At 41.4% G+C, this 72,089-nt stretch overlaps 1 protein-coding gene across 1 annotated transcript; it reads right to left on the bottom strand.

Annotated features, from left to right (window-relative positions):
- Positions 1–21,668: 21,668 nt before the first annotated feature.
- On the bottom strand, positions 21,669–32,839 carry LOC306999247 (uncharacterized protein). Its single transcript, XM_079613773.1, has 6 exons — positions 32,702–32,839; positions 32,014–32,155; positions 29,051–29,229; positions 28,743–28,814; positions 22,161–22,202; positions 21,669–22,073 (listed from the first exon to the last, which is right to left on the bottom strand). The coding sequence occupies exons 1-5, from the start codon at positions 32,771–32,773 to the stop codon at positions 22,188–22,190; spliced, it is 480 nt and encodes a 159-aa protein (XP_079469899.1). The 5' UTR covers positions 32,774–32,839; the 3' UTR covers positions 21,669–22,073; positions 22,161–22,187.
- Between the last annotated feature and the right edge of the window lie 39,250 nt (positions 32,840–72,089).

The following is a 72,089-nucleotide window of genomic DNA, read 5'->3' as shown; positions in this document are numbered from 1 at the left end:
ATTGAATATGTGATAGCTGTTTCATTTGGAATTCAGTGTCTGTTAAAATTAAATGCAAATACAAAACCAATGGTTATGAAGATGGAAGGCTTTTTATTTCCCTGGAATATTTTATTTCTTTATTTTATGCTTCATGGAAGTATCAACTTTGTCTCAGATGTATCTCTAAGAAATTCCTTAGGAGAAATGAAAGAGACTTATTGTATGAGTATACATGCAGCTATACAATTAATGCAGATCGCATTCAGTAGCTCAGATTATTAAGCCTTGAAGAATTTGTTGAGAAATGTTGGAGTTACTTTTGTTTGCAGACTTCCGAGTAAAGACATTAATGAGATATTTTCTGGCACTCTGGAGGAGACACATGCGCGGTCCAAAATCCAGGCGCCAACTGGCTTGTGGGTAAATAAAATATAGATACAAGCCAACTGGTGTGTTTCTATAAACAAAAGCAACGTAAAATATAATAACATAAATCTAGTGATATAAGTGAAGCAAGGCATACACAAATTGTCTACTAATAAACGGTCACAATTTGTTTTACCTCACAATAAACTTTTACCTCAGTGGAAAATTTACCATCAGAAGTTTTTCTGGAATTTTGTTAGTAGGATCTTTTGCCTCTGACAACTTTATAAAGTTGGAGTATGGATGTAACCCTCACCCCGCTCCGTGCGGGTCTCGGACCCAGGTCTCCGGCATGAGAGTCAGGCATTCTAACAAGGAGGCTAAAGAGCAGCCTATAGCATCTGTCGCTAGAGCGCCTATTGAGATCAGAGGAGTGAGGTTTACACGCACAGCGACTACTAGCTGGCCTCCGTTACATGGAGACCCAGAAATGTACCATTTACTGACCCTCAAGTTGTTTCAAACCTATATGACTCCTCTTCTGTGGAACAAATGTTTTTTTTATTTTTTTATCTTGTTTGGACCTAGACATTGCTACCATTTACTGACCCTCAAGTTGTTTCAAACCTACATGACTCCTTTTCTGTGGAACAAAAAAATTGTGTTTGATCTTGTTTGGACCCAGACATTCCTCAAAATAACTTGGAACAACATTAGAGTGAGTAACTGATAACTATTCAATCATTTAATCTCATTGCTGACTAGCAGAAACAGATGAGACATTCATGAGATCTCATTTGCATGATTTTATCTTGCCACCTACAGTATCTCGAAGTTTCAAAGTAAATGGAAGTGAAACTGCTAGTTACACAAATACCATGGTTCATGATGGACCCATTATACCAGCATTCCTAAAAGCGTGGCAGTCCATTATTACACTCTCATCTGTGCCCCACATTAATATCAGGCTGGTTTTAAGGGACCAAAGACCTCAGAGGCTAACAACCAACAGCAACCAGTGATGGCTCTGTCCTTATGCCTGTGAGTTTGAACAACCCAAAAGCAGGGCTGAGGGACAAGGCCAAGCCATGGCTCTCCTGTGACCAGGCCCTACTGCTCCTGGTGGTTTGGCTGGCCCGCGCTCTGCACTGTCTGCTCCTTCCTGACAGATGGCAGGACTAACCAAGCGTGATGCTCCACTGGTGGCACACTGTGTATTTATAGAGTCAGACCAGGGCATGGAATTTTTTTTTGAAGTGCTCATGGATATTGATGGTGGTGAGAGCTACACAAAATGTGAAGATATGTGAGATAAAATGAAGGACAGCAGGATTTGACCCACTCTACATGCAAGATTGAGCCAATTGACCTCATTTTATTATGCGAATGTATCAATGCTCCGTGCACTCTGATGTATCTCAAACTGGGAGGCAGCAGAAGTCTAGGCAATATTTCTTAGAGTGAGAATGAGCAGTGAGAGATCAGTCCGCTAAATGGCTACATAGTGGATCTTAATGATATGTCTACCTGCAGGAGGAGTCCAGTAAACATCTGTCAGATTAGGGAAGGCCTTGTTATCAGTATTAATGCCTTAATTAGTTTGTTTAGAATGAAGTCTGGTGATTTTCATCATGTACCATGGCATTTTATTTCAGGTCCCTTTGGTATATTTGATGTATGCATATTTGATTGTATTTCATCAACAGGGTTTTATTTTTATTTAAAAAAAAATTTGGGGTTTGATATATGCATTAAACAAGACATGCATGAAGAAAAAAAATGGGAAGTTAACTTAAGAAGCTTAAGTTCATCTAAATGTTATCCTCCCTTAATATACAGTAAATTTATTAAGTGCAATTAAATGTACTGTACAAGTAAATGACTCAAATTATGTAAACTCAGGGGTGTCTAAACTCGGTCCTGGAGGGCCAGTGTCCTGCAGGGTTTAGCTCCAACCTGCCTCAACACAGTTTCTAGTATGCCGAGTAAGACCTTGATTCTCTGGTTCTGGTGTGTTTAATTTGGGTTGGAATCTGCAGGGCAGTGGCTCCCCAGGAGGAGGATTGAGCACCCCTCTGTTAAAGCAATAGCACTTCAAAAGAAAAATTCTCTCATCATTTACTCACCCAAGTTGTTTCAAACCTGTATGAATTTCTTTCTTCTGCTGAAAACAAAGGAAGATATTTTTAAGAAGTTCGGTAACCAGACAGTTGATGGACCCCACTGACTTCCATAGTAGGAAAAAAAAATAGGCCTACTATGGAAGTCTATGGGGTGTTTTCATTGAATTTACACAGTTTTGTACAGCATGTATCACTAGCTTGTGGTGTTTCAAGCTTAGTTTCTCCCATCACTAGTAATGACAACCCAATACCCAGAGGGCATTATGGGATTTACCTCTCATCTCGACAAATTACTTGAAAGCAAGCAGAGTCGTCTACCTTATATTTTATGATGCTTTGCATATGCCAGCTGGTGCACAAGAGAGTACTGACATTTTTTTCCCCATTTCAAGCACTATTTACAAGAAACCTTTTGAAAATGTTGATATTTTATGTACACATTGATCCATACACGCCATTACAAATCTCTAAACAGTTCAGCACAGGCCTCCATGGGCATCAGCTGTAGTACCATCATCAGCCTACAAATTCAGGCATTTACTTCCTGCTGGCAGGCTGAATGGCTGTTGGTTTGTTTTATTGGGGTCATGAAGGTTATGTTGCTTGAAGCTGTTTCTGTACAGTGGATTGCCTGCTCACAGTGTGCTGTGCTGAAATGAGAACACGTGTGGTTGACGCTGCTGTAAATCCTTATTTTTGTATTTTTTTGGCCCAGCACTTTTTTCAGATACTTCATAAGACTAACATGTACAATAATAGATGTAAAAAAAAAACCTGCTGTATGTTAAAGGCACACTTTGTAATTTTTCACCACTAGATGTAATTTATTCAAAACAAAGGCGTAGCTTAATGACGCCTCGATTTCGTGGAATCATAGGAGATATTGTTTACACCTCTACAGCCGGTGGAGAATATGACGGCACTCGGGCTGAAATCATATTCATGGATGACCATAATGTATTCAATATTTATTAACGTTACGAAAGCCGTGCTAACTGTGTTGAGCTGTATAACAATGATTAGTTTTCTGTCGATGAATGCATCCAAACAGTTGTCTCCCTAATAAAACACATAATATTTTAAACACATTTGGTGTTTACTTGGTTTCTACAAAATAAAACCGGAAATCGAGGTTAACGCGGGTATGATGTCATTGATGGGCGACGTGGTCATGGTCCGTGTCCTGGTTAACCCTTTCGCACGTACAATCACACCGGTGTGATCAGTCTTGGCTGGTCCCTGGAGCGTACGATCACACCGGTGTGATTAGAACGGTCAGCGCATCACGTGATCAACTGCTAAATTCAAATGTGCTTTCGCGCGTTGGCTGGCGCTGAGCCAGAGATGGATGTGCTCGCGCTTGTCATATATCACAACTATTCAGTGTTTTCCACCACATAATGTTTATTTTAGGTTTCAGGCATTTAAAATCACATAAGTACTAGCAAACCAATGAATTTGAGTTTGTAAAATACACACAGATGTCTATGGAAGCGCCAATAATAATCCTTTCCATTATAATAAGACGACATGTTTTATTCATATCAGATACACAATGTGTAAGTAGCTTTACATTTTACCCTATTCTTCTCCCAGTTAACCTGCCACTTACTTTCATGTATTTCGTGAGAAGTGGAGGAATTGACGTGTTGTAAATCCAGCACAAACTAACATGGCGCTGCCCATCGCACATACAGCTCAACTAACGCGATCGTTATAAAAGTGTTTAAACAACCAAACACATCCACATGCACATATTTGACAATCGGAATATCTGTGTTTCATGCTATATCTAACATATTTTTGAATATTTCGAATCAAAAAGAGAAAATTACATAAAAGCAGATCATCATTCATTCAGCTCTGTGTTGTGTTTGCGCTGTGTCACGTGACAAGTAATGACGCGTCACCATGGAAACGATAAAGTGACAGGTTCTAAATAACGGTCGCCTTGAAAAACTCACGCTGGGGGGTCAGTTAGAATATTTTAAACTTACGTGTGAAAGGGTTAAAACTGCTTATTTCTCTGGATTTGAACATTCTTAGAAACATTTGGGATAATGGAAGTACACAAATCAACAAAATATATAACATTGTTCTAGTGGTTTTTGGATATTTTATTCCAAAAAGCTTACATATTGTGCCTTTAAATGGATACTTCACCGATTAATAATAAAAATAATAATTTGTTACATTTATATAGCGCTTTTTCTGAGACCTCAAAGCGCTTTACATAGAAGGGGGAATCTCCTCAACCACCACCAATGTGCAGCATCCACTTGGATGATGCGACGGCAGCCATATTGCGCCAGAACGCCCACCACACACCAGCTTTTTGGTGGAGAGGAGACAGTGATGAAGCCAATCAGTATATGGGGATGATTAGGAGACCATAATGGACAGAGGCCACTGGGCATATTTTGGCCAGGATGCCGGGGTTACACCCCTACTCTTTTTCGAAGGACATCCTGGGATTTTTAATGACCACAGAGAGTCAGGGCCTCGGTTTAACGTCTCATCCAAATGATGGCGCTCTTTGGCAGTATAGTGTCCCCGTCACTATACTGGGGTGTTAGGACCCACACAGACCACAGGGTGAGCGCCCCCTGCTGGCCTCACTAACACCTCTACCAGCAGCAACCTGTATTTCCCAGGAGTCTCCCATCCAGGTACTAACCAGGCTCAGCCCTGCTTAGCTTCAGTGGGCAAACGGTCTTGGGCTACAGGGTGATATGGCTGCTGGTTAATGATTAGCATTAAGCTTTGTATCAGTTGCATTGCTGATACAAGCAATACAAGCATTGCTGATACATTCTTAGCATTGCTAAGAAAATTCCTGTGTTTTCGTTTTGGTCGGGATCCGTGTGAAGCAGAATGCATGACCTGCAAAGCTGGCACGTACATGTCAGTGTCAAATAATAATGTAAACATAATGAATGGCGTCTGTAGAAAGCAAAAGCCGAATCCCGGACGGACACCCCGGGCGATCCTGAAATCCTCCAATGCCTTTCTTTTTTTCAACCAGGCTTTTTCAGCCCCTCCTGGCCTCTTCCTCCCATCCATGCTCCCTGACGCGTACCGTTACGGTAGGGCCGGCCCAGCTATCGGGATTCGGTACCTGAGAAAACGTTTTGGAAAAGACGCGCTATGGACCCAACCAACTCTATGGGAAGGGAGGGACTGGAGAACTGCCTCACATGGTACAACCCATGCAGAGGCTGCGCGCTGCGGTGTCCGAATGCAGAACGTGTGTAGTCTAATGTAACAAACGTGAAAAATTAAAAAAAAATAAAAATACAAAAATACTTTCTGCAGCAGCTGCTCCTCTTGTTCCTCCCTCATCCGCATAAATAAACACAAAAACAATCCAAACGGGAAACAACAGTTTACAATAAAGATGTAAAGACTACGACAGAAAGACAAAGACTGAAACACATGGCTGTATTTATACACAGGCTAACATGAGGATAACAAGGAACAGGTGTAAGTAATACGTTGTCATGGGAACAAACAGGCCATCTATGGAAACAAAGGCTAACAGGAACTAAAACCTCAGCAAATGAAACCACAAATAGTCTCAATATCTATTTTTAAATATTATTTAAACGTTTTAAGCCTCAGTGTTTTAATGGTATTTAAGATGGAAGACTGGCAAAACCTTCTAGGTAGACAATTTGAGTTGAGCAAGACAAAAATTGTTGTACGTACAGGAGATTCTTTAAAAGTGTTAACCCTTCTCTAAGTCGTTTTGTAAATCACAAACTTGTACAGACTCATAACCCAAACTTCAAAGGAAACATACAGCTTATCTCACTGCTTTATTCTTATGTCTGAGAGCATGAATGTTAATATCAAACTGCTTTATGTTTTATCCATTTATATGGGGCAACAGAAAATAATATTGATACAGATATCAGTAAACAGAATGTTAATAATGAGATACACCTTTTTTATTGCTATTGTTAAGCATTCTAATGACCAAGTTCATTAGCCCGTAACATACTGTGTACACATCAACAGTTCAACCAATAGTTGGATAGAAAACTTGAAAAATCAGATCCAATTATTTTCAAGATTATTAAAGATACCAAAAAAAAATACATTTATCACCGTGTATACACAACTGTCTTTCTTTTTCTGGGTAAATATTATATATACCAATTATCTCTGATAATATCTTCATGACAGTTCATTATTATGTGCATGTTAAGTATTCAGAGCCTATAAGCATACTGCACCTGTCTAGTTAGTCTAAATCCCAGCTGCCTCCCTGTCAGATAAGCGGTTTTGTTTTTTGTTGTAAAGACAGAGCTTGTGAGATTGCCCCCGCTGTCACATGTTGCTCTTCCATAATGCATCAGTCAATCTGTTTTTTTATCAGCAAAGAAAACACATGTTCAATCCCTAGTCGGTTCAGGGGACTTAACAATCTTTTATTAGTTGTATATTATGCTTGGAATAATACGTTTGTTTTCTCCCCACTAAATTTTTCATAGATGGAACAATGTGTGATATATTTTTATCCCTCATGCATTTTTCAGTACTCTTCAGTGTGTTGGCTGAAAATCCACAAGGAACTGAAGTATTGTTTTAGGTACTACTCTAGTGCTTCACCATCTTGAACTTTTTAATAGATCTCAATCCCTATTTCTGTCAGCCTTCCCTCAGAAAACCAACAAAAATCATGAAACATCAGGTCCAGTGTGAGGGTGTTTCAGGCCAGTTGACTAAACAGTCAATTTCCATTTCCTTACAGTGCTGTGTTGCTGCTGAAAATTTCATATTTGTTGATTCTGTGTACACCAATTTTACATCAATGTTGCAAATTTAGCTAAGATAATGTTATCTAGCTGGCTAACATCCGATGAGGCTTTGTCTACTTTGGAAAATGCATCAATAAGAATGAGTGGGAAACTACAATCCAATCAGCAATGTTTTGTACTGTATGCAATAGATAAAAAAAACTAAAACAAAACAATGATGATAATGGGCCAAAAATTAAATCGATGGCAAGGAAAATAGAATGACCGAATGGGTTTTGTTGAGCCCTGAACATGGAAAAATATCACAAATCAACAGTGTCTGCTGGTAGATCAGGCCAGATAAGTGTACTTGCCCTCGTGTAGAGATCATTACACACAGACAGACAAATAAATAAAAAGTGTCAGAATTGTATTGTTGTGTTCTTTATATTGATTTTCATTAAGCATTTTTACTAGGTTTTAAAGCTAGAAATCATTTAGAGTTCTAAAAAAACATATTGTCAATCACAACCCATCCCTCCATCACACCAAACCCACCTTTTATTTTTAATCTATGTACATATTAACAAACTTTCATTAGTTAAATAGTCAAGTGTGGAAACTTGGAGCTTGAGCTGTCATTAGGGCAAGTGACTATCCAGTCAACATGCTCAAAACTCTTTCAGACTGGCTCTTGAGGCTAGCCTGGGAAAACCCAGACCACTTCCGGCAAATTTATATTTGCTCTGCAAGTGGGTCTGGCAAAGAGCCCATTGAAACCCATTTCCAATCCGTCGAAATCGCGGCACCAATCAGAAACGTTGGGGCGGGCTTTACACGATGACGACAGAGCAGCGACGGTGACGCAGATTTTGTACATTACAAAGATGGATGCCGCCGTGGAACATCACTCATTCGAATCAGCTATCGCGTCTGGTTCAAGCGATTTAAAATGGTCATTTTCATTAAAACCCGAGCAAAAAACAGCACTCGAAGCCTTCATATCTAAAAAAGAGGTGTTTGCTGTCTTACCAACTGGATTCGGAAAAAGTCTGATATACCAGCTTGCCCCGTTGGTGGCTAAACGAATGGGCTCTGCATACGTCATGTCCTTCATCGCTCTGATTGGTTTTAGATCTATCCAATTGCGCCCAGAGCCATTTGAGCGACGTCCGTTGGTGACGCCCCTGTGGAAATGAATTCTCTATGGAGCTTTGCCAGACCCTAACTCAGTTACAACTGAGAGTGGTCTGGGTTTTCCCAGGCTATCTTGAGGCAGGCTATCCATTTTTTTTAGCTCTGAAATATTCAGTCATCCTTTGTGAGTTTGGATTATCAAAGAGTAATAGTATAAGACAAACTCTTTGAAGCGTGTCCTTTAAAGAGCCTGGACATAGCAAGGTTGAGGGCACATACATGAGTAATGAAACCAAGGTCAAAGGTCAGGTTTCTGTGGAGTAAATGCCAGCTCCACAACTGCTCTGCTCTGAAACACCCATAGAACAATGGAGGAAATCTCTCTGATGCATTTTTATTGACGGCATTGCTTCTTATATAGGTCCGTCATGATCTTACAATGGAAAACCAGGTAGCCTACTATTTTTATACCACATAGGCAACTGTTGGCTTCCATTCTGCACTCCAAAGCAATTGTCCTTGAGTAGCAGTGATTTAATGGCATATTGTTCCTGTTGGTTTCAGTAAAACGGGTGAGTAATTGTCTCATGCAGTAATACTCCACTGGTTTTTAGCAGACCAGCTGAGATTTGTTCATGTGAAATTTTTAGGCTATTTTGGCTGAGGTGCTTTTCACTAGGATGTAATAAGGTGTAAGGGTGACATAGGTCAAAGCTAATAAGCTTTGAACATGCTGTTTGGCTGCCCTTTTCAGCATAGTAGGGAGTGATCCTAATGACTTCTGTTCTGCTTTGATTGACAGTATCACTGTAGGTGCAAAGTAAAAGACTTGTTACTGTAGATATAATGTAGAGGGAAAGTGTCTACCTCCTTTCAGCTTCATTCTTTACTGGATATCTGTGGGATTCTGAGGGGCTTCATATATTGCAAACTAAGAAAAAGCAAAACCCTAATTGGAGAACTATTCATGCAAATGCAAGGAAATTGAGTCTTCAACAAGCACTTTTGCAGTCTCTCATTTTCTCGAGTCATACACCTCCTGTATTTCTTACGGAAGCAGCTATTGATGCCACTTTGTGAACAGTATAGGCATATTAGGGGCCATTTTTGCTGTTGTGGGATGTGCAGCGAGGCAGGAAATTAAAAAGGGGAGTGACAGCAGATTTAGCACGTCAACGCTAATAAGCCTTGTTTGTGAAGACAGGAGAGCACACACGTCAATTTCACGCTTAAGATTTAGATTGTTACTGTTACCTGGACCTGTTTAGCACTTTCCAAATGCTTAACGCATGTTTGAAGTTCAAGGTGCTGAAAGCAATCATGGATTGAGAAAAAAAACACATCGAATGCACTGCTCACTGAAGTCAAATAATCACGCTTTGGAATTAACATGTGAAGTCAAGTCTATTTTATTCGTATAGCACTTTTCACAATATATATTGTTTCAAAGCCCAGTGAGCAAAGACTGTGGCATGGACAAAAACAGCATAAGATGTTTAGGTTTAGGTGGTAAGGATAATGATTAATTTATAGTGTGGGGAATCCATCCTAAAAGGATTGGCAAGACACAGGCAGTGGGCAGTGAAGCATTTTTCACTGTCTGGCTGGTAAACGCTGTAGTTGGCAGTAGAAGTTGCGCAGGAACGCCTCACTATGTGAGATGTGCAATAAAACGAACGATTAGCTGTGTACGAGTGATTGTTATATAATATACAACCCCAAATCCAGAAAAGTTGGGACATTTTGGGTCCCAACTTGTGGATTTGGGTTTGTAATCATGTCTTGAATACACAGCCAGTTTTTGATAAAAGCATGTCAAATGAAAATACATAAATATTTTATCAGCCTTTATTTATTGACAAATGTTGTTCCATCATTTGAAGCCTGGCTAATGAGCTACTATTTATTGACCTTACATGTAACGCTTCTGTTGATCTGTGCAAATGCTGATAGTTTCTTTGAGATATGCTGTGTTCAGTGATGTTGTAAACTACAACTATTAAAAACTACTTTATTTATTGAAATAAAGCGGAATTACTGTAAAATATGTTTAAGTTGAAGTATTAAAATGACTAAAACTGATAAAATAATAAAGCTAAATTAAAAATTTATACAAAAATAAACAAGACAAAATCAAATAAAATGACTAAACCTAACATTGAACTCTGTTGTTAGTTTGCCTCTGTGAATTCACAATTGTCGCCAGCCTTGATCAAAAGCATATCTGACTTTGTCTTGACCATTAAGATATACATTGAGTGGACTTGAGAGTGGGAAATAGTATTACAGGGACCATTTTAAATAAAAGCATTGTACCATTGAGCTGAATCTGCAGGTACGGCACCCAGAGCATGACTAGCAGCACGAAAATGGGTCACGCTGAACAGCTAAAGCGACTGCTGTGATATTCCAAAGTCATTTGTACAGAATTGAATTCCTAATAGCGTCGAATGAAAACAGAACTCTGAATATGTTCTGCTCCCTTTCTGCCATTATAGCAGGAGAGGAAGGCAAGAGGGGGAAAGCAAAAGCATGGTTTATGGAAATCAGGGCGGCTGAAATAAGACGGAAATCATTTATTGTGGCTTTATGAAACTTTATGGCTCGGTGATAAGTCTCTCAGGCTTCTGAGATGATATCGCTGGGACTCCATGATGAAAGGAGAACGATTGCCGCCCTTTACATTGTGCATCTTATTCTCAAACAAAGCAGCAGAATAATGTGCCGCCTTTGCTGAGATTCTCCGAAAGTTATCGAGCACTTCTAAGCATTTCAACTGCACCTTGCTCACACCATCTGCCATTGATTTAAGGGTAAGAATCCTCATTAAGCTGCAAATCCACAGCATCTGATAAGGTTAAGTTCTTAATCTTGTATCAGCGCTCTGAAAATAACACTGTTATTAAAACGCTTAGACAATAATTGCGTTCGATATTTGTAGGATGAAACTGACGGATCATACGAATCTATGAACATTCAATGTCAAGGGATCATACATTCTTAGCTTCTATTTTACAAAGCAACACTTAACAAAAAAAAATCAGGATTGTTGCTACTTGTCTTAAAGGTGCCAACACACATTTTATTTTCTCCTCCAAGATATTAGTCATTTCATTTCTGATCACTTCAAAGGTTTAATTTGCACCACTATGTATTTTTGATATATATATAGGCCTATTTTTTTTTTTTTTTTTTTTCGTTTGTTGTGCAGAATAAAAGTTATAAAAATATAGTGAAGGAAAAAAAGATTTATTCTCTTGGAAAAAAAAGACAAGCATGGTGTGGTCAAAGCTACATGCCTATGACAAGATCAACCATTTACTAAACTGACTTTTCATGCTTTTCTTTTTTCTTGTATGTGGATTCTGATGAAAATGATACAGTCTTAATTGTGTATTTATTTGCTACATGTTTCAACTGTCAAAACGTTACTGGCTGTTCTCTGGTCAGCAATATGCAGGAAAAGAGTGCGGAAATGTATTTCTGGAATGTCGGAACATAAGGCGGGTCAGAGGATTTATGATATCTTACCTGACAGCTTGTTCTGAGCCTGTAAACTATAGACTGGTTAGCGCTTTAAGTTACAGTATTTAATGGTTTCAAGCAAGTCTTATCCAATCAGATTTTTAAGTCTAAACTATGAAAAGGCGTTTTTCACCAAAAAGTGATCAAGGCTGCTTATGCTCGGGTGAACGCTTGCTGGTAAGTACTAAGGCAGCTGTATTGACACAGCATTCATTTTGCTGTCTAGACGTGTTCAATGACTTTCAACACACTCTGTTTGAATCTTTTTGTCGAAAGCAGACCTCATTGTCGTTTCACCTGTCCTGTTACAAACCACATTCATAAAAGACGAAATTCAATATGACTGTTTTGTTGCTCTGGAAGCCACATAAGCACATGAAGCTTTTTCCAATTTCCAGTCATTAATTCCCTTATGGTTTGGGTATTTCTTCAGTTGTGGACTTTTGCACTTTTGCATTCCCTTTCTACTTTAATTTGTCCTCTTACAATATCAAATAGCGTGTGTACATAAATAATTTCTTTTTATGAAAGTAATAGCAAGAATGAGTCGTAAAACCTGAAAATGAGCATTTTAGTACTTCCGGTTCCATTGTCCAAAAGTCTGTTTGTTTTTTTTAAATGTGTTTTTTTTTTTTTATGCCTGAAATAAGGGCTGTGGTTTACACAAAAATCGGGATATTTTTTACGTTTTAATAAATTAGTAATACCCCACTCGTTTTTATTGATTTTTTTTAATATATAAATGCTTTTGTGTATTGAAAAAATAATGTTTCAAATGGCATTACAGAAATTGCCTGGAACATTTAACACCATTATGCCAAACAGGTCCACTTTCACAGCCTCGTTGTATTTATACTTGCAAACTACTCTAAGGTAAACTTACCAGCTTCAAGATTGAAACCGTTGTCAGAAGCTGATGCAACCGCTGTGTATTTCTTTTATATTATCACTTTAGCTTTTTACTTCAGGTGATTGTAGGCTTCAAAATGCATTAAAGTTGTGTTCATTTGTGAAGATTACCGTATCTTGATGAACTATGCTTAAGAATCATAAAGATTTGTTTGTCTCAGAGCTTTTCTGCAATAATAAAAAAAATTGAAAAAATCCTATTGGGATTTTGTTGAGGGATCCGGTGATGCTAATATATGGGTTGCCCTATAAAAAAAATACACAATTTCTGCATTTCCAGTGCCATATATATGCCTTACAGTTATAATTGAGATGTTCTCAGCTCTGAATATTATTTTATTCAATGTGTCTGGATAGAGGAAGTGTGGTGAACCCAATCTGGTGCCTGTATATGGCCTTTGTACATTTTTGGCATGTGGCTTGAGTAATGGGGACATTGGACAGATACGGGTCTGCGAGTCAAAACATTATTATTAGTTATTAGTATTAGTACTAAAAGCAAAGCGCCTTGGCTGCCCTGAAGTTTTTAGGTTTGAGGCAGCAGGGGGTGGGAAGCTTTTCTCATGAGATATTAGAGCTACAGTGGCCCTGAAAACCCAAAATAATGAATGTGTTCATGGTCCACTGGGGAAAAATAGGCCATGAACCTTACTCTTTTGAGCAAGTTAAAAATGTCTTGCACATTTCTGAGTTGTTTGTATTTGTGCAGCCTCAGCAAGGACCTTTTCCACCGCTCTTGTCACTTTTCCCTGGACGGAATCATGGTCATTGTTTAAGGTGAGCTTTTTTTTCCTCTTTTTTTTTGAAGATGTACAGTAAGCGAATGTAATGGAAGTGGATAGTGACCCAGCTCAGCACTAAACAACCATCAGCTGTGCTATAAAACCCACTGAGTGTGACTGTGTGACCTGTGTTTCATGGTCCATTGAACATGACAGACATTGCTTGATGGGACACAGCATTTAAACCAAAGAAGGGACTTTGCCATCTAGACATTTTGCATCTGTAGCTGAAAAAAAAGAGAAAGAAACAAACCCGGCCTCCAGGCAATTAACAGCAGTTTAACTGTGAATCCATTGACACCCATTATCTAGTATCCAGGAAACAAACAGCTCGCTGCTTATGTCACTGGTACAAAAGGCTCACCGGAGATGAATCCAGCTTTAAAGGTTTTCTGATGTTTGAGATGTACTGATGACCTTAGAGCAGCCGTGACACAATTCTCAATGCAGTTTAGGATCACCATGGAGTCATCAGCATTATATGGCAACCACATAATGTCCACGAGATTGTCATCTCTAATCAGGACATGAAATGTGGTCATTACATGTGTGTGGGAAAGAGGAAGACGATTGCACCCGGAGATAAGGTCAGCTGTTAAATGTTATCGTAGGCCACAGGAGAAAGCACTGCGGAACTAGAAAAGACAGGTGAAGTTGTAAAATGGCTCCATAAATGCCAGTTTTTGTGAAGCAGAGAGAAAAGACTGGAATCGTATTGTGTGTGGTTGCAGATCTTGCTCTTTTCCAGATCCTTGTGAGCTGCGAGCAGCATTTTAAGAAAAAATAGACACATTCTCAAGGACTATTCCAAAGGTTAGACAAATAAGACAGCATCATATTTATCCTTCACAGATAAAACAATCCCAGAATCAGTGAAAATACAAATCCAATATGGCAGACAAGGTGACAGAATCATTTCAGTGTTGTTAAATATTGTTGAATTTACCCAATAATTGTGCATGCTGCGTATTTTTATGCTTAAAATATTATTTTAGCTTAGCAACATGCCAAGAGTCCGTCCAGAATGTTTTTTTCTTCTTTAATTATTGCAGCCAAACATTACTTTTTCGGCATGTTTTTTTCATCAAATATTATAGGCTCATCGAAAATAAGTGCCTCTACCTACATTTTTGTAAAACTCAAAACACATACCTACTGTATACATTCAATTCACTGCCGTTTCCATCTGAAATAAACACAGATGACAGTAAAACATCAATAACTTTTGTGCCTTTTTACACAAATTATGATTACAGAGGTAGATTATTGATTAAGACTAATATTTGCTTGGTTCCTTGCACAATGCTATGTTATGACATCAAAACATTTCCATAGTGTAAATGAATACATTTTGACGACTGCATCACATAATCAGATCCAAATATATATGGCTTTTCTAATGTAGTAAACTTGCTCATTAGCTCACCTGGTGCAGCGTTGCACTGCAGAGCTCTCGGGTAAGAGGACTCATCCTCCAGCCAGAGGTTAGCATCATAATTCTGGTCAAAAGTACAGTCTTGGATTGCTTTGCCCCCATGCTCTTGAACATGAGGTGAAGTCGTACTATTTACCGAAGTTAAATTTTGCCCCCATGCTCTTGAACAGCGTTAAGATGCTGTGGAGGCCTTCCACCACCTGGATCACCTTAGTGGATCACTCTAATAAGCAGCGGTCAAATTGCTCCTATAAATCAAAGACTTGGCACCTCTGCCCTCCTTTCTGAAGAGCTGTACAGTAATCGTACAAGAAGCGAAGATAAATTGTTATTACAGCACCGCGGTACAATAATAACCCAGCAGAGCTGGTCTCCTTAAGTGAAAAGAGAGCAGAAGAGGAAGAAGAAAATCAATTTTTATAATCACAAGTGTAGTAGAGGAGGAAAGGGCAACATGAAAGGATTCTGTTCTCTTTGGTCATTTCTCTTGATGAGGCTGAGCACGGCCCTGTGGTCTAGGAAGGGCAAGAACGAAACATATGGGAGAACCTGTCATAACGCCGGTGCTAATTCTCATTTGGATGAAGGCAAAACAGGTGAGCTGCTTTAACGTTTCCATTTAACACGCGTTTACTGGTACCTGGAGTCATTTCATTAGCAAACCCAATTTTCATCTGACTCATTGACCTGGATGATAAAACAATGCTTGTGGAGACAAATCCAAACAGACTGGAATTCATTGCTGCAAATTAGTACTGTGCTCAGCTCTTTTCTTTTTGTTTGGGCTCCTGGTAAAACGTCTACACAGGTGTCATACTTTGCAGAGCCAGAGTCCTAATCAGCAGCCTTGGGAGATGCCTGCCGGAGGAGTCAGGTAGGCATTAATTACAGGCTGTCAGCACACAGAATGGAAGCACTGAAGTTGGGTGCAGTGTTGTATGACTGTATCAACTTATCAGTGCCAGGGAGAGAAAGCAGCCTGACTGCCAGGAGAAGAAAACAGAAAACAGTCTCTCTCTCTCTCTCTCTCTCTCTCTCTCTCTCTCTCTCTCTCTCTCTCTCTCTCTCTCTCTCTCTCTCTCTCTTTTTTTACCTCAGGTTGAGCCAGTTATTTTTCAAGGTTCCATCAATAGCACAAAATCTATTATTTAAATTTAATAGCAAGTTACTTTCACCATGCAATAGTGTACAGAATACTAATTTTGGTCAATGTTTAATGGTCATTAAATCAGAGAGATGTCAAATTTTCCAGCTATATTCATCTAAAAAGGTCTGCATGCCATTTTTAACAGCCCTTGCTTGGAATGTCAAATATTGTTCCAACTCTCAAGTTTTTTTTTTTTTTTTTTTTTTTTTTTTATGTGTGTGATCTGAATCTGATGCAGAGTTGTATTAATGGAGCATCAATATTGGGAAAACTGCAGAGGAAGCATTTTTATAATAGATATGTAAAGTCTGAAATCGCTGTCAGTTTACAGTCATAACATTACAGTCCTGTACATGAGGTGAAGCCGTATTAAGTAAAATTTTCATCATGTTTCATCATTTTCTGGGTTAAGTAGTCCAGTGTCCATTTCGATGTGTCGTGTCCGTTCCGGTGTCCATGTCGATGTGTCGTGTCCGTTCCGGTGTCCATGTCGATGTGTCGTGTCCGTTCCGGTGTCCATGTCGGTGTGTCGTGTCCGTTCCGGTGTCCATGTCGGTGTGTCGTGTCCGTTCCGGTGTCCATGTCGGTGTGTCGCGTCCGTTCCGGTGTCCATGTCGGTGTGTCGTGTCCGTTCCGGTGTCCATGTCGGTGTGTCGTGTCCGTTCCGGTGTCCATGTCGGTGTGTCGTGTCCGTTCCGGTGTCCATGTCGGTGTGTCGTGTCCGTTCCGGTGTCCATGTCGGTGTGTCGCGTCCGTTCCGGTGTCCATGTCGGTGTGTCGTGTCCGTTCCGGTGTCCATGTCGGTGTGTCGTGTCCGTTCCGGTGTCCATGTCGGTGTGTCGCGTCCGTTCCGGTGTCCATGTCGATGTGTTGTGTCCATTCCGGTGTCCATGTCGGTGTGTCGTGTCCGTTCCGGTGTCCATGTCGGTGTGTCGTGTCCGTTCCGGTGTCCATGTCGGTGTGTCGTGTCCGTTCCGGTGTCCATGTCGGTGTGTCGTGTCCGTTCCGGTGTCCATGTCGGTGTGTCGCGTCCGTTCCGGTGTCCATGTCGGTGTGTCGCGTCCGTTCCGGTGTCCATGTCGGTGTGTCGTGTCCGTTCCGGTGTCCATGTCGATGTGTCGTGTCCGTTCCGGTGTCCATGTCGGTGTGTCTAAATTGAAAGCAAGCATTTGAGAGAAAATTGGCTGTGTGTAATATGTGGGCATGTCATATCCGTTCTGGTCCCGGTGTGTTCGTGCCGGGTTTCCCTGTCGGTGTGTCGCATCCGTAATTGGAAAAAGAAGGGTTGCGAGTTTTCTTCCACTAACACTATAGAGGGTTGGATTACAGCATTTAAAAAATACTCCTGTGTCTGATGTAAGGAATATTTCAAATGCATATGAACATTACATTTCAATAAACAGCGAATGGAAAACAATTAGCACACAGGCTAATAATACTATATTATGCAATACAGAGAAATCTCCAGGTTTTAGCCTTCTTTTTCTCCATACCTCTTTGTAAGCACTGTGCTATTTGTAGAGAAGGACTCACTTTACTAAACAAGCTTCCTAGTTAATTCAGATATGAGATTATTAGTCATCGACGCAACTCATGTAACCTCAGGCTTTCATCAGCCCACATATAGGCCTTTAGTTCTCCAGGGATGTTTAAATTTGGAAACATCCTCACAATTATCTGCCACTGAGTGTTCAGTGAAGTACATCTTTAAACCATCAATGACGTTCAACTGATAGTTGATCAAATAATAACCATTTACAATGAAAGAGGCATTTGCATGATGAGTGGTAAACCAAATTTTCCAGCCATCTCAAGTTCAAAATAACAACATTTATTTGATATAGTAAAGACTTTAACATTGTTACATACATTTCCTGTCACTTTGGATCAAATAATAATAAAAGTATTATTAAAAGTAAAATTTATTTCACACACACACACACACACACACACACACACACACACACACACACACACACACACACACACACACACACACACATACTGGTACGGGTGCTTTATAAGGACTTTTCCCCCTAAAAAGATCCATCCTGGTTTATGGGGACCCACCTTTCCCTTTGTCATAGACATTAATAAAAAATATTAAACTGCTCCTTATGGCATGGGGTAAAAATCTGACTGCTCAGAATTTAATTCTAATGAAACAGTCTGGTAATATGAAGACCTGACAAACTAAAGCACTGTAAGGACAGGGCAGGAGTGGGCGTTTCCTGATTTAATTATGATTTATGAGGACTACCCTGGTTTATCTGGACATCACTCACATACACACACACATCTGACCATTAATTATGAGGACTAACCTGGTATAACCTGGACTAACTTTACCCATGAGAGTGCCACATCACTTAAGTTTGTTTCAATACCAGCATATAGAAAAACAAAACAAGAAATTATCAGCAATTGTTCACCCTGGCTTAAACTTTAAGAGAGATTTCAGAAAACTAACCTGAGTTTGTAATGTGAGATTTACAGGTGTGAAGTGAGTGAAGAGGGAAAGTGAAATACGGAAATATTTTAGCTTTAAAAATTAAGAAAATCAAAAATCAAAAGGAGAGTTTACTATTTAACCATCACTGACGAATGCATTCACCCACAAGTATTTTTCATAATTGAACCTTGAATGTCAGTCTTAATTTATTCATTAGATTTTAAGAAGTTGTGTCTAAAGATAGTTTTGAATAAAGCTAAATATTTCCAGTTGATTGGGTTTTGTTAATGTGAAAAGAGAAGATTGTTCAAGACTTGGTATTAGTATCTAAATGAACATTGCTGACCATTTGGGTTTAACTGTACATCTGTAACCATATGAATCATGCATACACACACAACCCTAACTAACCCTTGATTATGAGGACATTTTGGGTTTAACTGGACCTCTCACACACACACTCTCAAACACCTGACTAACCCTTGATTATGAGGACATTTGGGTTTAACTGGACCTCACTCACACACACACTCAAACACCTGACTAACCCTTGATTATGAGGACATTTGGGTTTAACTGGACCTCACTCACACACACACAAACACCTGACTAACCCTTGATTATGAGGACATTTGGGTTTAACTGGACCTCACTCACACACACACTCAAACACCTGACTAACCCTTGATTATGAGGACATTTGGGTTTAACTGGACCTCACTCACACACACTCTCAAACACCTAACTAACCCTTGATTATGAGGACATTTTGGGTTTAACTGGACCGCTCACACACACACTCTCAAACACCTAACTAACCCTTGATTATGAGGACATTTTGGGTTTAACTGGACCGCTCACACACACACACTCTCAAACACCTAACTAACCCTTGATTATGAGGACATTTTGGGTTTAACTGGACCGCTCACACACACACTCTCAAACACCTGACTAACCCTTGATTATGAGGTCATTTTTTGGTTTAACTGGACCTCACTCACACACACACTCAAACACATGACTAACCCTTGATTATGAGGACATTTTGGGTTTAACTGGACCGCTCACACACACACACTCTCAAACACCTAACTAACCCTTGATTATGAGGACATTTTGGGTTTAACTGGACCTCTCACACACACACTCAAACACCTGACTAACCCTTGATTATGAGGACATTTTGGGTTTAACTGGACCGCTCACACACACACACTCTCAAACACCTGACTAACCCTTGATTATGAGGACATTTTGGGTTTAACTGGACCTCTCACATACACACAAACACCTGACTAACCCTTGATTATGAGGGCATTTTGGGTTTAACTGGACCGCTCACACACACACACTCTCAAACACCTGACTAACCCTTGATTATGAGGACATTTTGGGTTTAACTGGACCTCACTCACACACTCTCAAACACACACAAACACCTGACTAACCCTTGATTATGAGGACAAACTGGGTTTAAATGGACATCACAATTAACTCCACACATAGCAGGAGTACCTGTATTAGAGTTAACCATACTAAACCAAATCAACTATTCTACGTTAAAGAGTGAATTCACAAATGATTGTGCATCTTTTTGCTGCCACTAAACCTGTAAAAGTAATACGCACACCTAAGGAAATAGTGCTACAATGTGCTGTTGCTATATCAACCAACATATACACGTGGTGCAAAATGAACCTGGTTGGAGAAAAGGATTAAAGATCAGCAAGTTTTACACTTCATAGAAGACTAGTTAAAGGACAATTAGATGAAGAAATGCAACTAGACAGCCAATAAAAACTAACAAAATTAAACTGAAAGGGCAATTTTTATTTTGCAAATGGTAAAAAAAAGGCTCAACAACTGAGGTCTAATAAGGCCATTATTAGAGATGCACCGATTGATCGGCTTGGGACCGGAATTGGCCGATTTTCACGTGATCGGCCATGACCGGCGATCGGCCAGTCAGTCTGACATATACCGGTCAAACGCACTCTGGCGCCGCATGATTAACATCGCGCAACATCAGCATCACACGTGCACACGGAACGCACATGTAGAAAACCTCATGAATTACGTCAGTTTCACACCGCAAGCATGAGAGGCGCGTATTTTTTTCGGCGTGCATGTTAATCAATGAGTGCATCACACCGGGAGCAGGAGCAGAGCGTGAGCGTCAAGCAGGAGCGTCGCGTGAGCAGCAGTGAAGCGCAGAGTCTATTTTTGCTGCGCTGCTCACACTCAATTAAAGTGAAAGCACACTTTTTTTGATGTGCAAAATAAATATGATTTCACACAAAAAGTGCCAAAAATGCACTGAATTTGCATGTCTAGTGTGTTTTAACAAGAACTGGAATAGGCTATGTCAGAAAAGAAAATGAAATGACTCAAAAATATTTATAGAAAATTCACCCATTTAAACTTGTTTTTATTATTCAGTTTGGGTAGAAGTATATGGTGTTTTATAAAAAAAAAAACATATAGAAAATAAATGTGTGTGCTGTTAAGTGGTTAGAAAAAATGAAATCGGAATCGGCTAAAATCGGTATCGGCGGGTCAACCTTGGAAAAATCGGAATTGGATTACAATACAAAATTGTAATCGGTACATCTCTAACCATTATGGGACTAAAGTGCATGAGGGAGTGTGCCTCAAAATGACCACAGCAACACACTGGAAATAAAACCAAATTAAATTGCCTTCAAGTAAATGCATGTATTTGTAAATTTCTTTCAAAACAGTGTTTTAATAAAAGTAAATAAAAGGATGTCTTGAACACTCTTCTGGCCCAAAAACACTTTAGAGAACAAAACCCACAGACATTAAAGGTTGTATCAGCGATTTCAGGCCCAAACATAAATGATCACATTCATCTAATCTTTCCTAACAATCCGCTAGCTGCCCGCCCCATAAGCATGCCGTCCAAAAACCGCGTCTCTGTAGGCAGCCTAGGCTCTGAGATCTGCACACAAAAACAATGGGTTTCACCAACCACCAAAATAAACAGTGTTCCAACCAATCACCGCAAAATCTCAAACCACAACACCCCCACCTTTTGTGTGCAGATCTCAGAGCCTAGGCTGCCTACAGAGACGCGGTTTTTGGACGGCATACTTATGGGGCGGGCAGCTAGCGGATCGTTAGGAAAAATTAGATGAATGTGATCATTTATATTTGGGCCTTTTTTGGGCCTAAAATCGCTGATACAACCTTTAATGGAAGGCAACACTGATCTCTCGAAGAACTCTAAGATGATTTCTTTTTCAACATCAAACCTCGGTTCCTCACGAAATCCCTAATATTTTGGGCCGTTCTTTCTCTCAGAACAGGGTCCTCTGCAGTCTTGCACTGCTCACACTCTGCCTTTGTTGCAAGGTGTCCCTTTGAAATATGGACTCTGAAATGTTTCATGACAGCATTCACTTCATTTGGGCTCCATGGCCTTTTCACTATTCTCCTCAATTTGGTCTCTGTAAAACAAACAAACATACATATGTATACCTATACACCTATGTATATACATGGAATAACTTTAATATACCCAAATGTTTAAATACCTCTGGAGTTCTCAGTTTCATCCTGATTTATTTGGCTTTTTCCTGAGGGGTAAAAAGCAACAATTAAAATGTATTCCAGCCCTACAATCTAAACAGTTTCGGACCATGTGAAATATCAGCAGATAAGCACACAGGGAAAACTAGTCTCTGGTCCTGTGTAACACGAAAAGGACCACTTTACACTGAAATGGTTTTTGGTGAACTGAGTAGTATTGGATGAGTTGATCAGAAAGATCAACACCTCCCATATTCTTGTTGTATTCAGTGACAGGGGTTGGGCATGGAATGGATTTGGTGTTCCAGCCTCCATCCTGAGTTCTTACCCTTCTCTGAACTGTGTTGCCAGAGAAGGCCGGGTGAATTGTGGAGCAGAGACTTCCCGAGTGTCCATCCACTTTACGAAAACCAGAGGGCCGTCACGGATCCACCTGATGGTGCCCCTAGGATCCTTTTTGTTCATGGCATTTGTGGTTGTGCGGGGGCATCCTCGTCTGTTGTCCCTGTAGGTGCCACATGCCCCAAAGTTCATGCTGTAGAGATCCATGAACAGCTTTGGACTTGTGTAGAAGTTGTCTACATACACATTGTAGCCACTCCCTAGGAATGATTTGTTCATGAGGGACATAACCGAGTCGTATGCCAGTCCTACACCAGAAGCAAACACAGACTTCCCCGTGTATACAGCAAAGTCTAAAGTGTACCCAATGCTGCTGTCTGCCAGCACAAAAAGTTTGAAGCCCCACTTAGTTGGCTTCGCCTTCATATATTGCGTCATGCCAGTGTGAGCCTTTGTTGCCACCATCCTCTCGTCCACTGAAAGGTTCTGCCGTGGGCGATAAAATGCTCTGCATGCATGTTTGATGTCATCTAAAAGGGGCTTCAGACGAAACAGCCGGTCATAAGCTGGTGTCCCTCTCTTCCGGTCGTTGTGGACATCTTCATCAGGGTCGCTCATGTGGATGTTCCAGGAAATGACCTGATACCTGTCACGTGCCATCACTGAGTGGGGAAACTGTTGGCTGAAAATGGTGTTTGTCCTCCAGTAGTCCCGGATATTTGTCAGTCTCACCAGTGCAAAAAAGAAAGTCAGTCCTAAATGTCAGTCCACAAAGTGGTTGCTGCACTGTCACTGACAAAAAGTTTGAAAAGGTCCAATGGTGTGTATATGGATGATGTCCCGGCTTTATTGTTGGGACGAACCTTTTGGGCACTGGAGGGATGTCTGGCTGACTCTTACTGTTCCATGATGGAGTTGGGGCTGCTGGCTGTGGTGATCTAGATCTCGACCTTGTGGATTCAGGACTCTGTCGACCCCTCAAGCTGCCGGATCTGGATCTTGACCTTGACCGCGCTCTCCCTCTAGACCGTGACTGCAGCCGTCCATGGCCTATTCTAGAGTGCGGATCGTGCCGAATTTTTCTGTCCGAGCCCGGCCCGCGTCCGACAGAGCAGTAACCGAACCCGACAGGCATACAGATATTTATGTTCGAGCCCGACCCGAGACCGAAAGTTAAAATCCCGTTTTTTTTATTCTCATACTAATGACACATGTACGTTTGTTTGTGTGGAAAGCCCGCTTTTATTAAGCAACTTAAGGAAGAGATTCAGAAATGTCAATAGATGAGCGTGTCAGCGCGCGGAGCAACAAGCGCACGTAACACAGGCGTACATGCACGTGTTTCGTTGTCACGGGCCACGGCTACATAAACAAATTTCCGCACACAGGAAGACAGACGTTATGGTAATATTTTACATATATTTTAATCACAAAAACGAACGTTTGCATCAAGTGAAAGCATCAGGCACATTGGCTACCTACATAATAACCTGTTTTAAATTTAAAATGTTCAATGTCTTCGCGCTGATGTGACTGAGCCCGACCCGAACGACCCGACCCATCATTTCTAAATATCTGTCCGAACCCGGCCCGGCCCGTCGGGTACCGGCGGGTCCCGTCGGGCTCGGGTCGGGTATCCATCCTCTAGCCTATTCCTGGCAGCTGCTGGGATGCTGCAGCAGAAGTGTGAGGCTGGGATGCTGCAGCAGAAGTGGGAGGCTGGGCTGCTGCAGCAGAAGTGGGAGGCTGGGATGCTGCAGCAGAAGTGGGAGGCTGGGCTGCTGCAGCAGAAGTGGGAGGCTGGGATGCTGCAGCAGAAGTGGGAGGCTGGGATGCTGCAGCAGAAGTGGGAGGCTGGGCTGCTGCAGCAGAAGTGGAAGGCTGGGATGCTGCAGCAGAAGTGGAAGGCTGGGATGCTGCAGCAGAAGTGGAAGGCTGGGATGCTGCAGCAGAAGTGGAAGGCTGGGATGCTGCAGCAGAAGTGGGAGGCTGGGATGCTGCAGCAGAAGTGGAAGGCTGGGATGCTGCAGCAGAAGTGGGAGGCTGGGATGCTGCAGCAGAAGTGGGAGGCTGGGATGCTGCAGCAGAAGTGGGAGGCTGGGATGCTGCAGCAGAAGTGGGAGGCTGGGATGCTGCAGCAGAAGTGGGAGGCTGGGATGCTGCAGCAGAAGTGGAAGGCTGGGATGCTCCAGCAGAAGTGGAAGGCTGGGATGCTGCAGCAGAAGTGGAAGGCTGGGATGCTCCAGCAGAAGTGGAAGGCTGGGATGCTCCAGCAGAAGTGGAAGGCTGGGATGCTGCAGCAGAAGTGGGAGGCTGGGATGCTGCAGCAGAAGTGGGAGGCTGGGATGCTGCAGCAGAAGTGGGAGGCTGGGATGCTGCAGCAGAAGTGGGAGGCTGGGATGCTGCAGCAGAAGTGGGAGGCTGGGATGCTGCAGCAGAAGTGGGAGGCTGGGATGCTGCAGCAGAAGTGGGAGGCTGGGATGCTGCAGCAGAAGTGGAAGGCTGGGATGCTGCAGCAGAAGTGGAAGGCTGGGATGCTGCAGCAGAAGTGGGAGGCTGGGATGCTGCAGCATAAGTGGGAGGCTGGGATGCTGCAGCAGAAGTGGAAGGCTGCGATGCTGCAGCAGAAGTGGAAGGCTGGGATGCTGCAGCAGAAGTGGAAGGCTGGGATGCTGCAGCAGAAGTGGAAGGCTGGGATGCTGCAGCAGAAGTGGAAGGCTGGGATGCTGCAGCAGAAGTGGAAGGCTGGGATGCTGCAGCAGAAGTGGGAGGCTGGGATGCTGCAGCAGAAGTGGGAGGACCCTCCTCAGCGGAAGAATGGGAGAATGGGAGCACTCTCTCCCCAGCCAAAAGGTGTGACCAACCCCCCACTACAACATCCTTGAGACATTCTCTCCACAGCTAAAAGGTGTGACCAACCCCCCACTACAACATCCTTGAGACATTCTCTCCACAGCTAAAAGGTGTGACCAACCCCCCACTATCCTTTGTTTGTATCTCTAGGTAAACTCAATGGCTGAGAGACAAAGTGTAATCCACAACTCATACTACTCTGGAACAAACATAGAAAACGAAATACTACTTTTACAGAACTTATTATTACATATTTAGAAAATTTATATTTTATTATATTCGGGGTTTTTTTTAATATACTTTTACAGTAAAGAAATAAATGGAACTTGCTCTTCAGCAGGGTCTAGACCATCCTGGTAATCTAGTTCCTCATCAGTCAAAAAGCTCTCTTCTCCAGAAAATCCATCATCCTCCATGGCATCAAAAAAGGCAAGCGCTTGATTTAGATCCATGTTTCTCAATCTCTGACGATCCATTATTCTCCGTGTATTCTTCAAAACTCGCGTCTCTCTGTGCGTCTCTCTCCCCTCGAAACCACTGTGCCGTGCGTCTCTCTCTCTCTCTCTCTCTCTCTCTCTCTCTCTCTCTCTCTCTCTCTCTCTCTCTCTCTCTACAATATCAGCCTTGGTTCATGCGTAATGACGCACACCAACGTGGACGACGGATCAGCCTGTCATTGGTCAACAACCTTACGCAAAGAATCACGTGATATCCAAAATGGCAGCTAGCATCGAGCTAGCGGCAAAAATTACAGAAAATGTATAAATTATGGACATCAAGTGGATAAAACTTGGATATAAGCGTTTGGATTTATTGCTGAAACACTCTGAAAGGACGCACAAGTTCCAGGCTGGATAGAAAAACTTCTGTAAAGGCTAGAAAGACACCAAAGACACCCCCGTGACGGCTAGCTCGTTAGCTTTCTGCTGCAAAAAACGGTAAGAAAATCAATCAAATAATATAAATATTTATCGGAGGAGTCGTGTGGCGTCGTGGACGATGCCGTCGGGCTCAAAGGGTTAATGCAAATGGGTGGAGTGTCTGTTCCGGATGCCTCCTGGACGCCTTCCCGGGAAGGTGTTCCGGGCGTGTCCCACCGGGAGGAGACCCCGGGGAAGACCTAGGACACGCTGGAGAGACTGTCTCCCGGCTGGCCTGGGAACGCCTCGGTGTCCCCCCGGAAGAGCTAGAGGAAGTGGCTAGGGAGAGGGAAGTCTGGGCATCTCTGCTTAGACTGCTGCCCCCGTGACCCGGCCCCGGATAAGCAGAAGAAGATGGATGGATGGATTTGTTTTAGACAAATATGCTTGCACTCTGTCCCCAACTAGATATATTTAAATTAATGAAGGCCACTTTTCACTGGTAACAAAAGACATTTAGCATTATCAGGACCCACAAATATTCCCCCACTGCATTATATATATATATATATATATATATATATATATATATATAGTAGTTTAATATAGTATTGACACTAAAACTCTGTAAACTTGATTGTTTCCCCTCAAACAGTAATTTTTATTTTGGGCGTCCTATACACAATACATATTGTCACTATCCACAATATATATTGTTGCATTTTTGTATTGCGATACATTGCTTAATTGACAGCCAATCGGAATCAATTCTGCTATAACATGCTTCAATATATAAGCGGCAGTCAAAGATGCGATCACAATAAACAGAACGTTACCGTCTGCTGGTTGGACCCTAACACAGTTATGGTTAGTGTGAATGGGCCTTAACAGTTTACGTCTCTGTGACTGAAAGTCACAAAGCATATCCAGATTGAAAAGTGTGCATATTGGGTCTACAGCTTATCCACAATAAAGCAGCCGACACATACCCAAAACAACATCTTTTCCTCAAACCCTATCCCTGACATGACGGTCCTCGTAGTGGAGAACTGTCCTTACATTTCAGGTCAGTGTCATGCCCATCCCCCAACGCACGAGTTATGAAAATGAATGAACCGAGCAAGGTACATTTTACTCGAATTTGAGACGTCACAACAGGGTCTTTAAGACACCAGTCCACGTCAACCAGTCTAGTATGGTGCCCAACTAGGGCTGGGCATCGTTCAAAATCTTTCGATCCGGTGCCAATTTCGATACCTCAGTTTCGATACCGGTTCCTAACGATACTTTTTTCGATACCAATTTTATGAAATCCATTTTAACAAGATTACATAACATATTACCTCAGAAAAACTTTTTTTTTTTTTTTATTTAGTTATAATTTTTTTTAAATAGTTTGACTCATGCTCCTTAGCCTGTGCACAAAGGAATAACATTTTTTTTATAAAGTGCTCATGCTCACCAAAGCTGAATTTTTAAATAAAAAAATACAGTAAAACTTTAGTAATATTGTGAAATAGTATTACAATTTAAAATCGTATCTAATATATTTCAAAATGTAATTTATTCCTGTGATGTCAAAGCTGAATGTTCAAAATCATTACTTCAGTGTGACATGAAACTTCAGAAGTATGAAAACAGTTTGCTGCTTAATATTTTGGAAACTATGATAATTTTTTTCATGATTCTTTGATGAATAAAAAATTCAAAAGAAAAGCATTTATTTAAAAACTAAATATTTTGTAACATTACACATGTTTTAATGTCACCTTTGATAACTTTAATGCATCCTTACTGAAAAAAAATTCTGACTAACCAACACAGTTTTGAACGGCAGTGTACATTCAGTAGGTTATTATTTATTGCAATATAAACACTGGAGTGATCAACAAGGTATCTCTTCATTTACCAGTCGAAGACGAAGCAACTTTCTGCTCTTATGTTTACTCCGTGCTCTGTCAAGGTCTTCATCGTGTTTGTCGTGGTACCGGTCTTTGCAGCAATTATTTTACCGCAAATACTGCATTGCGCTGTTGGCATCGAGCCTGGAGAAATGTAGCCACACTTTTGATCGACTTTTCCACATCTTTAAGGTATTATGTGTGTGTGCTCGCGTCTCATATGAATATGTGCACGGAGAGTTTGTGTGTGTGTGTGTGTGCTCGCGTCTCATAAGTATGCGTGTCGAGAGTCTGTGCGTGCGCGCGCGCGCGTCTCATATGAGTGTGCGCGGAGAGTTCCGCGCGTTTCGTGTGAAGAGAGTTTGCGTGTATGTGCGTGAGCGACTTTATGTGTGTCGTTGTGCATTTCATATGTATTTGTTTGAGCACTGACGTTGACGAGTTAACTCCTTAGGTATCGAAATCTGGAACCGAACAACATGTCATGTTTCGATACTCGATAGTATCGAGGCAATTCGGTCGGTACCTAAAAAGTATCGAGACTCGGTACCCAGCCCTACCCAACCATCCTACACTTAACATTGCCTGTGTCAAAGAGAAGAAAACAATGAAGGAACATGCGCTCACTTACTTTCTGTTTCACTGATGAGGAAGGATTCACACTGCATTCAGTCACAGCCACTGATGTCTCGTCACACAATTCCTGTAATTATGAGAAAGACAGGTACAACACTGAGGCAAGGATGTTTGCCAATTGGTCACCGCAACTAATTCTAGTATCAACCAAAGTCTAAATATCTAGTGTCCCTTTCATTGCTCCGTCGTGCACAAAGCAGACATGCAGAATTTTTAAAAATAATCTGCATCATATAAAAAACTAACATTCATGAAATACAGAACATGGTTGACTTTCAGTGATAAATTCTTTAAGAGACTCACCCTTAAACGCCAAGGCCAAGAGGAATCCCCATAGTTGTATGTGACCTCCTCATCTGGAAAGATATGTCTTATACTAAACAGACACAGGTGTGGCCTTCCGTCAACAATGACTGTCTTGACTTTGCAATTTGGATCATTCACCAGTCGTCCAAGTGAATGTCCACCGTACTCTGTTGCATCTATGTTGTGAAAAATAGTGCAGTAAGAAACTTAAAACATAGACACACACTGAAACATACGGTTCTAACTGAACATTTGGGTTAGGCTAACCTTGGCCTATTTAACCTATATTCAAATACACATTGTGAAAGTTAACTTGACTTCCTAAGAATTTAATAGGTCAGATGATCCACTTAAGGTAAAACAATAATACCCCAGTTGAAAAATAACCATGTTATTGATTATCACTAACTAATAAGTTCCTCATGTTATGAGAACCATAGCAAATCTGCTATTGTAATAGTGCTGCACGATTAATCTTATCGCAATCGCGATGTCAAGCCTGTGCAATTATATGACGCAAAATGCTGCGATTTTATGTAAAATAAACAATGGGCTGGTACGCAATTAACGCAGCATCTGTTATTTTTTGTCATCCTTTGGCTAGTGTTACATGATAATGCTCTCATGCGATTGCTTAAAACCATTCATGCGAGACAAGTCAAAAGAGAGCGCGCTGAATAGGGATGGGCATCGTTAAGAAATTATCGATATCGATGCCATTGTCAAGTCTGCTTATCGATGCGATTCCTTATCGATTCCCATATCGATTCCTGTACTATTTGCTGAACACTTACAGGGTGGCTTTGAGAGTTGTTGGCTTTGAATGTCTCATTTAAAGTGGTTTTAGAGAATGAAAACCAAGTGTGGAATATCAATACAGAAGTTGAATGCTTCTGTAAAAGAAAAAGTGAACATTTCTAAAACAATGATTCTGATCTTGATTCAATATCGATTCCTTTGGATAAATATTAGGTACAGTAGATGCGTTAATATGTTAATTTTTCTCCTCCCAAAATAATCTCACCTAATGCAGAGCCCTGTCAGCTGGTATTATTATTAAAGGTTAAAAATAGCATCTCAAATTATAATAAAATGCGTTTTTTTATGACAACCTTATAATATATTAATGATATAGGTAAAAATATAATAAATATGCAATATATTATATTTAGCAAAATACTCCTCTCAACAGACAATTTTTTAAGTCTACCTACGTGCTGTGATTATTAAATGGCTTTCCGGTGAACTTAACATTACGTGACTGAGCTGTTTAGTGTTTATGGACCTCTTTCTGAGGTTGAAAAACACTTGATCGATCGATTTTATTACATTTCGTAAGTTGAACTGTATCTTTCAAATAACCTATTGATCATTCGAACTTAAGTTAATTTAGGCTACTATTAACTTAGTAGTAGCCTAACAGATGATCGGCTCACGTGCCGCTTGAACTGAAATCTGTCATGTCAATTTACAAGCACCAAAACGGTGTTTATTGTTTGAATTTTGTAATTAAATTGACAGAATCTGAGAGCTGGGAATTAGTTTAATGTCAATAGTACCGTACGCTTCTCTGTCGGTGCTTTCTCTGCGTGAGAAAATGGATGTGTGGCGTGAGAGCGTGTGGAAAGTGACAACTGCGTGAGTCTCACGGTGAATTCGTGAGAGTTGGCAGCCCTGCGTGCAGATTCAGTTTGTAAATGTTTTTGGCGGGTGTGCTTGTGCAGCCGCGGTCTTGTTCATTTGCTTTGTTGTTTTTGTATCTCTATGGCAAACGCGCTGAGCGCGTTCGGAACTACGGGAGCCCAGACCGAGCGTCGGCGGATGTTAAAGAGAAAACCGATTTTCATTCAAACATATCGACGTACACTACACATTCGAGTTAATCAATAAAATATATTTATCGCCCAGCCTAATGGAAAGGAACATTCGGAATCGTTAGTGGAATCGTTAACGTGTGGACGTGTACGATACCGATGGATCGGAACGTTTGGAACCGGTTCCAAACCGGAACCTGGAACCGATTCCCAAGCCTAGCGCTGAATGTCCGACTGTGACTCATAGAAAGACACGCGCCAGAAATACAGTTCTCTTTCGCGCTTGAACGAACAATAACACACAATTATGCCAAAATGTCGTTTGTCGAGTATCTTCATAACATAAGAGCAGTCTTATGATGGAGGTATAGAGTTGTGAGAGAATGAGGCGCATGTGAGATCCGCGTCTCTGTCAGCAGCGGCTGCTCTTAAAGGGCCAGCAGCCAAAGCTTTCTGTCAGTAAAGTTAATCAAAGAACAAAGGGGACAGAGAAAATTACTCACTGCTCTTGACTAAAGAACTTATGTAGCTTTAATAAGGATTAGTCTATTTATTATGTTTGATAACTTTATTAAATTTCTGTATACCTGAAAGACAGGAAGGGCACAGGTAAATATGACATTTATTATGGGTTTATGTGATGATTATTTGAAGTTCACTTAAATTAAAAGCTGTTATATTTAATAAAGTCTAATAAATGTTTTTTTTATTATAGCTTTCAATTGTAATGATGGAATCACTGTAATGTTGGATGGCTATAATTAATGTTTTTAATGGGGGTGGATTAATTTATATCCAGAAATCAATGGCTTCGATGTTATCAATCATTTAGTTGTTGTTGCTAGTTTGAGTTGAGAAATACACATTTCAGAATTATCACTAATCGGTGTGTGCATTTTGCTTTAGATCCAAGCAAGTAGACTCATGAAACCATTTGTTTATTATATCGCAATTGCATATTCCAATTGCAATATTGACCTCAATCGCAATATGACATTTTCCCCAAATCGTGCAGCCCTATATTGTAATAATAATAGTAATAATAATAATCATCATAAGCATAACTGTTTTTATTAGAATGACATGCAACTAGTTTGCTCTGAATATGAACCAAAAATAAATAAATAAACCAAAAAAGAAACTTACCAATAACGTGTTCCATTCCATGTGAAGTCAAACAAGTAGTTGCCTTGAACATCTTTAACATGTTTACTTTGAGAGAGAATCCCACGGTATTCAACAACAAAGGTGGATGGTTCAATGTGCTCAAGTGCAAACACACCTCTCCCTAAAAGAGCAAAATAATATATAATAATACAAATAAAACATGAATCCAAGTGCACCTATATGTTACACAGCTAACCAACCTATCCTTTTAAAGAGTTAAATCCTGTAAAACTGTGTAATGTAATATGAGGTGCAAGAAAAAAAAAAGAAAAAAAAAAAAAAATCAAGCATTGGTTTTCACTGTGATATAGTCTACTAGTTGAATTTGGTTGTAACCAAATTAGGTACAACAAATAAAATAAAATAAAAATAAATACTTAACTATGAATACAGAGAATAATGTAAACATTATTCTCTGTATACATAGCTAAGTATTTATTTTAAAATAATAATAATAAAAAAATTGTTTAAAGTTTTTTTTTTTCCATCTCTTAACCTTTATGAAAATGAGCGGCTTACCCAAGGGTAAAATGTGTGAATGTGAAAGATCATGTCCATACTGCCAGCAATAGGCCTACTTTGCATTCTTACAAGTGCATGCCTACTTTATGATTTGATTTGCCTGCAGTCTGAACATAGTCAGATTGCCTTGTGGTGCACAATTTACCTTTGAATGTGTTGATTTGTCGTCCCTCAATGAAGGCTTTGTCTTTGCCCGACAATATGTGTTCTTTTGCATCCTGCTCAGGTTTTATTCTCTTCTTTCTTAACATGTTGACTGAAAACATTCCAGACAACATAATTAGTATGTGTGTATATATATATATATATATATATATATATATATATATATATACATATTAGATAGATAGATAGATGCTTTATATACAGTACATTATTGTCAGACTGTAGTCTATATCAATAAATACAACATGTTACACATAAATAGTTGATAAGTGAGGTTTTGAGGCTTGCTACTTTTGATAAGAAACAGTCTCCGATTTCAAATTCAGTCCATTTTAATAGCATTTTATCACTCTTTAATGTGGCGCCTCAGATCAAACGAAGCTAAACTCGTTACTTACAAAAATTAACTATAGAGAGAAAGTTTTAGAAAATGTTACATGTATTACACCTGATTTACATTAAAATAATAGATGTAAAATCAAATTGGAAATAGAATCGAAAGAATGTGAATTAAAATTGAATCATAAAATGTCTGCTAATATCCAGCCCTAAATGAATAAACTAAATATTTTTTCAAGTCATTCTAATGACAGTAACATTACATTAATGAAAGTATACTTTTACATTAGTTTCGTTTCTGTTTATTTAATAGATTTCTGTATCTTGCTGTATTAAACTGTAAATGCATCCACTCAACTTTACCAGTCATCATGATGACATGACAACATAGATTTGATTTATTTCAAAATGTAAATTAATTCTCTCAAGCATCCATGGAGATGTATCTTTCATCAACTAATACTAATACTTGTATGTATCTATGAACAACAAGAGAATTTCGTTTAAGTACCAAACAAAACAAAAAACGTGAATAGCATGTGCAAGTTGTTTGGAGACGCCATTTTAACTGCTTATGGACTTATAATATTAGCCCGATTAATGGCCACTTTTAAAGTAACGTTAATGTAACTAAAGTTATTCAAAACTGTCTGACTCACTTAACTCCACAAAGGTAGAATATATAAATAAACGCACTTACCTTCCTCGTGATAAAGTGAAAATCTCCCACTATAGCTCGTCAACTTCGCTCGAATTCTGCTAATTAATCTTTCATGATGATGATTAACCTTCAGATTAATCCATAGACAGTGGATTATTCACACCGTCACACCACACGTCTGCGATAGAAGATCAGAGGCGCAGGCGCGCTGACTTTGACGGGTGTGAAATGCAGCCAATCACTGACGAGGATTCCAGCAGCCAATCACTGACGAGGATTCCAGCGTTCCACCAATGAATCGCGCTTGGGCGTGGTCTGGGTGTATTAGCGTCGAATTTCACATAGACAATCACTGACGAGGATTCCAGCGTTCCACCAATGAATCGCGCTTGGGCGTGGTCTGGGTGTATGAAATGTGTATGATACTGCAGTAGCGTCGACTTTCACATAGAGGGAGATTATACACTCTGAGCATACACTGGCACACACTGAAAAACGGGTACAACGGATTTATAAGGACATTTTCAGAAAAAGCGGGAGGTGGTTAGGCGCAGCCTGATAAGCCTTTCTACACTGCTCGACTTATGAGGACATTAGTGCTGTCCTCGTAGTTACGGTATGTCCTCATAGAGTCGGTATGTATCCATGGTTTTTGTCCTCATAATCCGGTCGCACCAACACACACACACACACACACACACACACACACACACACACACGACAATTTTCTAAACAAATATGAAACCTGAATGCTATAAAACAATCAGAGTATTCTATAGTGATGTGTAATATTAACAGTATTGTTTAATATATAAAGTATTAAGTAAATAACTACATGTTTAGATTGGCTATACATCTCTTTGCAAGGCTAGACCTGTCTGTATCATGCTGATAATGTAGGAGTTTCTTTTGAGTGTTGTGCAGCAGGCTGTTAGTGGAGAATATTACTCTGAGATGACATGGTGACCAGACTCAAAGGAAAACAAAACAACAGGAGATGAGAAATCAGCGCAACCAATAACTCACTGCAAACCTGACATGATGTGTGCGTGTTTGCTTTAGTGTGTGACTGAGAATGCATGTGCAGAGTGTTTGTGTGCATGTGTTTTTTATAGCAAAAAAATAACAAGAAATGTGTGTGTTCAGATTGACTGTAGCTACATTAATCCCCATATCTTTAATTAGACAGTACTGTACAATATTGTATTTCTGTTTGGCACATATTTGACAGTCTGACTTGCTACGCGCTGCAGGCTTTGTGGAAAAGCAGAATGAAGCTAGATTTACATTTTCTGATAAAAATGTGAGTGGTGTTTGTACAAGAAAAACTTATGTAGATGTTGTAGATGGTCAACAGTTACTATGCTGTTGCGTGCTGTTGCTTACTGACTTAAAGTCACCATGAAATCAAAATGGGCAATTCTTGTTTTTATGGAATATACCAGCATTTATTATAAATGATTTATCCATTTTTTAAATTCATGTTCCCTCGTAATCAAAATAACTTCCCCTCCCTCTTGTAATGACATCACTTCTCTTCTCTGATGATGTGTTTACTGGCGCGAAGGTGGGAGGGACAACCTGTCACTCACATGAGATCACAACAATATTAACCCACAACAATCCAATGATCCAATCAATTTGATGAACAAAATCTATTCCTGCTCTACATTTTTTTTCTTGTTCGAGAAGCTGCTTCACTAAGATATACGTCACATGAATCCTATACGAATGACAATGGACCCCATTGACTTTCATATGAACAAAAAAACATTTTTTTCACAAAGTCATCTTGACAGAATTTATTTTTCGGGTGAAGTGGTGATATGTGATATGATATTGTGGTCTCCAGGTATTCCTCATATTCTATGTTAGTCTGCAGTAATTATTAGTACATCATCCACCAAAGAAAAATCAAAAGCTTAGAAAAGTAGTACACCCTCTCTCCAAAAAAAACCCTCCAATATGTGCAAATCCCTACTCCTAAATATAAGCAAATGTAGTAGTGATGCTTGCCTTTGTAATCCCCACTAATTACCTTGTATTTTCAGTGTGTGTTCATATTACATTCCAAATGAGGTAGAGATATGGTTTTGATATGCTACATTTCATTGGACAGTATTTATCTCTGCACTAAGATGATCTTTAGTTCCACTCCATAAAGAGCTTGTTGAACATGGTAATTATAAAGCTTTGAGCGCTAATAGCAGAGGTGGAAAGAGTAATAAAATATTGTACTCAAGTAAAAGTACTACTACTTCAATGAAATTTTACTTAAGTACAAGTAAAAGTACTGGTCTAAAAATCGACTCAAGTAAAAGTAAAAAGTAGCTCATTTAAAAATTTACTCAGAGTAAAAGTTACTTAGTTACTTTTTTAACAGCGGGGGTGGGGTGGGGTGGGGGGCTCTCGCGTGTAGGGTTGTAACGGTATGAGATTTGCACAGTATGGCAATGTCTCCGAAAATAGGGATAGTTCACCCAAAAATGAAAATAAGCCCATGATTTATTGACCCTCAAGTCATCCTAGGTGTATATGAAATTCTTCTTTCAGAGTTATATTTAAAAAGTCCATTAAAGTGCCTCTATTCACCATAAAAGTGCTTCCATACGGGGTTAATAAAGGCCTTCTAAAGCAAAGCAATGAGTTTAAGAAAAAAAAATCCATATTTAACATGTTACAAAGTAAAATTCTAGCTTCCGGCCAAACGCAGTCTACTTGCGTCTTTAGCACAACTTACGCAATTTATGACGTCGAAGTAGATAGTGCGTCATGGCATAGCGTAAATATCAGCAGTACGTCGCATTCCTCGCATAAATTGCGCTTTAGACTTAAAGGGCACCTATTATGCCCCTTTTCACAAGATGTAAAATAAGTCCAACACACATTTATGTTCAAACATCATGTAAAAGTGAATTTTGCATAATAGGTGCCCTTTAAGTGGAATCTGTATGTTCGTGTGGCTGGAAGCTAGTTATTTTACTTTGTAAAGTTTTAAATATGGATATTTTTCTAACACAAATTCATCGCTCTGGTTCAGAAGGTCTTTATTAACCCCCCGGAGCCGTAAGGAGCACTTTAATGATGGATAGATGCACTTTTATGGACTTCAAAACAGAAACGGCCATTCACTGCAGGATATTTGTTAATATAACTCCGATATTTAAAATTCTAATTATTGTTGTTATTATTTTGAGAAGTATGTTCTATTGTAGGCATACAATAGTAATACACCGGTAGGCTATTTCTATTATAATTTCTCCTAGTTACACTAAACTTTTATTTTGACGGGTTCTAGTGAAGACCTGTTTTAGAGTGTATTTGACAATGGTTTTTCTCAAATAAAATGATGAAAATGCTCATTAGGCGTTCTCTCAGAGCAGCTCTCTAAATGTTCATGTAGCCTATTTCATGTCCTCATATTGTTTGTGAGACGCTGAAAACACAATGAGCATCAGGCATACTTGAGTATGTAGTAGACTACAGAAGCGACGCAGCTCATTCACACAGAGGCACGCAGAACAAGCATATTTACATAGCAGTCTTTTTGCGCTTTAATATTCAGAGACCATGTCGCGATTTATTGCACAGCTCTACTTTAAATTTATTCATATAGCCTACATCATTTGCGTGTTTTACGTGGAACCTGCGTTATGTAAATTGAATTTTCATTTGGATTTTGGATTCGTGGATTCACTCTGCAAACGGGACATACCTTTATCTGCACGGATGGATGGTGTTCTATGTTTCCTCCTTTTGCAGCCACATTGCGTCCACATTTTTTGCAAATTGGATATCTATCCTCGAGGACAACCACGCGTTTTTCCTACATCTAAAGTATTCACATGCCCATATGGTTCGCTTCATACGAATTCGACAGCGTTTCACTTTTAGCTGGGTCTGCATCACCTTTTTTGCGCGTTTGTTCTCGCCATAGACGGTTCTCCCGCCCTTCAATCAATGCAGTAGTTTCCGGAGCGCGATTTTTTTTCCCCCTTGTAAATTATTATTTTATTTATTTTTTACTCAGTAACGGATATGATTTAAAAATGGAGCGAATTACAATACTTCAAACAAAACGTACTTAAGTAAAAGTAAAATTACAGATTTTAAAAACTACTTAAAAAAGTAGAAGTACACAAAAAAACTACTCAATTACAGTAACGCGAGTAAATGTAATCCGTTACTTTCCACCTCTGGCTAATAGTTACACTGCTAAATTAAGCCAGGGGTGAGCATGAAGCTCATAAGGTGTGACTTGGTCTCGCCTCCTGCTATCAGTCAATAATAGGTTAAATGACTTCAGATAGAGTCGTGGTTGGAGAGGGACTATGATGAGTCTTCTTAAGTGTAATTACAGCATGATTCACTTGATCCTCAATCTCTTTCATGTAGGAAATTATAAGCTAATGTGCACCAACTATATGATTCCCACCCCAGGTGGCTGTGGACGGGTCGTTTCTCTCATATGACAGTACACTATTTTATAGCAATTAACTATGCGAAAGGATATAATCATCTGTGATTTCTCTGATGAAACATCCTCAAGAGTATTTGAACCTCAGAACTCTTGATTCCCTGCCCGTGGCGTGCTCCCCAGCAAATGTACAATATATCCATCCAAACATCCTTTTTTCTTTATTGTGCGAGTTAATGTAAAGAGATTTTATTTATAAATGTAAAACTGACGAGATCCACGTCATTATGGATTCGTAGGTGATTCGGGCTCAGTGGGGTCTGTCCCTCATGTTCGCCTGTCTAATGTTCTGTCACTGACACTTCAACAACTTTTCACTGATGATCGCGAGCCTTCTTTCTGTCTGCATTCAGCCATCGTTCTATTATTAGATATAGGGTGTTTCTATAATGTCGTCGCAGACAACTTTTCTATACCTGTCCAGAGTCTGTTTATCTGGATGTAAAAGGCCATTTCACTCGGCTCAGTTTTTTTATGATTATAGCTCTCAGTGCTGAAATAGAAATGGAGATACAGCATGAGCCCTTGATGGCAGCAATAACGCTGAATAAGATCCCATATGTCTGTGTATTTCCTGGCCAGCCAGGAGCTCTCCTGTCCTTTGGGCTTTTGTTCTGATAAGTAATTACAGTGGGTTTCATAGTCCCTAATGTCCTTGTTGGAGAGCACTTTATAAACATTGAGCACATAATAGCTGTCTGAATGCATTGGCAACATTGTAGGCCAATGTGTATGGAAAACAAACAGCAGGCTGAAAGATTGCTCTGAATTACAGGTGTTGTGTCATTCACTTTATCCTGTTTGGATGTAAGGCAGTGTATTGTGCTCCATGCGGCCTCGGATCCACCCTCAGCCATCAACACAACTTGTTGAAAACACATTAAGCTGTCAATTCTGGCAAACCATCTCCATTCCATCCTCTCCTCAGCTTCTTCAATGTTGGTTTTTTACCTTTCGGTTTGTTGCACAAATACTGTATTTAGCCTGTGTGTGTTCATATGTGAAGTTACTTTTATTGGGCACATGCAACTTGTTTTAATTGGTACCCCTCTGCTATTTATTTAGATTTTCCCATTATATTTCATATTATATTTTGATTGTATACAGTGTGTAATTCGTTTTAAATTACAAATTAATAATTTCACATTAGTATCACATTTTATTGTAAGAGAGAATTGTGATTTGCATACTAAAATTCAAAAGTTTTTTTTTAAATCAGCAAGGACGCATTAAACTGTTCAGAAGTGACAGTAAAGACATTTATAATTTTACAAATAGATTTCTATTTCAAATAAATGCTGTTCTTATTTAACTTTCTATTCATCAAAGAATCCTGAAAACAATTGGTTACCACAAAAATATGAAATGGTAAGTAATTATCATAAGAAATGTTTATTGAGCAGCAAATCAGCAAGATTCTTCAGAAGACTGGAATAATGATACTGTTTTTGTTTTTTTTGGAAATTCACAAGGTCATTGATGCGCAACTGGTTTTAATAATCAAAATCGTTAAAACAAGTATTTACTTTGTTTCACTATCTGTCCAAGAAAATCACTGGTTCTGAGACACGCTCAAGGTCTTAACTGTGATTGTCCTGATCCCCACTGTAACATTCAAGAAGGCACACGTGTAGCCTGCAATACCCCTGAAGAAACAATTTTGTGTCATGCAATTTGAAGGATTTAGGGAAGATTTGTATTGTTTATCTATCTGTCTGTCTGTTTTTGTAACCCTTTTTCAAACCTTTGCTCTAGAGCATCACATCATACAAAGTTTGTCTTCTCCTCTTATTGTGTTTACCACATATACTGTTCAGAGAATAAAGAGTCTATGCCCTTACAAGAAGAAGGTATGCTGTGTTCATTACTTAATTGGCTCTTAATGAAGGCTCTGTTGGCTAATAAAACCTCACACTTTTCCTTTTTGAGCTAATGAACCTCTGGAGGAAGTGATTAAATTTGTTATTAAACAGGTAGAGGCTCAGACGCTCGAGTGATTAATTCCCATGGTAATGCCTTTACCGTTCTAAGGCACAGTCCAAAAATAATAAAAGACGCAATTTAACAAATTTTACCTCCATCTATGAGTTTATGTTTTTAGAAACCTGCGAAAATGTGCTATTGCTTTCAAACATGATTATGATTCATTATGCTTGCATCCTAAGGATACTTATGCAAGGTGCTTTTCACTATGAATAAATATCCCCTTTATGGTTAAAACCCATTTCTCATTTCTTGCATATACATTTCAAGTCAGGTTTACCTATATCATGGCCATTTGAAAGATAGAAGCTTTAATTAATGATTGTGTGGAAAGACCGCAGAGATAGACGTGAAGGTCAAGAGATTACACTGCCCATTTAATCTGCAGAGAGGAGCCAGACTCATTAGTTAACATAGCAGCAGACTGACAGGCTTGTATCCTAAAGTAATAAGGGTAGACTGCAGCTCCCTAATTGCACTTCCACATACTTCAGGAGCTGATTCAGACACCACAGGCCGACGGCTGGCTGACAAGCTGAGAGACTGACACCCTGTGAGATATATCTCATCTGAGAAAAAAGGAGAAATTCAGATGCAGCTTTAGATATCGTCAAAGGGTTTAAAGATCTGCATGGAACAACGTCCAAACGGTCAGAGAAATGTCTCAGGTTATGACTGTCCCATGGTTCCCATTCAGTCAGTCATGTTTGACGTTGCGTCGATACTGTCACGGTTCATGAATTCACTGACTCTTTCTCGCGCTGTGTTTGTGTGTGTGTGTGTGTGGGATGTGTGTTTGGGCGGAGCCGCTAATCAGCCTCTGATTTATCAGCGCCAGCTGTTACTGATCAGCGGTTTCTATTTAAGCTCATTGTCTTTCGTCTTGTGTTTGTCAGATCGTTGTTGGATGTTCCCTTGTGCGGTGTCTGATCCTTCCTCATGTTCCCGTGGTTTCGTCTGTTCCCGTTCTAGATCTTCACCGTTCCCGTTTGTCGTCACCTCTCATGAGTTCCAGCTTCATCTATCGCTCCACTGCATTTCCTGGTTTATTCATCTCATCCATCATCTCTGGAGAATCGGGTTGCCCACTTGTCCACCTGCCTGCGCTACCACTGAGGCTTCCCAGTGTCTCACCCACTACCCTCCTGAGACGTCTAGTACGCAACTGAGACCTTTCCTGAGACCTTTAATCCACCTGCTGTTTATTGACTCAATAAACCAGTTTTACTTGCTATTGTCTCTTCTGTCCTCATTCCCGTGACAGATACTAACATATTCCATATCACTTGGGAGCCCAATCATCATTGAGTGGTAACAAAATAAGAGCTGATGAACTATGGTAGAACAAATGACATTTGCACCCTGACATGCGTGTCATTCGGCACTCCTGATGAAGGTCAGATGTCAATCACTGCATCGAAGAGCGGGATATTGTCCTCTGGAGAGGAAGATGAAGCTGAGCTTCCCCCATTGGGGGTAATTCCTCAGAGTTGACGGTCATGCTTGCCCGGTCCGCCGCAGGCTTTGGATTTGAGTGGAACCCACCACCGTCTGGAGCATTTGTGGTTGGATGATTGGTTCTTGGGTGCAGTGTGCGGTTCACAGCCGTGTTCTGCCCCTGTGCTTTTCTTCCCTGAGGTGCATGAGGAGGTTCAGAAGTCATGGAAGGCACCTTTTACTGCCTGAAGCCGCTCTAAATACATTATTTTTAATTTCCTGTATAGTAGCGGTTCTACACTAACCTGCAATTTTTGCTGGTTTCAAAACACACCACGTTGGACCTGCCATGGTTACATATCCTCGTATAAACTCCTGCGATCCAACAGCTAATGCCAGCAGCTTGCCCTTGGCCCACAGGAGGATCTGTTGTGACAGTTTGTAAAGTGGGTGTGACCATAGACACCCCTGATGGTTTATATAGGAGATCACCAATGTGTTGTCTGTCCAGACAAGCACATCATGGCCCTTCAGGTCTGGGAGAAAGTGTTTCAAAGCTAGAAAGACAGCCATCATTTCCAGGCAATTTATGTGCCACAAAAGATAATGACCCCTCCACAGACCCTGCATGGAGTGACCCTCCAGGATCACTCACCAGCACTTGAGAGAAGCATCTGTCGTAAGACCTTGGGACAAGAATCAAAGCTTCAACCATATCACCAAGGTACGAAGACATTTGCATGTAACCTTGATCATGCGGAACGGGTTGGCTCCCAGGGAAAACCCCTTGGTCTTGAGCCACCACTGCAAAGGTCTCGTGTACAGCAGGCCAAAAAGTATCATGTTGGACACAGCTGCCATCAGACATAACAGTCTCTGTAACTGTTTCACAGTAAATTACTGGCCTAGATTTATCTTGTTTATGGCTGACAGCATCGATATGATATGAGCAGGAGACAGAAGTGCCTGCATCATCGTCGAATCCCATACCACCCCCAGAAAATTGGTCCTCTGTGATGGAGAAAGCACACTCTTCTTGGCACTCAACTCCAAGTTAACTCCAAATCCTTTATATGGGCGAGGACACCATCTCAGGTTCATCTTGTTCCTTTACCAGTGCCTTCTTGGGGTCTACCACTGTGGACAGGATCATGTTGAATTGAGGCAGATGAGAACCAAACTAGTGCGGAAGAAACTGCTGAGCGTGCTTCCAATACATGAGAGAAGGCACTAGATTAGAGGTCTACATTTCCGCGGCTCTCCCCTGGAATTTACTCTCTTTATAAAAATGTTTTGGCTTAGCCTATAGGTTTGAGTGACAGATGTCGTATTTAATTTAGCCTATTTTTCTTTATGACATTTTTTACGGTGTTGACAGTATCATGATAAGACAAATAACAAATAGGCAACATTTTTTATTTGTTATCCCCAATCACTCTCTCCTTCTTTAGGGGACATTTAAATGTGAGATTCTGGAATTCGGGGTCATTCAAAAATCATTCTAAGCGGAGAGTGGGTAAACAAAGAGTGAATTTTAAGCGGGAGCGGGTGGGTGCGGAATAGAAACTTGCGGGAGCAGGATGAGAAATCCTCTACAGACCTCTACATTAGATCTTGCGGGAGAGGGCAGAGAATAGGCAGCGCCCGTCTCCCCATCTGCGATCCCCATGATCTAAGCCACCACTCTTCCTTGGCAAAAGCGGGAACCGAACCAGGATGATCGTGTGCCTGAGTGCCTTCCTCAAAAAGTGCCAGGCCGGAAGTGGAGAGTCCGCATTGGCAGACGTTCACACTGAGCAAAGTCAAGCCCCTCGAGAGCTGACCATCCATGCTCTGCTCCTATATAAACAACACATAACTCATGTATACCCCTGCCCATGATGTAGTGTGGGCAGGGAGGAACTCACTGTCTGAATTGTTACTTGCTCGCCATAACTATATTCTTTGTTCTACGGGACAAACAAACAATAAATAAGACATACAAATCACACAGAGTACTTGCTGAAGGCACAGAGGCTGACATTATTTGGTCCGGGTGCGCTTTATAGCTTACTGGTTGTCACGTCACACGCTACGGTATGACATCCCATCATGCCATTGGACTGATTTCACACGTGCTTCAAGATGCAAACACACCTGAGGTTTTCCCATAGAACACATTTCTGATGCAGCGTGAGTTCCCTCAAAAGGGAATATTCAACATTATTAGTACGTTTTTCTGTCAATTGACAAGAATTCTAGGCATATTGGCATCTAAACACATTTTCTGTGATCTTTCTCCAGCAGTTGTGACAATCATCGAACATTTCATGGCATTCTCTTAGTTTAGCCGATTAGCTTTGACCTTAACCGCAGAAGGTCACACCCATCGCTAATCCTCATTGCTATTTGTCAGCCATTGTTGCTACATGCCTCCAGCCCTTAAAGGTCACCCGTTTTGATTTTTCTTTTCTCACTGTCCCAGACCCCAAGTATGGAGTCAGCCTCAGTAAATCAGAAAGTTTTAACCCCTATCTCTATTTTCTGCCATCCAGCTGTGTGGACACAGGGATGAAATAATTGCCTCAGGGTAGCAGCAATGTTTCCTTGGTGGCTTACATAAAGTGTAGGAGAGTGGACATCTCTTTTAGCGCTAATAGAGTGACTCCCTCGTTTCTGCCGTTTAGATGTCTTAGAAGATTAATATCTCAAGCCTTGCCCTTTTTAAGACTCATTTATTACCCCAGGCTCATCTTTTTACTTGAAAAAATAAGGTAATGAATCAAGCTCTCTTCATGTCATTGGCCTTTTTTATTCATCATTTATTGTTCAGGGTGGAAAAAAGAGTATATTTTATTTACTGTCTAATTCTACTTAAATGTACAAATTCTACTTATATGGTATAAACTTATGTTGTTATGTTGTCTAATTTATAATGATGTATATGCATCATTATTTTTATTTGAACCAACTATTGATCTTAATATATCAAATATTTGTTTACACTTTACTATAAGGTTTAAATTGTTGGTACTGTTAACAGAGTTTTACCGAATAATTATTGCCACTACATTGCTAGGATATAATCTTGAAATGTGATTAGTTTAGTTTATGATTATGAATGTGTTTACAAAATGTACTGCCACTTTGAACGTGATATAAATATGTATCACTAGAAATGGGACAAATGCATACGGTGGAAATGAGATATTCATTCATTTGTTGTCATTTGAAAAGTTAAACATATAATTCATCAGAAGCCATAGACTTGCAAATAAATCTATAATTCAAAAGATTTAAGAACAGGTTCACAAAGACAGCAAGCAGATGTATTTAGGGAGGAAAAGTTTTGTTTGAAAATAAATGTTCAATCTATTCTAGTGAATAAGACTGAGCTAAATCTAACACCCCAGGCAGGAGATTCTGGATTCCAATCAGAGATAAGCACGAGACACAGAAGAGACTAATCAACTGCTGAGATCTCCAGAGAATGGTCAAACAAAGGAGGAGAACGAGTTCATGAAGCTGGAAGAAAAGAATGGGGATTTAGATGAGACAGCGGTTACAGCATTTAAGGTTATGCAGCACAATCTGGTGAATTAAGCAGTGGCGGACTGTGACATAATGTATGTATTTATACAGCTGCATGGACTTAATGCTGCAAGAACGTGGCGATAGCTTTAGGGGGGAAATGCACAGTACATTCTGAGAACATGGGAATTTTGTAGATATCTTAAAGGGATAGCTCATTCAGAAGTCAAAATCCTGTTGGGCAAACCACTGTTATGAACCTCAAATATGCAGTCAGAGCTTGAAATGTAGCTTCTTTTTTTTTAAGGGGAAGCGCAATTTATCAGTATATTTGACCATTTTTAGTCCTAAACCCTATAGTCCAGACAGAAGAATATTATTGATCTAATCAAGTTTTTCTTCCAGTTAAAACTTTTTTATGGATGTAACAAAACCTTTTGGGAGGCAGTACACTTTGACACTTTGAATGGACATGAATAGAATTCAGAAACAATCACCAAAGAATGGAGAAGGGTTATCACTCACACATAAAAATATAATATTATTATTTTCTTGCTTGTCATTTTCACATTAATAAGGAGAAATTGTTTTATTAATTTGAATTAAACATGGGATTTCATGTAAAAAGGGAGACCGTTTGTTGATAATCTTTTAACATCAAAAAGTTTGTGCTGGATGTTTCAATTTATAGTATGACTATTGTTTGTGTGATTAAATGTATGTATGTGACAGCACCGAGATGCAGTGCTGTTATGATCAAATGTGAATATATATCTCAGACGTCTTCTCTGTTTGGAAAATGCTTATTGAAATGAAAGGAAGTGAAATATGTTTCAAAATGGTGCAGTATTGATGCACACCTCATGTAAACAATGCAATTTCCTCACAAAACCATTCCGCAAAAACCTAAACAATATAAAAAAAAATCTTACTGAACAGTTATGTTCACTCCTTTTTGAGTTCCACTGAAAAAAAAATCCAGCATTTTCTTCCTATTGAAAATATTCATAAATTTGTTATCTATATTGGGAAATATCTGATATTCCCATTCTGAAATATGTTTAAATGTAGGCCTACCTTGTGGTTTAACATGTTATTTGGGCGACACCATGTTACCGCATCTCAATCAGGGAATCAGAGTCTGATGGATTTACAACACATTTACTTCTTCCAAAAGACATAAAAGCGAGTGGCTGATGGACTGGGAGAAGAATAGCAGACTTTATAGTTTCAGACACAATGCATGTTTGACGTGAATAAAATGTCATCAAATTATGTTTTATTTATTATTTTTATTGTCACCTCCATAAACTTCAGTGTATATTTTGACAAACTATAAATGTGTTTTCTTCTTCTAGTTGGCTACTAGTGGTTGAATACACTAATTTGATGATATGAAAAGTGCAGGGAAAAGCAGATTTGAATTTAGCAGTTGATCACGTGACGCACTGAACATTGCACTGTAATCACACCGAAGTGATTGTACGCGTAAGGGTTAGTCATCATGAAATTGCCCTCGTAATATTTAATCAAAATAACTCCCCTTCCCTCTTGCAGCAGCATCTTTTCTCTGATGATGTGTTTACTGGCATGAGGGCGGGACAACCTGTCACTCACATGACATCACAACAATAGCAAACCAACAATCCAAACCAACTATCCAATCAATTCTCGATTCCCTAAAGTGTTTCTTGTTCGAGAAGCCTTTCACTTTGATACAACATCACAATAGGAAAGAAAAGACGATCACAAACTACTTCACATTGTGCTTGATCTCTCATTATGAATTGGATCCCCATCCTCGTCTAATATGTTTTACAGCTTTACCTTTGGTCTTCCCTTAAGAGCCAGCAAAAGCCTTTACAGATGACTCACGCTCCTTAAGCACTTTTCTAAGTTACTGTTTTTAGACAAAGTTTTAAGTTGACACATGCATCCCGTGGAAAAAAAAGTTTAATTTCCCAACCTCCTCTGTGCTGTCGCACCTTATTCATTTTTAAAGCGAACGCTGGGCCCAGAGGATTCAAAGAAATAGAAACGTATATATCCTCTGACTGCAGCAGACTCGTTGGCCTACATTCAAGCTGCTGTGTTACTAATGGGTCTTAATTGCTGTCCTGTGTGGGCCTGAGACCAGGCCTCAGTTTTAGTTATAACCCAGAGGGATTTCAAGGCTGAGACAAAGGTCTGTTGTATCAAACCCGAGAGGTTATACATGCTTCCCGATGGAGATATCCCTCCACGCTTGAGTGTTACTGGCATGCCCCGAGGACACTGGGCCATGGTCCTAATTGAAGTGATCCGTGGTCTTTCATTACCCACTCTTTATGTAATCAATTATTCATACGGCATGGCATTGGTTGAAGTGGGCAGCCGGCAGATAACAGAAAGGGTATTTTTTGGCTGTTTGGGTGTGTTTTAGTGTGACAGATGAGAAGGAAAGGGATGCAAAGAATATGGTCCATTCCAGAGGGGGCATTTAAGGTGCCAGAAAATCGATAAGTTGTTTTATATCCAATTTCACACAAAAAAAAAAGAGAGAAAGTGTTTTCAGAGCTCATTACCAGCCTCAGCTGGAGCTAGATTTGTTTTTGCACTTACTTTAGTTTAATTGGTTTTTCTATGAGATGCTATGTCGCTCGCCCACTTCTATTGGTGGCGTCTTTTTCTTTCTTGACCTCTTTTGTCAATTTTACATTTAAAACTGTCTCTATTTGCATAGCTGAAACCGTGTCTCGCTTTTATGGAACTGAAGAGGCATTTCCACGTTTAGTCAATGGCCCCTGGCAGGAGCGCTGGTCCTAAATATATAGTCAAGTTAAGTTACCTTCATTTATATAGCGCTTTTAACAATGTGGATTGTATCAAAGCAGCTTTACAGTGATAATTGGAAATTAAAGTAACAGCGATTGTTTTGGCTTTACAGCAGCACTAGATTAAAGTTATTGTCCAGCTAAAGTTAGATTTGATTACACAAAACAGTGCCTTGTGTCTCGAGAACGCAAACCATGAAATAAGTTCCAAGGTACAAGCCTTGATACATGTATAATACAGATTTTTTATTTTTTTTTGCTTCCGCATAGCCACGTAAACCGGAATTTTCCCGACAACGTTTTATCTGTACAGAGGTAAAGGGAAGGGAGGGAGGCCTTCACAGGGAAGAGACTAGTTGACACTTCAGGACTGCGTTGTCGTCGTGTCCAGGCACAGGTCCTTCATCAGATCCGGATACGGCCTGGATCCCGCGGACTGCGGTAAACCTCGGGATAAACAGAGAGACTAATATTAGCGTAGACGCCATCCTTCTTATGATGTACCAAGTATATCAGGATTTATGGGAAGTGTTACGACCTGTGTTAGTTTGTTTTCTATTGCTCTGTTTCTTTCTTTTCTCTTTGTTTTCTCTAATTTCAAACAGGTGACTCCAATCATTCCGATCATGGGTTGTAAGCAGCCATTGGTCGCCCAGTCGGGGCGGGGTCTTTAAAAGAGCGCTGCTGACACTCATTGAGGAGCTCATTCTTGGTTCGGTCGCACGTGGGTTGAGAGCTCCGGAATCCCTCCTCCGGCCGATGATCAAATTTTGTCTTAGTGATTTCTTTCTTCTGTTAGTTTAAGTGAACGGGCATTTTGTGAAAACCTCTAACCGTTCTCTATATGTCTTAACCATGACAACAGTGTGGAGCGGTAGGGGTGTCCTGCCTTGTTTATTTTGAAATTGTTTGATCTCTGTTTTTGGGTCAGGGAGTTAGGTAAGATAAATGTATTTTTCTTTGTTATTGGATCAGGTTATTTATTGTCCCTTCTTTTTCTTTCTATAGTTGTTTTGTTTGTTATTTTGGCCTTTTGGACACCCTGAAGATTTGCTCTTTATTTCACTTGTTATACTTTAATAAATATATTACTTTTCTTCAATTTCGTGCATTCGTTTTTGATTATCGACCGGAGTGATGCGTGCTGGGATTCCTTTTCCACAACCCAACAATTATTTATTATGCCTTCTTAGTGTTTTAGTTTTCCCTAGACTCGGGGCGTAATAATTGGGGGCTCGTCCGTCCAATTCTATTTGTTTGATTTGGAAATTTGCCCATTCCAAATTGAGACGTTTCGACTTTGCTGGTGAGTACCTTTTTTATGTTTTGATTGGCAGTTTTTTCATGCGTATTGGGGAAGTGTTAGGTTGAATTTAGTATTGAGGCGTTTAGACAGGCTCCTTCAGGTGACGTTTTGGAGTCCTGACGGAAGATTGATTTATACCAAATTGCTGACTTCTATGGTATTGCGATTATTAAAACTGATAGAAAGAGGGAACTGCGAGACTTAATTCAGGCTGCTTTAATTAAGCAGGGTATTTTGCAGGCTAGTGCGAATGTTGAGGGAACTGATGATGTTGTTGGTGCGAGTTTAGATCCCGTGTTGCGCTCACTTAGTGGTGTAAGCTCGGAGGATTTAAAACTAGCTATTCAGTTAAAGCAATTAGATCTCGAGATAAAGCGTCAGGAACACACTACTCAACTGTTACGTTTTAGGCAGTGCGAACTAGAAACGCAGGCTGATGATCGTCGTTCCAGTTCAGCTCATTTTGATGTACCCTCTACTAGTGTTGACTTTCATTCACCCTCTGTGCCTTTGCCTGTGGCTCCTGGTCATTCTGCTGATTTTGATGTTAGTCGTCATCTAACCCTAGTGCCTGCATTTAGAGATAGTGAGGTGGATTCATATTTTGGCGCATTTGAGCGTATAGCTGCTGCGTTACGCTGGCCGAGAGAGGTGTGGTCTCTTTTGATCCAGTGTAAATTAACTGGAAAAGCCCAAGAAGTTTGTTCCACCTTGTCTGTGAGTGACAGTTTGGATTATGATAAACTGAAAAGTGCGGTGCTAAGGGCGTATGAGTTGGTGCCGGAGGCGTATAGGCAGAAGTTTCGTGCACACGTTAAAAATGCCTCTCAGACTTATGTGGAATACGCACGGGAGAAGACTGTGCTTTTTGATAGATGGTGCCACTCCAGCAAAGTCGTTACTTTTGAAAATCTCCGTGAATTGATTTTGATTGAAGATTTTAAAGATGCATTGCCAGACAGAATTGTTGTCTATTTGAACGAAAAGAGAGTTTTGACTCTTGCCGAGGCTGCGGTCTGTGCAGATGAGTTTACTCTCACCCATAAAAATGCGTTTGGGGTACGTCGCGAATTCTATTCTCCGTCCTCAGAGAAAACTGCTAGAATCTCGAAAGTAGGGTTACCTAAGCCAGTAACACCAATTGAAGCCCGTGAATGTTTTTACTGCCACGGACTGGGTCATTTGATTGCGAATTGTCCCTCACTGAAAAATAAAAGGAAGTCAGCTAAAAGTGTTGGTTTTGTTAAGAAAATTGGCAGTCCATTTAGTTCGAATATTGATGCCGCGTATGATCCTTTTGTGTGTCAGGGGATGATTTCTCTTAATGGGTCTGAGCGAGACTTGGTTCCTGTAACCATGTTGCGGGATACAGGGGCAAATCAGTCGTTTGTGTTGGCTAGTATGTTGGCATTTTCTGAGAAAAGTTATTGTGGATCTGATGTTCTCATTCAAGGAATTGAGTTGGGTGTGTTGAAAGTACCGTTACATAATGTGTACATTCGATCCGGGTTAGTAACAGGCCGCGTAAAACTGGCGGTGCGACACAAGTTACCTGTGAATGGCGTGGCTTTAATTCTAGGTAACGATCTCGCGGGAGGGAAAGTGCTCCCATTTCCCGAAGTCATTGAAAACCCAGTGTATGATTCTGTTACTTCCGGTGAGTTGGCATCAGAGTTTCCTTCAGTGTTTGCTGCATGTGTAGTTACGCGGGCTCAAGCGCGCAAGTTTGGTGATTCGATTGACATTTCGGATACCTTTTTGGCAGTTGAGGACCAAGCTAAAGGTGAAATTCGCATGGTACAGCCTGAGCTGTCTGATCCGGTGTCGCTTTCCGCGACTAGTGGTGCTGAACTAGAATCAGTTGATATGTCGTTGCCCATTAATAAAGACGTGATTTCTGCCGAACAGAAAAAAGACACATCTCTATTGCGTTGCAGGAATGCAGCGTTTACTTTAAACGAGATTGAAAATGAATCAATAGGTTACTTTTGGGACAACAAGGTGTTAAAGAGAAAGTGGACTCCAGCAGGGTCTGATGGTTTAGGTTGGGATACTGTTTTTCAACTGGTTGTGCCTAAGTGTTTTCGAAAACAAGTTCTGAGTGTGGCCCATGATAATGTAGCAGGACATCTGGGCATTACTAAAACATATCATCGCATTTTGCGCTGTTTTTTCTGGCCTGGCATTAAATCTGACGTGGCGCAGTACTGCCGCTCGTGCCATGTGTGTCAGGTCGTAGGAAAACCTAACCAGATTATACATCCTGCACCACTTAAACCTATCCCTGTGATGGGAGAGCCGTTCGCTCGAGTCATATTGGATTGTGTTGGACCGTTACCGCGAACAAAGTCGGGACATATTTATCTGCTTACGCTTATGTGCGCGACAACTCGCTATCCGGAGGCAGTACCGTTGCGTTCATTAAAAGCGAAGGCTGTGGTGAAAGCCCTAATTATGTTCTTCTCTACCTTCGGCTTTCCACAGGTGATCCAAACGGATCAGGGAACTAATTTTATGTCACGACTATTTAAACAGGTACTGTCCCAACTGAAAATTAAGCACATTACATCTAGTGCTTATCATCCAGAGTCTCAAGGTGCTCTCGAGAGGTTCCACCAAACTTTGAAGTCCATGCTGGGTAAATATTGTGTTGAGTCAGGGAAAGACTGGGATGAGGGGTTGCCTTTTCTTATGTTTGCTGTCCGTGAGAGTGTTCAGGAGTCACTAGGGTTTAGCCCAGCAGAATTGGTTTTTGGACACACTGTAAGGGGCCCACTAAAAATGTTGAGAGAAAACTGGCTGACTGAGAAAAAAGCGGATTGTAATCTACTAGAATATGTCAGTTCTTTTAGAGAGCGTTTGCATAATGCTTGTAAATTGGCTCAGACCACACTGGAAAGTACCCAGGGGAAAATGAAAAAGCGTTTTGACAAGAATGCTGTTTCGCGTTCGTTCTCTGAGGGGGACAAGGTCTTGGTTTTATTGCCAATACAGGGTGCTGCATTACAGGCTAAATTCTCTGGTCCATATGTCATCGATAAGAAGCTAAATGAAACGAATTATGTTGTTCGGACTCCTGATCGTCAAAGGAAAACTCGTGTGTGTCATGTAAACATGCTGAAGCTGTATGTGAGTCGTGGGGAAGATATGGAGTTAAAAAGCTCTGTTATCACTCCAGTAGCTTCGATCGTGGTTGCTTCTGACATTGATGCTGATGAAGATGGGCTGAATCTGCAGAGTACCCTGGTGTTGGGTGGCAGATTGAATAATTCCCAGATTTTGGAGGATCTTAACACTCACTTGGCGCATTTAACTGACCATCAGTGCATTGATATAGTAAAGTTGATAAAATCATCATTGGGGTTGTTTTCAGACGTTCCTACCCGTACTCAAGTACTAAAGCATGATATTGACGTAGGTGATCATTCACCGATTAAGCAGCGTGCTTATAAAGTGAATCCTGTGAAACGTAAAGTTATGGAGGCTGAGGTAAAATATCTAGCTGTGAATGGCTTCGCAGTTCCGAGTTTCAGCGCCTGGAGCTCACCCTGTTTATTGGTCCCGAAATCGGACGGAACACAACGGTTCTGCATGGATTATAGAAGAGTAAATGCCGTGACAAAGCCAGATTTGTTTCCTCTCCCGCTCATGGAGGATTGCATTGATAAAGTAGGATCTGCGCGCTTCGTCACGAAACTCGATATGCTTAAGGGGTACTGGCAAGTTCCCTTGACGGAGCGCGCGGCTGAAATATCTGCTTTCGTTACCCCGGATGATTTCTTGAATTATATAGGGTGATGGCGTTCGGACTGCGCAACGCTCCGGCAACGTTCCAGCGCCTGATGAGTATAGTGCTGGGCGGTGTTTCAAACTGCAAAGCTTACCTCGATGATATTGTTGTTTATTCGAATACATGGGATGAACACATGACAACCTTGAGTACTGTTTTTATTCGTTTATTGGATGCATCTCTCACTCTTAACTTGGCTAAGTGTGAGTTTGGCAAAGCAACAATTACCTACCTAGGGAAACAGGTGGGACAAGGGCAGGTTCGACCTGTTGCTTTGAAAGTGCAAGCTATTGCAGAATTTGCAGTGCCTCGTACGAAACGTGACCTCAGGAGATTCTTAGGAATGTCTGGCTATTATCGGGGCTTTTGCAAAAATTTCTCCGATGTTGTGTTGCCGCTAACAAATATGCTTCGTGTGTCACAAACTTTTGAGTGGACTGATGAATGCCAGCGGTCATTCGATTCTGTTAAAACCCTTTTGAGTAGTGCTCCTGTATTAACGGCTCCAAACTATTCATGTGCTTTTCAGTTGGATGTTGACGCAAGTGGTACCGGTGGTGGTGCTGTCCTTCTGCAGGATGATGAAAATGGGATTGAGCATCCTGTTGGGTATTTTTCAAAGAAATTCCTGAAACATCAGTTAAACTACAGTACCATTGAGAAGGAGGCGTTAGCCTTTTTAATGGCTTTACAACACTTTGAGGTGTACATTGGCTCTAGTTCTCTTCCGGTGGTTGTATATACAGACCACAACCCATTAGTTTTTTTGTCTCGCATGAAAAATTCTAATCAACGAATTATGCGCTGGTCTCTCTTTGTCCAGGATTTTAACCTGGAAATTCGTTTTAAGAAAGGCAAGGATAACGTGTTGGCTGATGCGCTATCACGGTCGTTTGATTCAGAGTAAATCTACTGTACGCTATTATATGTAGATTCTTGTGTGTGAGGGTGTTACGACCTGTGTTAGTTTGTTTTCTATTGCTCTGTTTCTTTCTTTTCTCTTTGTTTTCTCTAATTTCAAACAGGTGACTCCAATCATTCCGATCATGGGTTGTAAGCAGCCATTGGTCGCCCAGTCGGGGCGGGGTCTTTAAAAGAGCGCTGCTGACACTCATTGAGGAGCTCATTCTTGGTTCGGTCGCACGTGGGTTGAGAGCTCCGGAATCCCTCCTCCGGCCGATGATCAAATTTTGTCTTAGTGATTTCTTTTTTCTGTTAGTTTAAGTGAACGGGCATTTTGTGAAAACCTCTAACCGTTCTCTATATGTCTTAACCATGACAACAGTGTGGAGCGGTAGGGGTGTCCTGCCTTGTTTATTTTGAAATTGTTTGATCTCTGTTTTTGGGTCAGGGAGTTAGGTAAGATAAATGTATTTTTCTTTGTTATTGGATCAGGTTATTTATTGTCCCTTCTTTTTCTTTCTATAGTTGTTTTGTTTGTTATTTTGGCCTTTTGGACACCCTGAAGATTTGCTCTTTATTTCACTTGTTATACTTTAATAAATATATTACTTTTCTTCAATTTCGTGCATTCGTTTTTGATTATCGACCGGAGTGATGCGTGCTGGGATTCCTTTTCCACAACCCAACAATTATTTATTATGCCTTCTTAGTGTTTTAGTTTTCCCTAGACTCGGGGCGTAATAGGAAGTGTTTCCGGTTCCGGCTGATCTAAACTATGCCGCCTAACATTGAGTTATACAAGTCTATAATGTGTTATGTGTATGCTAGGCCAAAGAGATTTTAGTAGGGCTGGGCAAGTTAACGCATTATTATCGCGTTAGCGCATTAATTAATTAACGCAGACAATTATTTTAGCTCGCATTAACGCAGTTTTTATTATTATTATTATTATATTGAAAGTCCGTTGTTAAGTGGCCCTGAAAACACATACAGACAAACCATGGGCCACAGGAGGGGTAGGATGTTGATCACTACTGGCTTGGGATGGGCGTCATCATGCGTCTCTAAAACTGAGAGCATTTGGAGTGGGCCTAAAGGAAGTCGCACACCAAATGAGAAGCGTAGCGGCACATCTTGGACAACTTAAGGACAACTCAACGACTCGTACACCAAACGCGCACATTCTCAGTTTATGGCCAGCAATACTGTACAATTAAATACAATCGTTGCTGAGTCTGAAGTCTGAACACTTTACCTCAGAGCGTCTGATAACGTCAGCAATTTTCATCCACGCAGCTGATTTATGTCAATGAATGTAACAACTAAATGTATCTTGGAGCACAGGTTGAAGTCAGTAGGCTACATTAACAAAATATAATGTAAATTTAATAATCTAAATGGCGCAGCAGGATTTTGAACAGGGTCCTGAGCCGTAGCTGGGCACCGCAGACAGTCGCCGAATGGCGCTGCCGGTGTGTGTACATTGTATGAAAATAATGTGCTCAAATTTTAAAGACGTGGTGCGGCGCTGCGCTTTCCGTCCGGTGTGCGACCCCCCAACATGAACATTTTCATATTAAATCTCTTCCAGACGGCAGAGTTGATAGAACCAAACAAAGTTATTTTTAACCACTACAAAGTTGACTTCACAGACTAAAAAGTCCCCTGGCCTGCACAGTGAATCCCAGCTGTGTACTTTTTTTTGTGCTCGACCACTTCACCTCACTCTAACAGGACACTTCCTACTGGACACAGACAGTTTATGCTGCTCCATTATAAAAGAAAAATGTTTCTGCTGGTACCTGTTCAGAATAGAAAAGAAAAGAAAACCGATTTATAGATGTTACCTTGCTGTTGCTTGGAAGGTGCCTGTTATAATGTTATGATTGTGACTCTGAGGGTAACTTGTTTTTTTTTTTTATAACGAACTAGATAAAATATGAATGCCCTGGCAGTGGCAAATAGCTTTGGTTTTATATTTGATTTGATTACATTCATGTTTAAGTTGAGATTTACAATAAATATTTCGTAAAGGGAATATTGCTGTTAAATAGCACCTTATTTTATTAAAAGTGTTTGCAAATCAAATTTTATAGCACTTTTGTTTATATAGCAGTGCTTTTTAAATAAAAGTGCGGAATACACTACTTTTGAATTCATTATTAAATTTTGCGATTAACTATGCAATTAATCGCAGAAAATAATGCGATTAATCACGAACCCAGCACTAGTTTTTGTTTTAGTGTGTCTGCTTCCCGGACAATGTTAGGAAGATTGTTACAAAGGTTTGGTGCTAAATGGTCACCAATGGTCAGTGTAACCTCACCCATACCAGGTTTGGTCTCTATTACTTTGAAGATCGAAATTAATGTGTACATAATATGTCGATAGCTGCGCAACATATTAGTATTACAAGAATCTTTCTTAGTTTCTTTATCAGGAACCAATCCAGCCCCTGCAAATGAGCACGCTTAAAACAAGGACTCATAAATCAACCACACAGGAATTTTTCCGCTTGGAAATTCCACCCTTCTCATTGGTCAAGCAAACCCGGAGAGATGGGTTTTTTAGCAGGCTTTATTAGAGACAAATTCACAGTTGACGCACTCTCTTGTGTCTGGCCTTCACTGCTGCTTTCTTCAGGTTGATGTCGGTGGGGACCCCCCACCGGGGCCCATGGGCCCCTGCAGGCTGTGAACAGGCTGCTAGGCCTTCACTCTTCCAACAGAGTTAGACTGTATTTTCTTCAATCCAACTTTTCAATTACTGAATGGGCAGCCATCTACTCTTCCGACTTCCTCACTCCTTGGATGCCAGCATGGCCTCTCCGGCCCAGGGCCGGCAGGTCACAATCTGCGTGTCCTCAGCCATGTGCTCATGGAGAGAGAGAAAACTTTCAACCAGAACAGAGTCGAACTAACCATGCAAGTTCATCATATCTTTTCATCCAACGGAGAAGAAAACGATTGCAACTTCAACATTTGACACTCACGGAACCAGTAACAACTTTAATTTTCAACAACTTCAAGAATTGTGTAATCGGCACAGCGACCATGCAAGTATCAATTGAATGAGGTGCTCTGAAAATGATAAGCTGATGGTTCTTTTAAATGTATATTTCCCATAGTTCCATATCCTGCTTCCGATTCCATTCTGTCACTCACTCTTTTGCCCGTGCGTGTGTGTATGTGTTTAGATTAGTTATGTTTGTGATTTAGTTAATACAACTTTTGCACAATACATATTCATTGAGAGCATATGACGTTATTTAGATATATATTTAAGATGAAAAAATGCGGTTTTACAGATACTAGACACTTTGTTATCAAAGAGCACACCCAGGTTCCTAACCGACAACGAGGACTTGACAGAGCAGCCATCAAGTGTTAGACAGTATTCTAGGTTATTACGTTAGGAAGTTTTTTGTTCAGTAATTAGAATCTCTGTTTTTTCAGAATTAAGTAGTAGGAAGTTGCTAGTCATCCAGTTTTTTATATCAGCTATGCATTCTGTTAATTTTGTGAATTGGTAAGTTTTGTCAGGGCTTGAAGAAATATAGAGCTGAGTATCATCAGCATAACAGTGAAAACTAATGCCATGCTTCCTAATGATATCTCCTAAGGGTAGCATGTACAGAGTGAACAGCAACGGTCCTAGTACTGAGTCTTGTGGTACACCATACTGAACTTTTGATTGATAAGACATCTCTTCATTTACTGCTACAAACTGGTCAGTTTGTAGCAGTCACAGTGAGGTCACAGGTGACAGTGTGTGACAGTGAGGTCACATAAAGGTGACAGTGTGAGGTCTTGGTGCTACGTTTGAGCAGCATCACCCACTGCTGTTGGTTCTTTGAGGAGTTTGTTGGAAAGCATTTTCTTTTGCCCACCTTGAGTTGTGATTTTTTTTTTTTTTTGAGTCAGAGCTGGTTGATTGAGACATCCATCACCCTCTGAAGGCACGTCAGTGTGGTGCGTAAATGCAGCATGACAGCTCAGAAACGTCTCTCTCTCTCACACAGCCTCTCAGGTATCTTAAAGAAAATGAATGGAACAGAAGCAGAGCTTTTGTACGTGTCTCTTAATGTTGATATTATGATATTTATGATGAAGTTTCTTTCTTATGTAATGCTATTTGTGAGTTGAATTTGATTGAGTTTTTCTCGGTCAAGCTCTAAAAGAATCCCTGCATCTGCTGGGTATTCCTGCAAAGAAACGATGACTTTTTTCACTCAGTATCACTTAAGTTTTTTTTTTTTTTTCAATTCCATTACATTGCAGTAATTCAGTAGGCAGTGTGAAATGTCTTATAAGAATTGCAGATATGGCAACGTAGAAGAAACTCTGTATGCTTAAATGTCTGAAATTGGATTCAGCTCACCAAAATGAATTTTCATATACAGAATTATGTTTAAAAAAATGTGATTAATATTCTTTAGAATATAAATTCTTCTCAAGATTGCTACAGATTACCTGTTCAGCAAATTGGCCAGGCTGCATCTTAGGATGATTTAAGCTTATATGGTGTTATACAACTATTAAACAGTGTCAAATATTCGCCTTGAAAATAAGGGGGGGGAAAAACCACACAAAAAAAAACATACTTTATTTTGATGGTCCACTTTAGAAATTCTACAAACTACTAGTAAAAGTGCAACTAAATGTCAACTGCTAGTAATAAGAGTATGAGTAGAGTATTATCTGCTTAAAATCTGCTAACACTTTATTTTGATTATAAGTTTTATGTTGTTGCTACGATGGAAAGCTTTGCCACCGCTCGTCTGCTAGCCAACATTAGTGTTGATGTTTCTAGCTTTTGTAAGCTCTTGCTTTTGTAAAGCTGTTCACTGCTCCTCAGGAAAATTAACAATGGTTTTGTGATCGATTACTGTTTGTATTACCACAGTTTTCTGACAAGAATCATGATTAAATGGTGTATAACAAAAATGGAAGAAGAAAAAACTACCACTTAGAAACATCCTGTGAAATCCGTGCTTCCAAAGTCTGGTATGAAATCCGTTCTGGACGATCCTCTTGTTTGTTAACATTCTTAAGTCTGAATCAGGCTTGAAATTGACACCATCCTTAATATTTACACCCGAGCGGATGAAACTTGCGGTTATGGTAAAGGGTGTGACATTTCCTGAACATGCGCTTCTCCGCTAAATGGTGTCAATCACAACACAATATAGGCCAGCTAACCAATCACAGCATATTTCGTATTTCATAAGGAGGGACTTCATCGAAACAGGAACTACATGAAAAAAAACATGAAAGCATATTCTAAACACCCCAAAAACCAGGTCAAGAATTGTGAAGGGGCATAGTAGGACCCCTTTAGGCTAGTTGTGATTGCATTTCGGGGAATGTTGTTGGCCTAACATATTTGTATGCAGATTCAAAGTAAGCCTAATACACATTTCTTAGTGTTTGATGAAATGTTATTGCAAAATTGCATTTCATATCTTTATCATGAAAACATATTCTCTAGATATCTGGATATTAGTCTGGTTCTGAAATTGGCAACACATCAGTGTTTTTGGATTAGTGGTAATACTAATGTTGAAGTGTTCTAATGAGGTATGTTTTGTAGGTGGTGTTGTGATTGGAGGTTGGAGGACTTGAGGAACTAGAGAAACAACCCTCAATAACATTTAAATACAAGGCCGAAATGGAAAAAAGGGTTACCAAAGCATAAAATAATGGAAATTAGTTTGAATGTGTGTGCATGGTAGTGACCATCTTCTCCCTTTCATTATGAGATAGATTTGTCGGATTTGCTTGAGCTTTTATAAACTGAATATATTTGTCCAACCATCAAAAATCTAGAAGCCATAGTTTGATGACTCATTCTCTTATCACAAGGTCACTGCCAACCAAGAACCACTGGATAGTCAATGGATATCGGAGAGTCCCTTGTGTGGTTTGGATAAATCTGGGCACTGCTTCAGTGTTTCCTGAGAGGAGGGAAACCAAATCATCAGTAATTCCTAACACTGTATCCAAGGAACCCAACTTTGTTCCATAAAATTTTTAATATGATATTCTGCTCAAGATTTTCCAAGTGACCAGAACAAATTAGTCATCCATCACTGGCAGCTGCAAGATCAGAATGCACTATGAGAGAGAGACATTACCATGGAGACTACAGCAGATGAAATTAGAGGCCACCATACAACGCAACCCATGCATTACCCGAGTGCCTTTCCTGAGGTATACACCAAAGATTTAGGTAATTTTCTGTTATGAAACATAACGATTGCCAGTGTTGGGTGTAATTATTTACTAAATCATTTAATTACTGTAATTTAATTACGTTTCCCTTGAAAAGGTAAAATAAGGATTACTCTTAATGTTTCTGAAATTGTATTAGTTATTTGCAACCCATGCAACAATTCTAGACTTTACAACACTTCTATATAAAACAATAGTGGATTTAACACCACAATTGTGTTAAAATGTAAATTTTTTAATGTAACCTTCTCCATTTACATACATTGGTCAGTTCAAGAATAATTTATGCTATTGTAGTGTTTATTTGAAAGAAACAAAAGTGCAGTTTCGTGTTTGTCCTTGTATTGTTCATCTGGGCGAGCTTGATATGGTATTTGTAAAGAAATTAGTAATAACAAGTAATCCAATTCTTTTTAGAGAGGGTAGAACAGTAATCGGTAACACTTTATAATAACTGCACGCTATTAATCATTAGTTAAGCATTAGTAAACAGTTAATTCATCATTTATAAAGCATTAATATACATTAATAAGCAGTTTATAAATACAGCTATAAATGCCTTATTCTTGATTTATCAGCATATCTATAATGTGTTTTATAATTGTATTTTCATACTTTATTAATGATCAATTCATCATTTCTAAATGAAGTATTGCATTTTTTACACACCAGTTATTTAGGAGTTGTCATTGATTCATAAGATCACTTAGAAAGTGTAAGTAAATGTAGTAAATGCAGGTAGTTATAAAGCATTTAGTAGTGGTCAGTTAACTATTTTTGTGAGCTCATCTAAAGTGAGGACTAGTTATGCCTTGTAAAGCATTTACAAAGGAGATTTAAAGACTCAGTTATCTTCTAAACAGAAAAAGTAAACAAACACAACACAGTGATATAGAACATAGAAACATTTAACAGCCTTTAAATCTCCTTTATAAATGCTTTACAAGGCATAAATAGTCCTCACTTTAGATGAGCTCACAAAAATAGTTAACTGACCACTACTAAATGCTTTATAACTACCTGCATTTATTTACACTTTCTAAGTGATCTTATGAATCAATGACAACTCCTAAATAACTGGTTTGTACATAATGCAATACTTCATTTAGAAATTATGAATTGATCATTAATAAAGTATGAAAATACAGTTATTAAACACATTATAGATATGCTTTTAAATCAAGAAAAAAGCATTTATAACTGTATTTATAAACTGCTTATTACTGTTTATTAATGCTTTATAAATGAGGAATTAACTGTTTACTAATGCTTAACTATTGATTAATAGCGTGCAGTTATTATAAAGTGTTACCCAGTAATCTAATTACACTGTTTAATATGTAGTTAGTAACGTCTCGGTTACGGATGTAACCCTCGTTCCCTGAGTAGGGAACGGAGACGTTACGTCGAATGACGACGAATGGGGTTCGCTTAGAAGCCTATCCTCTTCGAACAGTAATAAAACGAGCCAATGGCAAGCAAATGCCATGGGTCTGCTGAATTTGCATAGCGTAACTCCGCCCCACAGTGTGGGTATATAAGGAAGTGAGCCGGCAACATGCAGATATGTTTCTTCGCTGAAGGAGCCAAGCTGAACTCAGGCTGTTCCAGCGGTACAGCGGAAGTGGCAGGAAGACGTAACGTCTCCGTTCCCTACTCAGGGAACGAGGGTTACATCCGTAACCGAGACGTTCCCTTTCGTTGTCACTTCGAGTTACGTCGAATGACGACGAATGGGGTTCCCAGTCCAATCACGCCACCTCGGCTGTCTTCCAGTGCCCTGCGTAAGTCTGAGCTCCCTGTCGTGAGACTAGCACGGACGAAGGACTCCTACTTAACACAGGAATACCAAGGTACACTGGGAAGCATATCACAGTGGAAATATGCAATCAGTGCCTGCCCGAAGGGAGGGCTTAAGAATACACATAAGACCCGGAGGGGGGTGCATACGGAGAACACTGGGGTGTCCAGCCCGTAGGGTGGAGTATTTCAACCCCAGGGGTGGCAGACTGGCTTGCCAAGGGAAAGACACATGCTCGAAGGAGGCTTACAGTGGAAATACACACGTGGGGGTCGCCCAGCGGGGGAACCATGCACATGGTGGCACCTAGCCAACGCGAAAGCTGCCGGAGGCATAACTCTGGCGTTGACGTCAACAGCGCTGGAGGAACTCAGGGCTTATCAGGCTCACCTGAGGAGAATATCGCACGTATCCAGTCCGTGGAGTGGAATGGCGAGCAAGCGAAGACACCTGAGCGGGTCCTAGCACCGGCTGGTTGAAGCGAGTACTCGGGAGGACACTGGCTCCACTCGAAGATTATAGAATCTGGCGAATGTGTTGGGTGTCGCCCAGCCTGCAGCTCTGCAGATGTCTGTTAGCGAGGCGCCATGCGCTAGAGCCCAAGAGGAGGCCACACTCCGGGTGGAGTGGGCCGTCACACCAAGGGGGCACGGTCGACCTTGCTGCTGGTAAGCCAAAGCAATGGCGTCCACTATCCAGTGAGACAGCCTTTGCTTGGAGAGAGCCCTTCCCTTCAGCTTCCCACCATAACAGACAAAGAGCTGGTATGAGGTCCTGAAACACTGCGTTCTGTCTACGTAAGCACGGAGGGCGCGTACTGGACAGAGCAATGCCAAGGCTGGGTCTGCCTCCTCCAGGGGCAGCGCTTGCAGGTTCACCACCTGGTCCCGGAAGGGAGTGGTGGGAACCTTGGGCACATATCCAGGCCGGGGTCTCAGGATCACGTGAGAAAAGGCCGGCCCGAATTCCAGGCACGCTTCGTCTACAGAAAATGCATGCAGGTCCCCTACCCTCTTGATGGAGGCCAAAGCAACCAGGAGCGCTGTCTTAATTGACAGGAACTTAAGCTCCACTGATTGCAGAGGCTCAAAGGGAGCACTCTGCAGGGCAGTTAGTACCACTGAGAGGTCCCAAGAGGGAACGAGAGGAGGGCGAGGAGGCTGTAGTCTCCTTGCTCCTCTCAGGAACCTGATAACCAGGTCGTGCTTTCCCACGGACTTACCATCAACTGCGTCGTGATGTGCGGCGATAGCGGCAACATATACTTTCAGGGTGGAGGGAGACAGCCTTCGCTCCAACCCATCCTGCAGGAAGGAAAGCACAACACTGATTGGGCATGATCTGGGGTCTTCTGAGTGAGAAGAGCACCAAGGGACGAAGAGGTTCCACTTCAACGCGTAGGCATGTCTAGTGGACAATGCTCTAGCGGAAGTGATGGTAGCCACCACCGCTGGTGGTAGGGTACTCAAACCTGCCTCGTCCCGTCCAGGAGCCACACGTGGAGGTTCCAAAGATCGGGACGAGGGTGCCAAAGGGTGCCCCGTCCCTGAGAAAGGAGTTCCTTCCTCAGAGGAATTGGCCAGGGAGGTGCTGTCGCGAGGAGTACAAGTTCGGAGAACCAGGTTCGGGTGGGCCAGTGTGGCGCAACCAATATGACCTGCTCCTCGTCCTCCCTGATCTTGCACAGGGTCTGTGCAAGAAGGCTCACTGGGGGAAACGCATACTTGCGGAGGCCCCGGGGCCAGCTGTGCGCCAGAGCGTCCGTGCCGAGCGTGCCCTCGGTCAGGGAGTAAAACTGGGCGCAATGGGACGAGTCGTGGGAGGCAAACAGGTCTACCTGTGCGTCCCCGAACTGATCCCAAATCAGCTGGACCGCCTGGGGATGGAGTCTCCATTCTCCCGGAAGAGGCTGAAGCCGTGAGAGCTCGTCGGCTGCACAGTTCAGGTCTCCCGAAATATAAATGGCTCGAAGCGACCTCAGATGCTTCTGACTCCATAAGAGGAGGTGGCGGGCGAGTTGCGACATACGGCGGGAGCGTAGACCACCCTGTCGGTTGATGTACGCTACTGTCGCGGTATTGTCTGAGCGGACTAGTACGTGCCGGTTCTTGAGCAGCGCCCGGAAGCGGTGCAGAGCGAGACGTACTGCCAGCAACTCGAGGCAATTGACATGCCATAGGCGGTGGGGACCTGTCCAGGAGCCCGCGGCAGCATGTCCATTGCACATGGCACCCCAGCCCGTGGAGGAGGCATCCGTTGACACAACAACATGCCTGGAAACTCGTTCTAAGGGCACTCCGGCCCGTAGAAAGCTGAGGTTCGTCCACGGGGAGAAGGTCTGACGGCAGGTCGGAGTAACTGGTACTCGGAGCTTGCCCTGGTGCCATGCCCACCTCGGGACTCGATCGTGAAGCCAGTGCTGAAGCGGTCTCATATGAAGTAATCCGAGCGGCGTTACCGCGGCTGCAGATGCCATATGCCCCAGGAGCCTCTGAAAAAGTTTCAGTGGAACCGCACTCTTGCCCTCGATTTGTCTCAGGCAAGTCAGCAGTGACTGTGCGCGCTCGCTCGTAAGCTGCGCGCACATGGCGACCGAGTCGATTTCCATACCGAGAAAAGAGATCCTCTGCACGGGGCAGAGTTTGCTCTTCTCCCAGTTGACCCGAAGGCCCAGACGAGCTAGGTGCCGGAGCACTAGGTCCCTGTGTTCGCAAACCTGGTCCCGAGAGTGAGCTAGGATTAGCCAGTCGTCGAGATAATTCAGGATGCGAACCCCGTGTTGCCGTAGCGGCACAAGGGCTGCCTCGACGACCTTCGTGAAGACGCGAGGAGACAGGGCCAGCCCGAATGGGAGAACCGCGTACTGGTATGCCTGCCCCTCGAAAGCAAACCGTAGGAACGGTCTGTGTCGAGGAAGAATGGAGACATGAAAGTAGGCGTCCTTCAGGTCGATCGCTGCAAACCAATCCTGTGGCTGCACACATTCGAAAATGCGCTTGGCCGTGAGCATCTTGAACGGAAGCCTGTGAAGGGAACGGTTCAAGACGCGCAGATCCAGGATTGGCCGTAACCCACCGGTTTTCTTGGGGACAATGAAGTAGGGGCTGTAGAAGCCGGACCTCATTGCGGCTGGAGGGACGGTCTCGATCGCACCCTTCGCCAGCAGGGTGGCGACCTCCGCTCTCATGACAGAGGCATTGCCACCGACCATAGTGAAGCGGACTCCCCTGAAGCGGGGAGGAGACCGCGCGAACTGAATCGCATAGCCGAGCCTGATGGTTCGCGCGAGCCAGCGGGATAGGTTGGGAAGCTCTAACCAGGCTCCCAAGGACTGTGCCAGCGGGGTCATGCGAACGACAGACGTCCCCCCGGGGGTGCAGCGAAGCGGCATGACCGGCCCGGACGTGGGTGGCATAGCGGCCCGGTGTGGGGGCACGGTCATTAGCCGCGTCCTGCCAGAGGGAGCCAGGGAAGGACCAGCGTTCCACGGGGGCTCTGGCAGGGGTCTGGCGACAGAAGGGGATGAGAGCGGCGGGGCCCGTGGGCAGCGCGCACTGTCATTCCCTTCTGGGGGCTCAGAGATGGGGATATCAGTTCTTTCTTTAACCACATTAGGGTGCTGCCCACCCGTGGGTGAGCAGCGGGGAGTGGAGAACAAAAGATTCTCCCCCGGCCCTCCACCGGGGGAAGGAGTGGTCCTGCTACCATCTCCTGAGAAAAACTGATAGCCATCTCTGAGCAGCCCGTCTCAGGAGCGCCGCTTGGCCTGGCGTTTAGCGGGGCGCGGGGCTGGAGAGGGCTGGGGCGCCTGCCTGCGGCGTCCTCCACGACGCGGCCCGGGTGAAGGCTGCTGCTGGGGCCGTGCGGGAGGGGCGGGAGCCGCGGGAGGGCGCCCTCGGCGGCGAGCAGGCTGAGGCGTCTGAACCGACGGCTGGGTGGAGGCAGCAGCGGGCCGTCGGGGCAGAATATGACGGATAGCCTCAGTCTGCTTCTGGGCGGTTGAAAACTGTTGGGCAAAATCTTCAACCGCTCCGCCGAAGAGGCCAGCCTGGGATATGGGGGCGTCAAGCAGACGAGTCCGCTCAGCGTCCCTCATATCGGCCAGGTTGAGCCAGAGGTGTCTCTCCTGGACCACACTAGTGGACATCACCTGGCCCAGGGAGCGTGCGGTCACTTTCGTCGCCCGGAGAGCGAGGTCAGTGGCGGCACGCAGCTCATTGAAGAGCCCTGGGTCAGTCCTCCCCTCGTGCATGTCCCTGAGCATCTGGGCCTGGTAGACCTGCAGAGTGGCCATGGCATGCAAAGAGGCGGCTGCCTGCCCCGCAGCTCTATAGGTCTTCGCCACCAGGGTCGACGAAAACCTACAGGCCTTGGAGGGGTGCTTAGGATCACCACGGGAAGAAGCACTCTGTGGACACAGATGCATCGCAACAGAGCGTTCAACCATAGGTACCCCAGTGTACCCGTAAACAGCCGCCTGATCGAGAGGAGGAAAGGCGGAGGAGGTCGCCGAGCGATCACGGGAAGACAAGGGTGTCTTCCAGGACCTCGAGACCTCCTCATGCACATCCGGGAAGAAAGGCATTGGGGTTGGACGCCGACGTGAATCGGCGGCCGCCCCCAAAAACCAATCGTCCAGACGCGAGCGCTCGGGGCAGGGTGGCGGATTGCACTCTAACCCGATGCTCGCGGCTGCCCGGGAAAGCATGGCCGTCAGCTCGGGATCAGGATCGGGCAATGCTGACGCGCCCGGAGGCGGCAGCACAGCCGACCCTTCATCTCCCGAGGACTCCTGCCCACCTTGTGATGCTGTGATCGACATAGCATCGTCATTAGGAGCGCCAGACGGCGCACTCGGTCCGCCGCCGACCGTTGGCCGGGACTGATCGAGCGCATCATCTGGTCGGCTCGCGGGTTGCGGCACTTGAGAGGGGGATGTGGCCCGAGGACGAATCGTCGGTTGTTGTTGCCACACCGTCACCCTCAGGTCACCCTGGCCACCAGCCGAAGTACCAGCTCTATTTGCACTAGAGCTGGTAGATCGGGGTGTGGATGAGGGGACTCTCACTCTTTCGAGATCACTGAGTCTCGACCGTAGTGTCGCGATGGTCATGTTTCCGCAATGAAAACATGAGTCATCCACAAGCGCTGCTTTGGCGTGCTCTAAGCCCAAACACGCAAAACAGCGATTGTGCCCATCTAAATCAGACAGCCAGTGACCACAACCAGAAGGGCACGGGCGATGCATCTTTAAAAAGACGTGCCACGCGCTTTGCTCTTTTAGAGAGAAGGAAGATCCCCGCAGATGCTGAAGCGACCAGGGAGAGAACACACACACACTGGCAGATCACTGCTCAGATCGCAGGGAATGTGCACTCGCTGGAACTCGCTGTCACACCAACACCTGGAGGGAAGCTCGTCTCGAAGAGGAATATAGAGATGATACTCAGGATGGCTTGTGGAGTGAAGAATAAACTTGGCTCCGAAAGCGAAAACATATCTGCAAGTTGCCGGCTCACTTCCTTATATACCCACACTGTGGGGCGGAGTTACGCTATGCAAATTCAGCAGACCCATGGCATTTGCTTGCCATTGGCTCGTTTTATTACTGTTCGAAGAGGATAGGCTTCTAAGCGAACTCCATTCGTCGTCATTCGACGTAACTCGAAGTGACAACGAAAGGGAACTATTAATTAATAACTTTTTTAGAGTAACCCAACACTAACAATTGCATAATATAATTCAAACTTTTTACAACTGTTTATTTCCACACTTCTGTAGTTGTCACACACATATTTGAACCCGGCCATTGTCACTGTGAACATCTAAAACAAATAGAGATATGAATAAATCCCAGTGACAGTGTGTTGGAGAGTTTCACAGCTGAGGAGCTTTGTGTGGGAAGTCAGGGCTTTATGTGTCACTGGCAGAATACCTGAACAGCTGCATTGGCAGTGAAAGCAGTGAGCGCTTCCATTTCTCGCCTCTCCTGTTTTCCATGGTAATCTGAAGTTCGCCAACTCACCTTCTGTTTCCTCCGCTGGGCAAAGCAGTTTCAACTTACAATATATTTAGAGTGTAACATATGTTTTATTTCATTATTTTGTCCCATTTTTTTCTTTCTCAATATATTTATTGGTAATTTTTCTGTCTCAGATACAGTAATTTGACATGTTGTGGGTTTACATTAACACGTCGGTGTTTGAGATTGACAACTGTTTTAACCGACAGATACAGCATAATTCTCAAATTTATATTTTTTTATAAAGCCAAGGTTCAAGAGTGTATGTATGTCCTGCTGTGATACATTTACTGTAAATATTTAATAAGCAGGAGACAGATTATCTGACTCAGCAGACAGTAGCATGTTGTCTTCGGGTAGCTGGAAAGGCATTTGCCAAAGCTGATAAAACACCTACAACACAGATGGTGTGGCGATATAATGAGCAAAACATTTGCATATAATCCCATGGTCTTGCAGTCTGAGATGTTTTATACTACAATACTTACACCTGCACATAGTATATTAAGGACACATGGAGTAACAGACCATGTTGCTAAATGTCTTTGGTGTTGGATCTACTAAACTAAGCATCTCTATAATAATACTGCAGCTTTCCTTCATGAAAAAGACTACAGTAATTAATGTAGCCACTAGGGGGAAATGTGAGTCTAGGTGGAGTGATTTGGGTGGACCCGGCATGACATCATATGACTTGCCAAGCCCCCTGCAGTGGTTGTAGATTTCTGCCTCTCATTACAGAAGTCTTTCTGAAATACTGTATACTCTAGTCTCTAGGGCTGAATCTCTACCCAAATTTAGCTTTCAGTGCAATACCAAAACCCTGATTCCTCAGTACAATATGGTATACCACTGAATATGATAGATTTGCATTACATTTTCTAAAGCAACGATTCAAATATCGGCCTGTATCTTGACCGATTGAATGTGCATCTAATCAAGCAGGCTCGTCAGATTAACAGCTAAAGTACATGAAACATATTATCATTATGAAGCATTCAACATACTGTCCAATTGTGTTTTCTACTTAAATTCTCCAAATATTCCAGAACATAACTTGCATTAACATTGGTTAGCTTAAATGTACAGTGGACACATACTGTACATAAATATGCAACAAAGGCTCATTGTAAACGTGTGGCGACATTTCTGCTAAATATGATATTGCTTTTGGCACGTTTTGAGACACTTTCAAAGTGAAATTTCCAGTTTTATCAGAAACAGAACAACATGAATCTGGCAATGTTTGTTATATTGTTTGTTGGCAAAACAATGTGATTTTTGGTAAAACGTATATTTTTATAGTTGCCCAATTCTTATGAGTTGGTACGAATGACCTACCCCTGACCCCACCCCTAAACCTACCCATCACTGGGTTTAGACAAATCGTCTGAATTTGTCACCTTTTACTCACTCGTACGAATTGGTCGTGAGATAGCGCTGGAAGTTCAAATACTGTATAGTTTAAGTATACTTTATTTAGTAAGAACACTAATATCAATGTACTATAGCATACTTGTAAGTGTAAGTTTCATTACTATTTGGGAGTAAATTGGCCCACTTTTAGTGTATAAAAGTACATGTATACTTAAAAGTAACTAGTACATTTTGAGTAGTTTACAAATACGTTTTTCATTTGTACTGCAACTATACTTCAAGTGTACTTATCAGCCTTATCAGTAGGCTGATAAGTAGGTATTCTGATAGTTTAGTATTTATAGGCCTATATTATTTTACTAACAATAAAAGTTTATAAGACAGTATGTAAATCTATGTGAAAAAAGTATTTAATAAGCTACTCAATCAAAAGAGTAAACACAACTTCAAGCCAAGTATACTTAGAATACTCAATAATACTTTTAATATCTCGATCAAAAGATTGAGTACAAGTACAGGCCAAATACACTTGGACTTTTCTGTCAGTATTAATTAAGTGTCATTTTAAGTATATTTCTATACATAAAATATATTTGTGAGAAGTACATAAAAAGTAGACTGAAACTATACTTTCTTATTTAGTTTAAAAGAAGTAATAGCACACTTCATTCAAAAACGTATTTTTTGTTACTGCACCCACACACCGGACGCGAATAGCGCGTCAGGCGCGAGTGATTTCAATGTTAAGTCAATGCAAAGACGCGTTACGCGCGTAAAACGCGTGTAACGCGTCTTTGCATTGACTTAACATTGAAATCACTCGCGCCTGACGCGCTATTCGCGTCCGGTGTGAACGCACCATTAGGGTACTTACAGACAGACATAAATGAAATGTCCGGTGAGTGGTGCTGAAAAGTTAATGCTTGATCGCATTTGAAAATAACAAAGCACCTACTCTAAACCCTAACTGATAGTGTTAACAAAAGCATTTGCTAAAGCAACCATGACATTTTAGCTTGCTTCCGCTAGTGTCAGAGTAGGGTAGTCTGTCAGCCCTCGAATAACCCTGGACGCAGGAACACCTTCTTGGGAACACTTTTGTAATTGAGAGATTCACTGTTCAGTCACTGTTTGATCTGGTTTCAGCAGGACAAGTGCTACATTGTTCAAGCCTCACCAGGAAATCAATGATTCTGCAAACTTCTGCCATGATGAAAAGTATACACCTATGTTTGTTTGTTTTATTTCTTCCTCCCCTTTTCTATGGCAGTCTAACCCATGAAGATATATTTAGTAGACCTCAATAATTGGTTTCTCGGGCCACAGACCACTAAGGATAACAAAAATATCCATGAACTCCTCCTCAAAACCAGATACAAGAATACATTTGAGTAGGCTGATTCTTTTGAAGAGAAGTCACTCAGGCATCTGAACCGAAGTCATTGTACTGAATCATGGGTGGACAGTTCTCATACAGGTATAAGCTGCGTTTCACAGGCTGCTCTCCTCCGTGACTGTCACAGTGCATCTCCACACCTCCTTCCCAGCATCCCTCTGCTCTAATAAGTCAATGGTTGGGAGGGATCCTGTCATGGAGTTATCAAATCAGACCGCACAGAGAGGGGGAGAAAGCCAGAATCAAAATAAACACAATTTTCCGCTCTTCAGGGATCGGATTAAATGATTCTCTCTATCGCTCGGAAGAGGGTCTTTTTAAAATCCCATCCTTGTGTTAGGTGTCGCTGTGTGAAGTGGGGAATGAATAGGCTGTCAGTGTGTATGTGGAGAGTGAAAGACTGGAGGGGGAGACCTGCCAGTGCTGGGAGGAAGAACAAAGCCCAGCTGTACTTGGAGAAGAGCAGCAGGTGAGGATGATGATGCCGGCTTTGGGCTGTTTGTGACACCGTGTGACTGTGAATACAAAGGGAGGGGGGATAGAGGAGTGACCATGCCAGACAAAGATGTTTTCTACTGCTCATTAGCATGCCCATTTAAAGATTTTGGTAACACTTTACAATAAGGTCCCATTAGTAAATGTTAATGGATTAGCTAACAATGAGAAATACAATTGCAAAAGTATTAATCCTTGCTATAATATTAGTTAATAAAAATACAACTATTTATTTTTACTGTAGTTCATGTTCAGTCAGGTCCATTAAATACTATTAGGAAATAACTTATGATTTGAATAAAGTATTAATAAACATTACAATTAACATCAACTAAGATGAATAAATGCTTTAATAATATTTTTCAACCAACATGATAGTTCATGTTAAGTATTGTAGGTAAATAAAAGTTGTCATGAAACTGTAGATAGCGCCGGCTAATAGGTCCTTAACTCAATCCGCTTGTAATCACATAATTCTCTATAGGGCACAGCTGATTGGTTCCTGCTGTATCAGTAGCCAATGAGCTCGCATGCTCAACCTTCAAATACTTTGTTAACATTTGTTCAGAAACCCTTCACCTTCGCCAGCTCCACCTGTATAGATCTGCTACGGGTAATTCATACGCTATATTGTACAGCAGCAGCATGTCTTACTTGCTCACAGCAGCGTATCATGTATGTATTGGCAGTACCAAGTCCCGTGCTTGCTTGGCAGCAGCAGCAATAACAAATAGCAACAGCAGGAATAACAGCAGGAGCAGCGTAGCGGATCTATTCCGCCAAGACCAAACATATCAACATTGTGTTACTGAATGACAGACTCAA

The sequence above is a fragment of the Phoxinus phoxinus genome (genome assembly GCF_949152265.1).
Source record: "Phoxinus phoxinus genome assembly, chromosome: 5".
Lineage (NCBI taxonomy): Eukaryota > Metazoa > Chordata > Actinopteri > Cypriniformes > Leuciscidae > Phoxinus > Phoxinus phoxinus.
This window is presented reverse-complemented; position numbering and strand designations above follow the sequence as displayed.

Coding starts and splice junctions, on each gene's coding strand:
- LOC306999247 (XM_079613773.1), bottom strand. CDS start 32,773: ATGCAAAAGAACACATATTGTCGGGCAAAGACAAAGCCTTCATTGAGG. Junction 32,156..32,701: donor ACAAATCAACACATTCAAAG/GTAAATTGTGCA, acceptor TTGCTCTTTTAG/GGAGAGGTGTGTTTGCACTT. Junction 29,230..32,013: donor TGGAATGGAACACGTTATTG/GTAAGTTTCTTT, acceptor TTCACAACATAG/ATGCAACAGAGTACGGTGGA.